The sequence below is a fragment of the Spea bombifrons genome, chromosome 3 (assembly GCF_027358695.1).
Source record: "Spea bombifrons isolate aSpeBom1 chromosome 3, aSpeBom1.2.pri, whole genome shotgun sequence".
NCBI lineage: Eukaryota > Metazoa > Chordata > Amphibia > Anura > Pelobatidae > Spea > Spea bombifrons.
In genome coordinates, this window is record NC_071089.1 from 37,895,769 (window position 1) to 37,967,857 (window position 72,089).

The 72,089-nt window shown below is 36.1% G+C and overlaps 1 protein-coding gene across 1 annotated transcript; it reads left to right on the forward strand.

Annotated features, from left to right (window-relative positions):
- The first annotated feature begins 19,294 nt into the window (after positions 1 to 19,294).
- On the forward strand, positions 19,295 to 58,163 carry RSPO3 (R-spondin 3). The gene is made up of 5 exons (XM_053458545.1): positions 19,295 to 20,221; positions 41,527 to 41,718; positions 43,438 to 43,584; positions 44,375 to 44,564; positions 57,451 to 58,163. The coding sequence occupies exons 1-5, from the start codon at positions 20,125 to 20,127 to the stop codon at positions 57,584 to 57,586; spliced, it is 762 nt and encodes a 253-aa protein (XP_053314520.1). The 5' UTR covers positions 19,295 to 20,124; the 3' UTR covers positions 57,587 to 58,163.
- The last annotated feature ends 13,926 nt before the right edge of the window (positions 58,164 to 72,089 follow it).

The following is a 72,089-nucleotide window of genomic DNA, read 5'->3' on the forward strand; positions in this document are numbered from 1 at the left end:
ATTTGTATCCAGAACTAAGGGCTCAGTTTGCAATTCTTTATTGTTTATTTGTGAATTTGTTCCAGGTACCACAATGTACATCCCAGGAACACAAACTGAAGAACACTATGTATGCACATAGCCCACTTTGATGCTATAAACAATTTAGTGGGAAGATTGGTTACACCGACTAATGATGCAGTAAGTTCCACTCCAGTAAATGCATCGTTACCATTGCTTTAGCTGCTTCTTAATTTCATGAGTAGCTTTGCTAAGGTTCCCATTGTGCATTATGTGTTATGTCTAAATAATTAACATAATTTATCATACTAAACATATAAACAACAAATAATTCCTCCTTCTAATGTTTTACAATCCTGTCTTATCATAATTTGGCATTGTAAGGTGTTGTAATACATCAGTTTAAAAAAAACTTTTTTTAAATAAATATATTTAATAGACTAAAAATACAAATAATTGATATTAAAACAAAACATATATATATATATAACAATTAAAGAAGGTATACTCTCAACCTCTTGTGGGACTACAGCTCAGTAATCCACAGACATGCAGGTTTTCATTTAGGATGATGGTAGATCTTCACGTGAGCTGGAAGGTTTCTCATTGACTGTTACACTACAGGGAAAACAGTAGATGCATTGTTATAATACTTTTTTTCTATTAATTCACACAAATGTAATAGTAAAAAAATCTACTTTTCTAAATTCTATAAAGTGTTTCTGATTAGAGTACTTTGTTATATTTGACTCCCTCTAGAGTTTATAGTAGGAAGTGATCAGAACTTTACTCTTATTCAGGGGTAGTGCTGGATTAAACATATTTTTTTTTATTCTATATGCCCTACACATCTTATTTTGGTATTTCATGTTATTTACATACACATTTCTATAGACAACCTACATAATAATGTAATCTACATACACTGAGAGATAAAGAAGGTGTTAAGTGGAAATATGTTTGGTGTAAAACTTACTAAACTGTAAAATGTTTTAAACACAAAGGAGCAGTATTTATGGCCTTTACACATTTAAAATGCATATCATGTAAAAAGGCAGGTGATAAACATTTGTATTTATTGTAGATTAATTAAGAGCTATTAGAACCAAATACTAAACCAACATACCATCCAAATGTTCCCTCTTGTGGACTTGCACGCCACATTTTCCATCCATGATGTACATCTTTGCTTGAAACTTTACAGCCCTAAAATGCATATTAATAATATGGTTATAAACAGCAGAAAACAAGATTATACATTATTGTAGATAAACCTAACTATTCTGTTATTAAATTACTTAACAAAAACGTACAAAAAAAGCTATTAATAAGTCTCATAAAAAGTCCTCTCCCTACCTGGGAAGCAGAGGGTAGCCATTAAATAATTATGAAATGCGATATAACCTATATATTTTTCAGAGAGACCGGCTACCACAAATTCATGAAGGGTTGTGAATATGGTAATACTGAAAATAGTATCTGTAAAAAAAATATTGTTAGGTAAAGCATGGCAGTAGGTCAAAACCTCTTCTCAGTGTGGTCATAATAGAACACCATGTCTTCCAGTAACTGTTCCAGTTATTTGTGCTCTATAATATTGCCATAATTACCATATTTCAGAAGTAAAATTCCTTGTAAATTAAAATGATGGGTGGAATTCCAAGACACAACTGTCCCACTGTATATTAATACATCTAGGGGTAATTTAATGTGTCATGGTAGTGGTAGCTCAGCTGTGTATTATGAATAACAACCCAGAAGTTAGCATTAATTAGCCTGCTTAACAACATGGGAATTAATTAAGATTCAGAGTCATGGGTTTACGGTTAGGCACTAAAGTTTAAACAGCAACACATTATTTAGAAAGGGCTGCTTGCTGGACTTGGGTATCATTATTACATACAGGCACCAGGGTTTAGATTAGTGTGGATTAAGCAGAAGATTTTAGTGATTTAGAAGAGTTTGTGAACAAGAATTATGAGAGGCTACAAAAGGACAGAGTATACTGCCTTCAGTCCTCTTTGAATAAATCTGCCACAGGGATTTGTTCCCCCTTTTTCTTTGTCTCAGGTCATGATGATCAAAATTGGAATTTAGCTGTCGGAGATACAGCTAAATTGGGCGACACTAGCACAAGCAGAGGACCCACTGTGGGCTGGGACACTCGAGAGTGGTAAGTGCACCATAAAGGCAATGTGGCTACACGTATGGCCAACCAGTCACCAAGGTAGCAAGTTTGATAAATTGCTTCATATATTTTATTACAGTTTGTGAACCTTAAAATAAATTGTCACAGAAGTTTTTGTCTTTGTGTAACTTATTTATTGGTGTGTGTGTGTGTGAGTTAGAACACTAATACTAAGCAAACACTCTATAATCATAGAAAAGGGGGCATCAGGGAGAAATAAGGAATCATGGATTTGGGTCAAAAAGGGGGGCACTTGGTTGCTCTCTGCAGTCCAAAGTGTATAATTTTCTGTTTAAAAAAAAATTGGATTATTTAAAACTTTCTTTTACTATTCAGTAAAAATCCAGATGCTCCCTCTGCGAGTGGTAATAATATTAACTATACCATAAACCATGTCAGATACTGAATGTTCTTCCTATGTTAAGTAATTCCAACTGTCACAAAACCTTAATATCAATCATATGTATAGAACTGCCTCTACTAGAACTTACTTGATTTATTTGTATTTGAATCTTTGACTTTTATTTTTCTATAGCCAGGTTAAAATGTTATAAAAACAAAAAATAATGTACATAATGAAATCTGTACATTTACTAATTATTATTAATAATATTAATGTAATACAGTGTGCCATTGTTAGGCAACAGAGGACACCAGGTCCCCAGTCTTCTTTTTGTGGGGCTACACTCCTTGAAAAGACATGTGGCTCTTTCTCTTGGGAAAACCAGCAGACGCTCAGATCATCTTGCCCCCCACTAAAGTCTTCATGATGATTTGGGAGCTAAATGATCAACCCAGGGACCTTCAGGGACCTGGCTCCACTATGGCATTTCCAGTGCAATCAAATCCGGTGAAAAATAAATGAAGCCTTAATGAAGCCTTGAAAAAGTGAAACACGAGCACAAAAAGGTACAATGTGCAAAAGCAAAATACAACAGACAAAAGTGCTATTAAAATCCCAGTCCATGGCTGACATTATAAAACGTATACCAACACCGACCAACTATAGGCCAGTATGGAAATACTGCCTTTTTTTTTTTTTTTTAAAGCCGAGAAGAGAGAGAGGGGCGCCGAGTGGAAGGGTAGATAATGGGGGGGGGGGCGGCAGGGAGAGGAAGGGTAGATAATGGGGGGGGGCGGCATTTTAAACTTCGCCCCAGGCGGCATTTTGTCTTGGGCCGGCCCTGCAAACAACTCAAATTCGCTTCTGGGCACTGTCCAAATATCTGTTGGAAAAAATATAAGTATGATAAAAGTTTCACTTTGCACTGTTTTTGCACTTTCCATGCGGTTTTTTGTATTACAGTAATTTATTTATACTGATTTCTGTATCGATTAGCTTTTTTAATGTTTGAATCACCAAAAATGTTGAACTGGGTCCCTTAAAAGAGCTGTTTTTTTTCTGGTAAGGGAAAAGTTTGGTTGCCCCTTCCTCTAACAAAGTTTTCCAATGTTTTCAAGAAGATCCAGACCTCCCACAGGCCTTTTTTTGAGAAGGAATCAGTCGTTTATCACTTCTAGAGTGTGGCCCCAAAGAAACAAGATTGGAGGTGTCCATCATGGCCCCTAAATTGGTTTCACTTCAATACAAAAGTTTCACTTCAATAATCTTGGAGCTCTGGATTTTTTCGTTTTTCATGCAACATATTGTCTAGATACATGCGTAAAAATCATAAAAACTACACATATTATTGATTTGTTAAATCCAAAACTATTTTTTAACAATAGAAATGCTATGTCTCTATGCGGCTATAGATAATAACAACATATTTAGATGAGCAACGACAGGATGTGTAATTTAGATTTTACAATCTGAAATGAAATAAAAAAATTTTATTTCAGTAATGCCGCATGAGAACATTTTACATAAAGCTATATGATATAAAGTGCTCAAAAACTAATGTTCCTACTAGAAACGTGATTATTTGCATGTAATTCTCATCTTGCCTTTTTTTTTTTTTTTTAAATATATTACACACCGGACATGTCTGCTAGCATTTATTAGCTAGTGTGTGCTTTGACACAGAAGTCACGTTTCTGCATTAAAAATGCTGAAATATTTATTGTATCATTTGTAATGAAAGCTGCGTAAGACGGCTGGATATTTTTACACATGGCAAGATTTCCTGTTTTTTCACTTAGGAATATTTCAGGGAGGCTCCTGAAGTTTCTAGTTCTTTACAACTTCATTACCCTTGCATTCAAATGTAATTGTATTATGACACACACAATCAAGGAGTCTCCTTTGGTACATGCTATAAACCACTCAAGTGAGGTCTGGTGGAACCTTGCAGAATCCCATAGACTGGAACTCAGACCTTTTCTGTTTTGTTTGTTTATTTAATAACACTAGTGTTTGAGAAGGTGGTGGTTCTTTATCCACTGGAGCTTTGCTTTTTGTGTCTGGGATCCTCTGGTTTGGCAGTTTTAGCACCTCATTAATTACCAACTGTGACAGAGCCTGCTGGTTTACAACCCCCTGTATGGTTGTTAGAAAGTCACAATCCTGTTCTAGAATGTGAAAATCTACACCCTGTCAGGCACCATGTGCCCTGTTGGACTCCAGGTCACTGAAAGTTAATTAGCAAACTGTCCAAGTAGTTTCCCTTGTATATCATATATTTAGCACACTATATGTCATATGTAAAGCTTATGGGGCTAATCATTCTTTCAATAGATATTTCTGTTGATCATCATGGCAGTTTCACGTGTCAGTTGCTAACTGGTTCCCTAGCTATCAAAAGCAATATAGGTGAATATATACAAAGAGTAAGAAAACAAAATATGGATAATTAGAAAAGTGTGCATTACTGTTTTATATTTTTGAATGCAGAAATGTGACCTCTGTGTTTATAAACTTAGTTAACTGTGTAATATTATTACATCAAAAGCAATATAGTTAAATGTAAGAATTGTACAATGGGTAAACATAAGATAACAAGCAGCGCATTAGATCATGAAGTACCTAGTGGTGTGAGCTCCTGTGCACAATGCTACCTGGTGCCTGCTACCATGCCATAAAAAGTAAAAAATAAATAAAATAAAAGTTAAAAAAGTGTGCCAATAGGCTAGATGCGGTCATGCAGAGGCTCAGACATTAGGCCAGAGCCAGCCACCCCCCCCCCTCTGCAAATAAAATACTAAAAATAAAATCACAAATAAAAAGAAAATACAAATATGTCTTTGATTAGCGCATCATCATTTAACCCCTTATTTTCTGTGTGCCGGCCATATTCTGTGTGCCTACCTTGCCCTATTTTGTGTGCTATACAAAAATCTATGCATGTGGGGTATTTTCATAATGTGGAGATGCAGCTGAATACATTTTGGTGGGTTTCTCTATAGTTGCATGTAATCTGTGCAAATAATCCTAAAGAAACGTGGAAAAAGCAACTAATCTTTTTTTGTGTAAAAAAAAAAAAGCAATGAATGATCACTTTGCTAGGAATTAGTCACCAAATGGTTTCATAAGTGTCCAAATGTTCCTAGTAAAATACTCTGGGTTATCTTCTACCCAAAAATGTATACGTTTGTGGGGGTATTTTAAGATGGTGGACTGCGTAACATGTAAAATTTGTATCTATCTGTCGTTGAAAAAACAAAACAATATATAATTTGTATGGGTACAAGAAAAAATAAAAGGGAGAATCAAAGTTAAAGAAATACAATGTAAAAATGCAAAAAAGCCTTTAGTTTTTGAGTACAACCCAAGTCCACCACATTGGTTTACGTTTTCATAAAGTTTTTTTTAATTATTCCAGGCATTAGCATTTTATAATATTGTTGACTAGTTGATTTATACTTTATTTGTGCATTTGATAAAAGAGAATAGCTTAAACTTTTACTCTTTACAAAGGTATCACTGGAACAATATTTGCTACACAAAGAAGCTGATGCTTGGAATGCTTCCATCTTAAGCGTTTCAATGTGGTGGTATTAAGGTAAACGTGAGCAGATGAGCACCTACTTAACCTTGTAAAACTGAACTGCTTTCTCAAAGAAAACATTTCTGAGCAACATTTACTCTGAATAGATTGATGTTTTTGGGAACTATTGTACATGCTCTTGCATGGATGCCACAATGTGTGAAGTATGGCTAAGTACACTATTGTACCTTATCACACTGCAAACATGTTTAACAGCATAGACACAGCAGGAATAGCTAACATTAACGACTCTGACTGTCATGACCTGAAACATATGCAGCCCAGTACACAAGACAGAATACACACACATATTAGAATGCACTCCATAATTTGATATCTAAAATGTCTTTTTTTTTTTTTTTACAACCCTGTGATGTTTGACATTATTGAGCTACAGCCAGGGCCAGCCCTGCTATGGAGCAGCGTGGGGCAATTGCCCCAGGTGGCACTTTTGAAGAGCGTGTTTTTTGCTTATCAAGTTTTCAGTACCCGCTCAGCACACCTCTCTCTCCTCTGCGAGCCCTCTAGCTCGGTCTCGGTGCCGGCTTGTAACGCTGAGCGCCGGAATATGACGTCATTTCTGGCGCTCAGCAGTGAAGCAGCGCGCACCGCGGCAGAGCAGGGAGACTCTCGCCGCAGGACTGCTGGACGGTAAGTGACGTACAAAGGGGGGGGGTAGGGTAGATAATAGGGAGGCGGTAGATAATGAGAAGGTAAACAGAGGAAGGGTAGATAATGAGCAGTGGCGTAGGGGCATTTCAAACTTCCCCCCAGGCGGGACTATGTCTTGGGCCAGCCCTGGCTACAGCCTTATACATTAATGGCACAGGGTATTATTGCAGTAATTTTTGCAAGACTTTTTTGGACATTCACAGATACAAAACCTAGATATGTTGATACATACTAATAAAGGCAGATAGAAGAACAGCAGTTTGTTCATAGTGTTAGAAAAATAGTCTTTATTAATACATCTCTCAACAGACTGAATGGTATTATAAGAGGAATTGGTGTTGCTGGAATGTCCCACTCTATCCTGTGTCTTCTGTCATCAGGTCACCACCAATCTGGACTTAAACTGAGATTTTACAGACAAGCTGATCTGCACTATAGCCTGTTCTTGGCATCCATGAAATTGGAATGAAGACGAGAGAGACACTGTCAGTGATAACTAGTCAGCAGGTGGACCCCTGGCTTATCACTTCCATGATATGATATCATTGGATTTGACAAAAGTATGCACTAAATTAACCTTGACTAATTCCCTCCCTATGATGGTATGTTCCTACTAACATATATCCTCCTGGAATTACTTCAACGCCATTCATTTACAAATAAACCTTTACTAAAGTGCCCTTGGGGGTTAATCGGTCGCAACAGCAAGAAGATAATACTAATAAAACTCAAAAAAATACCCTTTAAAAGTAATGAGCAGACAAAAGGAGAAAATGCCTTTGTGAGGTCAATGGAGAAAGGAGAGCTGCAAGAACCAAAAGTCTACCCTTAGAAATATTGCAATTAATTTGAGAAGGCAACGTGATAATTCAAACAGATTCATTTCCATCTGTTCTTTTGTGCGTGTGTGATTCCCTGCGCTTTGTGGATAGAGAATAGGACGCTAAACTAGTAACACTTTTATACTGATCTGCCTGCTAGCCTCAGGCATCCAACCTTTGGCTCTGAGTGCTATAGAATTACTGTAAAGTTCACTGGACTGAAGCTTGATAGATTTATAGTGTAATTTATGTCTAGCTAGCCAGTCACTTATGTATAGCATAACATTAGACCTGTACAGAGAAAAAGGTGAATAGCAAAAAAAAAAAAAACTTTTAATTGTAACCATTCCTTATGTTGCCTTGGCAAAAATGTCATCATTCTAGGTTATACAAATGTTTTCCAGCTGATTAATATATAATGTACACATATAAGAAACAATATAAAAATGTAAAACATTATAGTATTGTTGAGTGCCTGAAAAATGTGTTTAATGAAAACCAGGCTTTGTTTAGCATAGTAAAATGAAAAAGTTTTCTATGTTTTTATTTAGGTTTGGGAGATAAGCAGGTAAGTGATGGATTCAATTGATAAGTGTATTTGAAGGAATTTATTGGACGTAAAGTATTCTATTACCTAACCTTGGAATAAAATCAGAGTAATAAATACACTTTATATAGGGACTGTTTGTGATGGCTCGGTTTTAATTTATTTCATATTTAAAATGGGTATACTAATCAATTAACTTTTTTTAATATGAGGTGTATAGCAATACCATACAAATTCTTCTAAATGAAATATGGGCAGAAAAACTTTTTTTTTAAGATTTTAAAGCATAAAATATGATAGGTTGTACATGCGCAGGGCCCCCCTCTCATTCAATAACAATATTACTCACTGAGTAATTCTGCAATGAAAGCAAAGCAATATAAACAGTTTACTTTTCAGATGTCTTATTTAGATACTATAGTAAGAAGAATACAAATTTACATTACCGTATTGGCTCGGATATAGGCCGCCCCCGTATATAGGCCGCACCCTAAAAGTTTGGTGCTTTTTTAAAGAAAAAGTTTTTTTCTTTAAAAAAGCACCAAAAAAAACATGCTGCCACTCTGTCCCCCCCCCCCGAGATATGCTGCCACTGTCCTCCCTCCCCGAGATATGCTACCACTGTCCCCCCCCCCCCCGAGATATGCTGCCACTGTCCTCCTCTGCCCCCCCCCCCGACTTACCGGAGCAGACTCCCGGGTGTCTTGCGGGGCCGGTGGGGGACATCTACGCAATACGCGTATACAACTTCCGGTGCCAGCACGGTAAGTCGGGGGTGGGCAGAGGTAAAACGCATCGTGCGGACGGTCCGCACGATGCGCTTAGACAACCTCCCGTGCCGGCACCCCCCCGTGGGAAGTGCTGGCAGGGGAGGCTGTCTAAGCATATCGGGGAGTAGGATGCAGGTCCCCTGCACCGCTGCGGGGGATCTGTATCCTAACCCCGCTGCCTGCCCGGCGCCCGGGACTGCATGTCCCCGGCGTTGGGCGCTAGACCCCGAATATAGGCCGCACCCCCACTTTAAAGACTTAAAGTGGGGGAAAAAAGTGCGGCCTATATTAGAGCCAATACAGTAATTCAATAAAATGCAATGAAACAGCACAAAACACTGTAAGTTGTAATGCAAACAAGAGTTTTGAATGTTATTAGCATAAAAATGTGTAAATTATTTTTGGCCGGTACTTTGTTATTTATCTAAAAAAGTTATTTTAAAAAGATCACACCCCAATGACCACAAGGTTTTAATTGTACATCCTGAATTTGTTGCATTGGTAGGCACATCTCCCCAACGCTACAAGGAGATAAGGCTGTCTAATAACATTTCTGATTCTGTATAGTTGATTCTGTTTAAAAGAGATGCCTCTTCATATTTGTCCCAACCCAAATTTTTTTAAAATACATTAAAATAAGTGTACGTTAAGTGAGCATTTTGGCTTCAAAAGCATAAAAAGACTATGTCTGTCTTTTAGGAAATCCCTCTGTCCCTCTTTACTAGGAGCTCAAAATGTTTGCTCAGTCTAAGTGTATAACAGTGTTCTAAAATATAATGCACATAGAAACAGCAGGATATGTGTTTCTATTTTAAATTGTGTAAGAAAAGTACATTTTTAAGAACTGCCTTATGAGCAGCTATCAATAGGTCACAATTACAGGTGAAAAGTCCCTACCCATGCCCCCTGGAAAAAAGTGTCCCTCTATAGCCCTTTGAAATGTTAGACGGAGTGGAAACACTACTACTGCAACCCACACCAAATAACATGAATCGGACTTTTTTTATTCCACTGAATCACCTTGTGTACTGAATGGATCTGGTATACACATGAATTTTTCCGAAGACTCCAGAAGGTGTCCTGAAAAGTCAACAGTAGTTCAAACATGGACTTCCATGCTACGTAGATGGTTACCAACCAGTCCTAACTGAAAAGGCTCTATACATGTCATACCATATGTCTTTAGTTAATAGTTCTCTTGTGCAGTAGAATGTCTTGCTTTTTGGTCTGAACTGCTAATGCAAATATTTCCTTTTTAGTGAATAAAAGTTACTTATTGTAGTCCAAGCTATTTGGTAAGCTGAGCTGGCCTGCTATCCAACTGCATATTGATCTTCTGTATTTATCTTGGGCAGCAGGCCCTGCCACCCCTCTGTAGCTGGCATCTTTACTGAGAGTGCTGCTCCCTGGACCTGCCGCTTTAAGCCCAACCAGCCTAGGCCAGAATATGCCACAAGAGCAGTCTAGAATGCATGCTTTGACCTGTATAATGCTAGTGAGGTGTGGATGGTATCCCTCTAGGCTGAGAGAGAAAGGAGGTCCATGTCAGCATTACATAACAGGGAGTTTGTGGCTGACTAATCTTGGCTGAGCTGGTCTGTTATTATTTTGTATTTTTTCTTTAGACTCTATGGGCTTTCTTGAAAAGTAGAGGCTGGTAGATTTGTCCTTCTTTGCTCAATGTATCTAATGGCATAACTATAGGCTCTTGTAGATGGAGTTAATATGAAATGTTGATGGGGATAATGTCTAGAACATTACCAAGCAAGAATAATAACAGCATTTAGTTGATCGAGACAATGCAGGTCAAACCAGACCTTTTTGCACAAAAGCAGTGTATGCTTTTTCTCTCGAAGCCTCCTGGTGGCAACATTAATATACAGCCAGGTAAACTACATTTTCCAGACCTTGCTTATGTTCTCCTGCTATTACTAGTCCCTGATACAGTAATCCCCTAGTCAAAAGCACTTGCGGCGCTTGCGGTGTTGCCTATTAAACACTTTGCCTTAACTCCAACTATTCCCCTATTAAGCCTTTTGTAAACAATCCATTGTTTAAAATTGAGGAACCTGGTGTTATTTACAGAAGAATTCACCATCTTCTTTGTAGGTCTATTAAAACCTTTTTAGATCTGTGCACTGATCAAATATTTCCCCTTCCTTAGGGCATATGATAGCCTTTACCCTTATATATGTTTTACATTCCCTTCTACTAAGGAGGAGTGTTACCAGGATCCTCTATTCACTAACTCCATTAGGCCTTCACAATTGATTAGATTAGCCTACTTTACATAATCCTGGTAGACCCTGATTAAATTTAAGGAATTTATGTCCTAACCGGCACTTTTCTTAACCTACACACTTACAGGTAGCAACTGCGTACCTGTCATATCAAGTTTTGAAATAGATTCCATTATCACCACCATATGCTCTGCAAACAATAAGATTTGCCACATATTACAAAATAAATACTTTATTAAGTATATTTTGCACAATTAGATTGGTTATATGGCCATTCACATCACCTACCCTGCTTCTATGAATGGAGTAGGTAAAACTATGCCACCTCGACTGAATACAGTTATCATTAAAATCTAATTTTCTGCAATCTAGACTGCTTTGCTCTGTTGTCTTCTCGTGGCACCTGGGGCGGCAATAGAAGTTCTGCTCTGTGCTGAAGCCATGTACACTTCCAGAAATGGAATGGGAGTGCAGGGCCATTGCTGGCGGGTGGCTCAAGAGTGCCTCTAACCTTACAGCACCTGGGGCAGCCATCCCTCTTCCCTCATGGAAGGTAAGACCCTGTGATTCGGCCCACACCACCCTAGAGATTGCAAATACAATATAAATAAATATAAAATAAAAGGATTTGGCGAATAGCAATGGGAAATTTATATAAGTGGCTATTTGAAGAACGTAACTTTTTAAACAATTAATATTTCTTGCTTTTTTTCCCCCACACTATCAGCCAAAGCTTGTAGCAATCATCTTGCACATGAAAGAAATACTGTTTTACAAATGTTCACAATATGTCCTGCTAGAGTATAATGTATTCATATGTCTGTAGATGTACACGCTGGACAATGCAAAATAACCTACAATGTTAAACTTAAGGTGCTTGGTTTAACATTAATTTCATTTTGAAAATTATCAAAACATTTAAATAAAAACAAGGCAAAAAATATGGCCTTGGTTTGAAGTGAGGACCATTCATGCCTCATAGACTCATGTCCCTTCCATTCTCAGCCCATATGATATCCCACATGCGTTTATATTCACTTTTTTCATGTGGCACTGAGCATTACAATATAGGTAGTATTCTTGGCTGATAACCAAGCAGTAGATTTTTAAAAATTCCTTAAGGGGTTAAAATGGCACACATGCTTTGCATGCATATGCATCATTAGGACTGACCACTTTATTAATAAAAATAACTATTTTATAAGGTATATTTCAAGCTGTATTTAATGGTAAAGGGAGCAATACTTATTTATTATTAAACAAATTCTTAAAAATATTTAATGGGTGTGTACTATAATATCCATATACACAGATTAAAATGATCACAATTTTTTTAATATGTTTTATTTATGATACTAGTAACAAAACAATAATAAAAATAAGTCAGAAACTTTTAAGTTAAAAATAAAAAACGATAAACATGTTATAAATAGGTTATACGATAATGAGTAATCTGCATCCTTGGAAACTTTCCAGCATAAGGTACCTGGAGCTCTCCCTCTTCTATGAGAGTGGCTTAATGTAGGGGTAGGGCTAGCTGAGTGCACAGTTGGGGCTAAACACAGACAGACCTTAATGGAAGAGGGCTGAGTAGGGAGCAGGGGATAGTTTGGGAAGGGAGTTGGCATGGAGAGACTCCCCTGCTCAGATAAAGAAGAAATAGACCTGGGGACACGGGTCAATGCTGGAGGGCTCCCAGCTATTTTAATCTGGAATCAGACAATTCCTATTTAAAACCGAGTAAACCCTTGAGTGCTACTGTTGACTATATAGCACTAACTAGGCTGGACACATTTTTGTCCCTTTGGGTAACCAGGCTAATTTTCATATTTATGATTTAGTTATATTTAGCTAACAACCTGATAAGCATCTTATACTTTACACAGGAAATATAATCTAGGAAAAAATGTACATTTACACAAGTATGATGTGAATCCACGGGTGCCTGTGGTGTCAAAGTGTCTGATCCCTACATGTTAGCAGGTATCAGATAATCATTTCAGCATGCCGACGAGGTGCTCTAATAATATCAGCTGCCAACATGCAGGAATCCTTATTTTTTAACCAGTTACCTTAGGGACTAACCACTTCATTAAGTGGTTATATAAGCCTACAGGTAGGCAGGGAAAACCATATTTGTTTCAGAAATGTTTCTAAATGCTCACTTTCATATATAATGAATTACAATGAATTACAATACTAATTGTAGTGTGGCTGATGGTTCCAGATTGCAATTAGCATTCAGTTATATAGAGTAGTTTTCAACAAATGTATTTATTAATATATAGTTATGATTACTTATCGATTTATGTAGCGGCATTATATTCTGCAGTGCTGTACTATTGGATTCTTTAAGCCAGTTCTTGAGGTTTTCATTTTTTTTCTTCTCTAGTTTTCCTGTACAAGGCATAAGTATGGACCATTTGATGCCATTTGAAGCAATCAGGAAAAAGGGTTTTTTTTTTTTTTTTTTTGAAAAGAGGTGGTCAGGCATTAAAAAAAAAGAAGTCAAGATGGTTGACATTAATAATGGAGATAGTGGCATAAATACCAGAGGTTCAAATAGCAGAATGCAGATGATTATCTGGTTTTATCCTTTTTAAAATTAAAATGTAAAAATTTAATTGGGGTATTAACATTTTTTTATCTTACAAAATTACCTATAAATATTGAAGGACCAACTTCTCTGAGTTCCTCCTGCAAAAAAGTCTGAGCTGAATAATGCATAGTTAGATACCAGACAGCCCTTCTTCTAAGAAAAACTTACAATTATTGGTTGTTACATGACTGAATAAAGCAATCTATATGTTATACTTTATTTATACTTATATGTATTGTCCTAATAAAATTATGCCCAAATATATAGATAAAGAGAAAACGGGTTTTGATTTAGCTTTTTGTCATGACATGACAACACTAATGTGTATATATACTACTGAAATGGAGAACAATTAATTTGGTTATGGTGCCACATGATGATGTTACAAATGAGGGACAGCTCCTTTAAATAATATATATATATTTTTTTTTTTAATTGATTGATGAGGGTGCATAAATCTAAATATATTACTGAACTTCCAACAGGGATGGGCTAGCCACAGCGTTTGGGACATTTTATCAAGCATACAATCACTTCATCTGTAGTATTGCGTACTCAATATACCAGATCTTGCCTTTGGACCCAATACAGAAGTAGTTAAAAAATAAACTTTAAGTAAGCACTAAATAGCCAGGCTAGTACAAAGTAAAAGCAAATGAAATAAAATAGCTTACGTCTAATTTTTTGGTTCTAAAAAGAAATAACCAGAACTTTCATTTTGAAGGCTCATTGTCACTTTTTCAGTATGCTTTATGCTAATCATTGCAGTGTAATTTGGTAAAGTGCTATTCTATTGAATTTATTTTATATCAAATATTTCATGTAAAAATAAGGCAATTTACAATATACATTCTAAATGCTAAGAGGGAGCTATTGTATTTCACTGCATAATTGTAAACAGTATGATATTCTTAAAAGTTTACTTAAAAAAGGAAAAAAGTAACTATTGCTTTTACATGTTTATTTTTTTTAAACAGGTTATTTTACTGTTTTGCATGCTCTTTCGGCATATGCTGTTAAATATGAGGCTTTCACATTTCAGGGAATTATTGGCACTCATGCAAACAATATCACATGTTGGAACTTAAATGAATTGCAAATGTTTAGAAATGGCAGGGAATTCCTTTTCTCTCCAGCAATATTCATTAGCATAAGCAAAAAAATGACCAAACCTAATTTTGATTGAGGCCCTCTGCATGGAATCAATACCCAGTAGGGAGTATAGTTTCCATAATGCCCTAAGGGAGTGATGAAGCACTGCAACACATCATCAAAGCAAACATACTCACTTTACATAGTAGGTAAAAAGTCTATAGCGTACCCTGAGAAAAAAAATCTGGTGCTATTTGTACCAAAATTACAATTCTATGAAATGCATATATTTTTTATAAAAGGGATTTTTTTTCTATTGAAAGATGCCCATCAACAGCCATGGTAAACCCTCTTTACACAAGGGTTCATGGCTCTATGCATTATTCTAGGCAAACAGTCTGTTTGTCCTGTACAGAGAGTTGTTTTCCTAACAGTTTTTTAGAAGGAAGTAGTGAGAGAGAAATGCAGACTTTAAATATAATACAAACAATTATAGCACCCCCTGAGATATTAAAATTCAATATATGTATATATATATATATATATATATATATACACATCCATCCATAAGTATGTGGCCATTGTATATGCCCAGCCACACGCTACGTGAGCATACAAATATATATATACACACACATACAGCAGTTGGCTACACCTATGTCATCAGGAGCCTGCTAGCCTTTAAGTGCCAGGGCCACCTCTACATCGCCAGTCCGGCCCTGCATTTACCTAAGGTAGTAGCAGCAGCCCTGTTTCTGCAGCTAGCCTTGTCCTCCGTGATCCAATCAGTCTTACCACTGATTGGCCAAATACATCCCTTGCACAACTAGCTGGGGGCTGAGAAATGGGCAAATAGAAATGATGGGATTCTGTAGAATGCCTCCATGCATTTGCAAAAGGAACACCACCAAAACGTAAAAGGGACTATGCAGCTATAATATGCATTAAAGTGAATGTTTTAAACAATTAAAGAAATATTACTCGCTCCATAATGTTTAGAGTTGCATGGATTACTAAAAACCAATGCACAGATAATCCTTCAGGCATTGTGCTGCTACAAGAGTACAGTGAGGGTTTGCTCATATACTATCACTTTAAATGATCTTTTTTGTAACCAATGGCTAATAACATTAGTTAATGGAATTAAGAAATGGAAATGAATACCTATGATAATAAAACCTGCATTCACATGTGTTTAAGGGTGCGGTTCTACTTGAACAAAATATTACATGTACTTTATAGCATGCTACGCATATAAATCTTAGCAGATCTGTCATTTTATACTTTCCCCTGAAAGTTCAATCCCAGAAACACAAGAAAGATTTGTAGAAAGTATCTATGGCAACAGCCAACCAGTGGCTGTTTTTTGTGTCACATGAGAAGCGTTCCTGGTAAAAGTTATGAATGAGGTAACGTTTTACATGATCAAATAATTATTTCTAGGAAGGGTCTGACCATTGAATGATGTTTGTCATGGTGTATCTAGTTTCAAAAGTCTAAAATTCAGCAGGGTGGGCTTTTTAAAGCAGGTTACATCTAGGCAACGGTGATATCACCATTGTTCAATGAGGCCCATCTGACAATGAATATGGAGCGATAAAGCTAGTTAGGCACAGATTGTCATAATTTTACACTGTCCTAATATTTGTAATTGAAAGAATAAACATATTTATTGCATTCTATGTTGTATATAAACATAATTATTGTGGTTAAGACTGTCCCCTTTATTCTTAGCATTCCTATTACCGTTGATCAGCTTTCTCTAAGGATAATAACTCTAAATTAGGCATTATTATTAATTATAATAAGGACTGGCCAGACAGTGCATGCGCTGTTGAGTGTTTATTTAAAGGGCTTAGTGGGACCATGCTCCCCAGTGATCATGTGCCGCATAGTTAGAGTAGATTTTGATCATGTTCCATCCACTTTTAATGAGGCTTGTATCCCACCCAAAAAGACAGTTTTCTATGGGTGGAGGGTTGCCTGGAATTTAAATCCAGTTAGATCACCCTATGTCCACAGTGAGGTATACCTACTTATACCAGTAATGGGAGCAGTTAAACCCTACATGCAAAACCACTTTACTCTGGCTGGAATAATGTCCAATGTATAGAAATTTATTGCAGCTTGATGCTTTTTTCAGTGCAATGGGTAGGTCAATGCTACAATCCCTACAGTATATTGTGCATATAAGTTATCAAAAAACATTAGGGTTTTCTGCTAGAAACATTTGATATCATTGCATTAAGAGAAATGATCATACTGATCCCATCCGTCCCATAAAAATGTTCTTCGTGGTTCGTAGTTCCAATGGCCAGTACTTGGGATCATAACCCAGGACTCCGAGTTATCGACCACAAGGAACAAGGGAACCAGAGGGTGCAGAGCTACACAACCTTTGGAATTGTGCGTTTACTGCATTCAACACTGACAAGTTCCAAAACCGATTTAGCAGTCATGAGCATCAATGTATCACTGACTTTTTGATATGAAGTGGTATGAAGCCTAAAAATAGCAAATGATACAAATATAGATTTTCTTATATTTATATCTAAGTTCCAAGAATCAAGGCCAAGAATCTCCAGCCGAGTTTTTACTTTCCATCAGCTTAAAAAGCTGCTCTCCCAAATACTGAATTTGTTCCAAATACTGCTAAAAACATAATGCTGCAGTGTAAATGGAGCCTGTTGTCATGTAATCCACGTTGTCATGTAAGCCACGTAATATGTTATATTGACATTGTTTTCTTGTCTTGTTTTTCTATTTTATGTACATCCCAAAGTTTTAAAAACTCCCCAAAGTAATACAAAAAGCCAGAAAAAGGAAATATTTTCTAATACTTTACAAAGGCATAACAAGCATTTAAAATTAACACAATACTTTCAAGTTGATAAACATTACCCCACATTTAAAATCCATTAAATAAAAACATGCTAATGTCATCATACAAAAATATAATAAAATATATGTGAACATGCACACAAGTAGGTATGTACATGCATATCATATATGTATAGCATTATACACTAGTTTTAATATTTAGAGTTAGCCTATTAAATAATTCACTCCTCAATTATTACATTATATTTAATTACATAGTGTTGTTATAATAGAGGACACTGAAAATATTTAACAACAGTGACATTAAAATGACAATATACAGGATTGGCAATAACATTAACACATGTTAAAACATACTGGTACAGAAATGTTACAATCTATTATACAACATTTTCTCAAAATCCCACATTATTTACCTTTTTTATGATTACATAGGATGCTCTGAAGAGCTATTTTGTTCTCTTAGCAGATACATTAAAAACTGTGCAGTATTTTTAGATGAAACCATTGTCAGCCAGTATTAGGTTAACACCCGAGGGGGTGCTATGGTAGAAGAAGAGACCAGGGATTAGCATAAGGAAGGTGAGGTTAATCCCTATAATTTCTTACCTTTCCTTCTCTCTCCTTATATTCACTTTGTGAAAGAACAATAGTCTTCCATTATGGCTGGACATGACAGTACTTTTCTCAAATGAAGCACCATTAGGTTGTCAGGAATCTGGAGACAGAGGGCACATAAAGAGCTATAATTTAAAAATGATTAAGTGAACTTTCCCACACTTAAATACTACTATGGTCAGTGCACAATCTAAAAGTGTATAATATATATATATATATATATATATATATATATATATATATATGGTATATATAGATGAACATTTGTAAGTTTGTGTATATATATATATATTTTTTTAATGTGCATTTATTATTTTTTTTTGGATATGAATGGCAAATAATTATATAAATATAGAAAATAGTGTACCACAATTTGATATCTTTTGATTGAGCTGTCTTATTTCGGAAAGAGCAATGAAACTAGCATTTCCAATCACCATCAAGCCACACAGCCAAGAGGGGGCGAAAATACATTTATTTAATGTAATCCTAACAGAAGCTGGGTGTCTAGGGATGGCACAGTCACAGTAGAATACAGGTACCAGAAATCATATGTGTATTGCTTCTCATAAAGTAAAGCATTAATAGCTTTTGTCAATAGTTGCGGGAAGTCTTGAAGAGTGTGTGTGATTCTCCATCCAAAGTACTGATTCATTCCTATAAACAAATGAAAGTCTACTTTTAAGTGATCATACTGTTTGACACTGAATGTTAGAGCTGGGGGTACATTCTGTATTTCCTAAGTATGTCTCCAGGACTTTTTATTTCTCCCACCCCTCTCTCTCTCTATGGGATAATTCAACCCAGAGCTGTACGTATAGGAGGGTTTCCTTTAGCACTTTGCTTTTTCTCCCCCCACCTCACCCCAAAGCACTGCCCACGTCCCATTGTAGTTTACACACTCAATCTTCGGCTTTCTTTTAAAAAGAGGAGGGGGTGAGAATAGTAGGGGAGAGAGACAGAATCAGGGAGAGAGGGCATAGTCAGGAGAGTCTGTGTTGACAGCAGGAGCAGGCAGTCTTGAGTGTGCAGCTCACATAGTTACATGCACTCAGTGGTAAGGAGATTGATCTACTCTGCATCTACCAAGGCAGAAGAACTGAAATCCCATAGAAGCAGTGTGGGTCCTTGATAACTACAGGGTTTTTTTTTAGTTTTTATGAACCTGCAACTTCTAGATTTCTCATCAGGAAAAACCAACTCTGGAGAAGCTGGAAGTATCTAGCTGCTCAAGTGGCAAGGGTTCAGTGGCCAGTCTTTAGCTTGTGTCTGAGTCTATGGGTTTGCCTGCTTGGTCTGCTAGTGTAATATCACAGATGGCTATCAGAGAGTCTGGATGTCAGATGGATGCTTCTCCTGTGTAGATCAGATGTAGGACAAGCGGTGGATGGGTTGCTCCTGTGGTTATTGCAAGTGACAGATGAAAGCTGGAGCACCAGTAACATATATGATCTGGATTCTCTGGACTGCCTCTGGTTTGTCTGGTCAGGATTTCATTTCCCAGGATCTCTGCAACACAAGCTTAGCCAGCTGCCTCCATGCAACATGCTACCTGCATCACTCCCAGCCTCTCACAGGAGCCTGCTTGCTGACTTTTCAACAACAAACCATGTGCATCTGAAAATTGAAAAGTAACCTTCCACTATCAATTTTTTCATCTGCTCTGTTCCTCTTGCCAAGTTCTTATTGGAAATCGGTTGTGGATAGTTATTTGCTTCTTTTTTTCTGGATCATCTGGAAAGAAAGAATTGCAGGAGTCCATAAAACTCCAGACTGAAGAACATAGGAAGGAAAGCATTATAAGGTTACTATGCAATTGCGACTGATTTCTTTGTGTTTTATCATTTTGAACTTTTTGGAATACATTGACAGCCAGCAGGTCCCCAGAGGGAGGCGACATCGCAGAAGTAAGTGTCAGTGCCGGTGCGAGATTCACCTGCTACTGATTTGTGCTCTTGTGTTTCTGGATCCCCATAATGGATAGCAGAGGTCACAATATACTAAATATAGTCATAGGGGTAAAGAATTGACCCTGCATCCAGAATGGGCACCACTATTGTATAATCAAAAATGTATGAAAGTTACTATGGTCCCAACCAGTCTTAGCTCTGCTATTCCAAATAAAAGTGCATACTGAAACTATGTAATCCTCCCAAATCTAGTTTATACCAATTTCCAGGTACACTGTATCAGTGTATGCTCAAGTTATTAATATATAACAAAACAAATACACAAATGGTTAATTTAACACCATAAGGCAAGTTGAGACCATACAGTGATAAAAATGCTTTAACAATAATGGTATCATCATTATTCTCTAATGATTTGGCAATTACTATAAACCAATTTACAGTGATTAAATGTATCCATGTGTGCTGCTGATCCCTTGGTGATGTTGTGCAGGATTAGGAAAACCCCGTAAAAAGTGTGTTGGTTTTACTAGTAGTTTTAATCGTCCATTAGCCCACAGCAAATTATTTCCTTTCACTTAATAAAATAAATCTACCCCCACATTTGTAGTGTGGGACCCCCCATTTATGCTATGGGCAGGAGTACCTTTCGATTAGCTGATCTTTGCCAGCCAAAGTCCTAATAAGGATGCTGGGAATTGTAGTCAATAATTTTCAAGGACACAGAATGACTTGACTGCATCTGTACTTTTCTCTTATACTTCTGTAGGTATCCTGTTAATAGGGGACATGTTGGAGAAGCCTACCCCTGAGAAGTGCATTTTAATTGAAATCCTGCACTTTCCTTATCAGATACAGATGGAGTTTTTCTTGTTCTTGTTTTGACTGGGTTAGTTAATAGGGGAAACATATACAGTTTCACCTTATGACCGATGGATCCATGCAGTTTAAACTCAGATTAAGCCTAGACCACACCAGTGGCAGACAGGGGCAGCAGAATGCAGGGTGTTGTATACGTGTATACACACATATACACATACATACATACATACCTCTATTGCTGCTCCTACTGCTCCTGGCACTTAAGTTGTAAGGTTCTTGGATATCTAGTTCTCCCTCCATTCTTTTTAAAACCTACCTTTTGGTTTAAAATTGAGTAGAAGAGGAAGAGCCTACTAATTACCTTTGTGATTAGCAAATAGCTGTTGGAGTTCATTCATTTCTAGAGAATGATGCCTGGGGCACAGATGCAAATATCCAGCAAAGAAAAGGAGAGAATAGGTAAGTTGTTAGCATGTCTTTATTAACACCCTAAAGCCCAAAATCAAGGAGTCACATACAAGAAAAAAACAGAAAGGGTTGGCATTGTATGAGTTAAGTTTATTTGCTCAGCACATCATGGTAATCACTGGTAATTAGTTTGTAATTGGAATGTCTCTATCCTCTCTTGCAAATCCCATTACTAACTAAATCATTGCATGAATGCCTCAGAAGTTCCTTGAATGTTACCAGAATCCCACCATACATACAAGATGTTTGTACTTATACCATCACATATTAAGTTTCTAGATATCTGATTTTGTTCTGGCTTCTTGACACACCCCTTGCCTGCTGGATGAGATCTGGAGATTATTACTTGCACAGGAGTTTAGTTTCAAGCCAGAGTCTTAAAAATGCGCAGCTATAATGGTATTTTCCTTCATATGAGCACTTTGGGACAGCCAATAACTTGCACTTAAAGCTTACAATTATATATCTGAACAGATTATCAAGTTTAAGTAAAATAGTAAAAAGGACTCAAACCACCCTTTTTCCAACTGAGCAGAAGCGTTAACTAGATCCGCAAAACCTACCAATTTACCCTCCCTAATTATCAATACAAAAATGGCGCATGCAACGCATGTTGACAAATATAGCTATAGCGAATCAAACCTTAAAAATCCCAGCCCTAAAAATATTTTTCTAAAATATTTAGAAGCATATCTCCTTTTGTAATCTTTCTGCCAATGATAGTCATTGGGTTATTTGGTAGGAAGGTCCATGTGTTATCTTGACTTTATTTCCAAACTACTGGCAGCTCAGCAAGAGACCTCAGTAAATTCATGTAAAACTGCTTACAGATGGGACATGTAGGGTAGAAAGTGTCTGCGTGAGTGAAGTCGTGCCCTCCAGCAGCCAAAAAAAATGTGTTTCTTTTAGCTTTTTACTCCCTGATCAAATCACCAGACTTTTCCTTAATAAGCATTTGTAGCTGCAGTGTGTTGCGAGTGATAAAAACGCATGTGCCAAATAGATAAGTTAATCAGTGTCTGTGGAAAAAGTCATTGTAGTCCTAGCTGAAGAAGCTTATGAAACGCAATTAATTTGCCTTATAAATTAAAATTATAGCCCGTAAAACTAAAGTATTAAAATTATATATACATATATATATATGTGTGTGTGTGTGTGTGTGTGGATTATTTTTAACATAAAACAGCAAGCGTAACAAGAAAGTTAAAATTGTCCAGATAGAGAGAAAAAAAACTCAGACAGTCTGTGTGATGCTATGATCTAATTATCTAAACACTTTCTCTTTGGGAAAACTAGCAATGGATACCACAGTGTTGGAAGAATCCGCTGGCTGCGAAAGATTTTAAGATAGCCCTCTATCTGTTTAAAACCAGACTTTGTGATCATGTAAAGAGGGGTCTAATCTTTTATCAGTAAAGGAATCATCAACTCAGTGATCCAACTTGATTGGCAGAGATGTAATTAGAGACTTGCGCTTTTTTGTTTATTCCTACATATACTACATAGATAAATCTCTACATTGTAATTTCAAAATCTATATGCTCTCATTGACAAAACACATACGGGTCCTCGCAATAGGTTTCAGGTAGTATTAACAATGAATGATTGATAGAAAATACAAGTGAAATATGAGTTGGTTGATGGGTAACTATTAAACATCTCATAAATATATATATATATATATATAATTTGTGGCAGCCTACAGAATTAAGAGATGGTGGATTTGGAACAAGCTGATAGCATACTTATGTGTTTAAACCTTTGTTACTTAGTCTAAAGAGTAAGTGTGATAGACAGTAATGCTTTGGAAGTTGCTCTATAAAAATGATATACATTTTCCTATAAATATAGTACATATTTATCTTTAACAGTGATGTGAAGATTGCAACGAAGGGAAAATATGAGAAAAAAACATAAATATAGCAGTCAAAAAACATAGTGATTTTGAGGGGTAATATAATAGTTAAGAGATGACTAAGTGAGTACTGATTAGCTCTGAATTTAGCCAGGATTTAGCATGACTCATATCACACATTCAAACATGTGATTAACCCCCTAGGCAAGCATGTAGCAACATGTTTGTTGGTGTGCATGTGTGGGGGACATTATACCATGGTCCACATTAAACAGTGTTACCATTTGCTTTCCCAGATTTTTTGTAGATGTATTGCAGTGATAAAAACTGTGGACATCTTCCATCAGTTTGATGGAAACCATATATCACTTTTTTAGCACACACATTTTGGAGCGCACCTCAAATAAACCTTTGAGCCAAGCGGAATTAGAGTAGGTTTTGTCCATTTTGTCACACTCAGATCTGTTATGTAGCCTGGAAATCAGGGTTATCGTTGTACATCTACCGTACAGGCTCAGGTAAAATGTCTCTATAGTGATGTGTCTTTGACAGCTTCATGGCCTGGTATTGCCAAACCCTTAAAGTGAATACCCTGCAGCACAAAAAATAAATCTGTGAAGTACGATATAAAATTCATTTGAAATAGAAAAGTCTTCAGTCCAATACAAAGAAAACAACACATATCAGTGAAACAATTGGGCAACTATGGCTATGTTCTTCAGCCCATTTAAAACTAGAGGCTATGGATAGCCTATTGTGTGGTTTCTAGCACCCTCTAGTGGTCTGCCAAGGGAGTACATCCAACTGCACCGTTTATTTAGTTTGCACAGTCCAGGAATGTGGCAGGGAGTAGAAGACTATGCTGAGGATTTATTAATCTCATGAATTGATAATACAACTCTGCCTTTTTATTTTAGTGTGAACTGGTAAATCTGTCCCTGAAATGGAAAAAACACAAAACCATTGTATTCATCATTTTTATGTATTTTTTTGGATCTACATATATTTTGAATTTGTCATAATAGCAAGATTTTCTTTTCGCTTTATCTCTCAAGTTACCAGGACCTAGATACATATCATAGGGCTTCCGTTACATATGAAATTACCTACGTTATTTTTTCAGAAGGATACAAGTGAAGATTGATATCTTTTGAATTCAGCATAAAGTATAAAAAATACCTGGGCAAAACAGAATTGAATGCTACGTTTCAACAAAAAATCAAGCTATCCTATATCAAGGAGTTTAAGACAGAGCTTGTCAAATCCTGGAAATCAGCTAGCTCGTGGCGCTTAGATTTTTAGATCTACCTCCTAACTTGAGGTGCCATTTTATTTTCATCCTTATGCTTTGTTTTAATGCATTTCTTTGTTTGGCCCCTAAATTCTGCAGAAACATGTCAAGCCTTGGGTTAAATAGGGTATTGAACTACTTTAAGGAAATCCAGCTTGTTTTCAATTAAGTAACTGTTTTAGATTACATGGACAGTACTTTCTATGGCAAAGAATTCACATGTTTTGTTATACATGCCTTTTCTACAAAGAATATCTTGATTATCAACAGTAGAGCCCTATGCAGCATGGATATCAAATTCTGTAGCTTATTCTGCATGAAAAACTTTGCTCCCACTGGAGAACTTTACAATATCTACATAGAATTTCATTTAAGCAAATTGTTTTATTATTTTTTATTGCACGTCCTTAAAAGAAGAGACTTGCACAATCGAAAGCCACATTTATCCACTGGAATAATTTCGCTACTAATCTAGTACAATTTAAACATTTAATGGAAACCAACATGATGTTTCCGCTGGTTCATCCCAAATTAATATTTTCCACATTAACTATTGCATTGCCTTTGTAAGGAAAGGTCAAATGGAATTGTAAGATGGTTTAAACAGAGACTTTCTGTAAGTCAAATTGTTAAGTTATATACTGCTTGTTTTGACCTGGTAACCCATTGTACAGTGCTGCGGAATATAATGGAGCTGTATAAAACAATAATGATCATCATCATCATCAGGAACAGTCTATTTGTTGCTATAGTAACTGCACAACTTTATTACAGGTTTGTGCCAGAACTGTTCTTTATATCAGTATAAAGAACCACAGGTTGAATATCTTTGCTAAATCATGAACATTACATTTATTGCATTTTTCTCAGTTGTATGCCAGTCAATGGCATAGTGAAAACAAATAATAATTGATTCAGTCAAATATAGCAAATGCTAAAATAAGATGCTTATACTAATGCATTTGAATTTTTTTCATTTATTAGTAAATGCCCATTATAAATTATTATTATTTATTGTTTTAAACAGACCCATCATATTCTATAACGCTGTACAATGGGTAGACAGGACATAACATGTAGTACATAACAACTTGACTTACAGAAACAACAAGACACATACCAATAATAAGTCCCCAGTGTGACCAGATGGTTTAAGGCAAATGTAAGATTTGGTGGGTCATAATATTAACAATGTATTATACATTTTGGTGTGCTAATGTTATGATCATTTTTTTTAAAATTGGCTTAGGAAACAATACCAGTGAATTGGATAGTTTATGGCAATTTTCAGAAATAACTGTAAGTTAAAAACATAGTGGTAAAAACACACTTTCACAAATATTTATATTGTTTTCTCAACTAGATCATTTTAAGAATCACTTTTTGGTGGAAACACCGGTTGTTTTGTTTTCAAATGTATAATTTATTGACAACATTTATTACTTGTGCACAGTAAATAGAAGTCAGAACAATTGGAAAATGTTAATGTCTGCCCAAATTACATCTTAAAATGTAATTAAAAGGCATTGTTAATTTCAGCGTATTCCAAATTGCTATATTGCTCTTTTTTTTAAATATGAAACATATTTGTAATTTTAGATAGAGCATCACAAACATGAATTAAAATGAGGCACATGACTGCATTGCTGTACCAAAAGAACAGTGGTCTAAAGAATTTTTACATGTATCTAGACATTCCAAACTGTCTACTTTGGTGTTCTGGAAGGCGCCATTTACGCTCAGTGCGGCTAGAAGATGCCTTCCAACTATATCAATCTATATCCACAAGACATAGCGTAGATTCCGGAAAACAGCTTACTATATTCTGCAAAGTGGCGTCTACTAGATGGAGTTGGCTCTCCATACCATATCATCTTTATCCATGTAGAATGATTGGGTATATGGCTATGTATAATTTAAGTCGCGTCATGTGCTCTAAAATAATTTCTTAGTCTAAGCAATGAATAAGCAGGAGATTAAACTATTGCCAGAAGTATTTTCTGTAATAAATACAAGCATTATTACAGCTGCCGTGATTGTGTTTCTCCAGAGGTTTTCACGAAAATGGCAATTGTAAAACATGCACATTATAATTTTTCGAAAAGCAAATACGTATGAACAGAATCCTTTAATGCGACTGGATTTTTAAGTCCTAAAAAAAAAAAAAAAAAAAGATTTACAGCTCCTCTGGAGAAATTATAAACCTTACAAATGTCTAGGAATCATTTATATAAGTGTAGACAGTCTATGCGAACTATGCTGGATTATAAATCTGTTCACTACACATTTGACCTAAGTGACTAATTTTGTAAAACTTTTTTAGGATTTAGGATACAGTTGGTATCAACATTGTCCATAAATGGTTACACAGTAGGCTAGTAGCTTTATGGTTACTTCAAGAGGAAGTATTAATGGAGATAATCCGCATATTTAATTATTACAGTCATGCTAACTTATTTTTTAATACTATAACATTTTTAACATATATATATATAATATATATATATATATATATATATATATATATATATATTATATATATATATGGTATTCCCAATGTTCATGCATTGTCTTGCTAAACTGTACCTCTGTGGCACTTTTCAGACAATGGAATCCCACATGACCAAACGGCTGGCCAAAATCACAGCTCCTGCATGGCCACCTTTCAATGTTTTGAAACAGAGCGCTACTATATGATGTCATTTCCCAACATTTTGGTTCTATATATTGGAGGATACTGGATAAGTAAGGGTCCAGCTTGACACAGTCCTCCATAGAGTGATGGGCTAGCTAGGATAATCAGAAAACTGCCCATTGAGCAACTGGAATCCAGGGAGCCTGGTTTGCCCAGTAGGGCTATCCGTCCCTAGAACACGCTGCTGATAATACCTTGTGTATTTATTCACAGAGTAAAATGTAGACCCAAGGCAACTTTGTCTAAAGCTGACTAATCACAAACATCTACAGATATGAGACCAAATAATATATTGCGTACACAACTGGATAAAATCCCAGTTTCTCCTACACAGGCCTTTCACAGTTATTTAGGGAAACCTCAGAATCCCTTTCTTAAACCTAAGCAAGGGAAAGAAGTGTCCTCTTACTTGCTCTTATGAACAGTAGCTTCCCTCAGACAAGGTCCTGTATCCTGTATGAAGCATAAAAAATCTTTTATTGGGCAAACATAGAAAAAGAAAAATTGGAAAGAGCGAAGCCGGGGTTTTTTGCCTTCTTTTGGATCAACAGCAACAAATGAACAGATATAGGAAAGGCTGAACTTGATGGACGCATGTCTTTTTTCAGCCTATAAAACTATGTAACTATGTAACTATGTAATGTTGAATAAGCTTTCAAGATCTTAGAGGTCTTCTCTTCCGATGGAAACAAAAGACCTCTGTGGTCCTGAAAGCGTGTGCACCTTCTTTAACTTATACAACTTTATTTTGACGAGATTACTTGTTCTACATATAACATCAAAATGTTACCTCTTACCTCCAACATTTGAAATGTTTCATAGAGAGACTTTTTTAGTGGATTTTGTTACATCTGTGTCCTAGAGGCAGGACGTTTGATAGAGCTTTTAATTAATATATTTGGTAAAGGAAATTACATTATGATACTAATAAATGCACTATTTATAAACATATTTTCTGTTGTAGATATGCTTAAGATTGTGACTCTTTGGTCCAACACATATTTGGAGTCCTAGAAAAGAGAGACATCATGGGAGGAAAGAGAGACAGAGGGATTTGGGTCTCAAAGATGTACTGTCTTTCCTAAAAGGTGTTGTGAGCAAAATGGAGAATACTTAATTTGCATATTGTGAATTTACAAATAAAAAAGTATACTTTTTACAATTTATTTGGCAGATACTGCACATTTGTGTGTAGATATGGTCCAGGAAAGTATAGGTCCCTTGCATGAGCAAGGTTTTACAGTGTAAACCTGCACTGCACAACTTGAGGCAAAATGGCTAGGAACTCTGTATTATCATGACTGAAAACAGGTAGTTTAATGAATTTCTTATTGAGATTCTGGAGTGTTGCACCCCTGGTATTAACCATATTTATGTGTTGTATCCCTTTATTGTTTTAATATTGTTTTAATAGTTTTATGAATGACCATCCATCCTATGCCCTGGAACGCCTTTAACCGAGAGAGGGGAGTTTGCTACAAAAATGTGTCATATTAAAAGCATGAAACTTATTGTTTTTATTACTTTCTAGACAAGTGAATGCATACTTCCATACAGGGTAGAAAAATGTAGCCATTGCAAGCAACGTTGATAACTTAGGAAAAAATTTTTTGTTTGTTCATTGAGTTTCTGTTTTCGGTTTGGTCTTACTCTTCACATCACTCCCAAGTGTTAGGAAAGAGATCAACTATCCACACTTGTCATGCATATCAGACCTTATATGAGGTTTATATGTTAAGAATCTTTTCTGAACCTTCATCATTGTTGTTATCATAAAATGTTGCATGATGATTTCCTTCAGCATTGCACGAGTTATCCAGACTGTATAACAAGCTCTTTTCCCCTTTTTTGAGCAAAGAGACACATATAAACATCCACAGGAATGGATAATATAAGGAGCTAGCGACACTGGCCAGGCGTCTTTTCATGTGGTAACGCATACTGGTATATCCGATGATATTAATTAATCACTGAGGTATGATTGCTAAGGCTCATAATAATTCCTTTTGGTAGACAATATGTCTGGTGTTATAATGGTCTATTAATTACCTTATGACAGTGGAAATTTTTCAGATTGGTCTGCCTACAAAATAATTTATTATGGCCACCCATATATATCTTTAATTGTGATAAAATATATTCCCAAAATTCTAAATGTTAAAGTCAAACTTTGTTTTCTGTCCTTATCACCCAATAGTTCGAGCAGTGCTGCTTGGTTATATTCCAGACTGCCAACTTCATGTTCACGTTATTGTGAAGGCAGAATGTGGACAAGGACGAGGGAGAAAGGGAAATTCTGAGTATATTTAGGGACCTAGAATGAAATAGGTTAGTGCTGTCATTCTGAAAACTACTTCTGAAGAAACAAAAATAAATTAGAGTTGAATATACCCTGGTTGTGTTTAGGTACGGATATCCATAGAACCCAACCATAAAGTAGTCCATGAGTATTTGTTTATGAAAACACTGGCTTGCAAAAGCTCCATCAATGATGGAAGGTTGCCAAGCTAGGGTCAGGGTAGGCTCTAAAAAAGGGAGGCGAGTGAGCTGGTTGAAAAACATTACTAACCAAACTACAAAAGAACACTTTGTCCATCTCAAAAAGAGAATGTACAAACTGATTTGACCTCTATCGGCAGAAAGAGGTCTCTAAACTCATATGGAAAGACACTGGTGAAGATCCACAAGGGTATGTATCATACTGTTTCATTTATGGTTATTTGTATTAAAAGATGTCATCAGATCATTATCTTCTGCCCAGTTCATTATCATTTTAATCTGACTACTTTCTCAACATTGAACTGAATTTGGAAATTATAAAGAATATGTGCACAATTTTCATTTATGGTTTTCTTTATTCGGAAGCTGTAATAAACTGAGATGGGACTACTTTTTTTGCTAAGTGAAAGCTTACATAATGCTTTTTGGTGCTAAGCCATTTTTGCAATGCTCAGTCATACAGATGTTCTGTTGTAAATATTTGTAGTAATCCTTTCCATTGAGATTAAACAGAGTGTAAGTAGCGACTCCTAAGTGATAGTTCTTATTATTGTTAATTACTGTTACAGCTATATGCAATGCCTTGGGAGAAGAGCTTAATACACTGAGCAGGGAAAAAACTTTAGTATGAAATTGAGACTGAAGAAAGACAGTTCAGTGTGCTGTAATGTGAGCTGCACAATGTTATCATTAGAAACAATAATTGCAGATGCCACAGACTGTTATTCTAACTTGTGATGCTTCACGGTCTGCATGAAAAACGTGTTGGTAAATCACACAGAAAGAATGTGGACATTACCCTTTGAATTAGTTTTGTTTATTTAATAAGAGGCTTTGATTGAAATCTGCAAAAATTCATTAAGGGACAGTGTAGGGAACCAAATGTATTCATGGACCAATAACCCAATGGGTCTTGGAATGCCATATAAAACAAGATTCTTGGATTTCTGTATCCTGGAATATCTAGATCAGATTCACTCAGTGCAGTGTTTGCAACCAAGAAGTCTGTGTAATACTATTTCATACCTGTATATACACAATGTTTATGTTTTTTTACATCATCTTAATAACAATGATTAAGAAAATACTTTTGTTATATTTTGTGTGCTGTATCCATTGTACAGCTCTGTGTAATTTGAAGGTGCTATATAAACCAATCAAATATTTAATCTGAGAGCTGCTATCTTTTTAATAGTGTAAGGAAAATAACTTTACAGATGCGCCACAAGCATGGAAACAATCTCTAGAGGAATATATATATTATGCTATGATTATCCATACTGGATACAGGAAGTATGTTTAAACCTCTTATGTGGGTTGATCCATACTGAAGAATGAAATAACCCCTTAATGACGATTGACGGTCCGGGCACATCACCTGAAAACAAAGGGTTAACGGCCAGGACAATCATGACTCCAAACAGTGTTGCTGTAATGCCCTCCCCGGGGCGTCAACATCCGCCATACACTGTATGGAGGCAGATCCCCGTTTTAAAAGAGTTTAGGAGGTGATCAACGATCGCCTTCTAAACTTCAATGGTGTCGCTGAAGTGCCACGATCACGAGGTATTCAGGGACACCGAACTCCCACCCCAGGACGCGCCGTGACCGCTCCGGAGAGCGGTCACAGCCGACAATGTGAGTGATTTTGCCACTCACAAGATGATGTCGTCCTTTAAAAAAAACAATAGAGTTGAAAAGAGTTCTCAGGAGGGTCTCCATCAGGGAAACCTTCAAGTTCCAAATTTTTTTAAAAAATAAATAAATAAATAGATTAAAAATTATATATATATATATATATATATTATGAGCAAGTCCTTAAATTAGCGATTTAGCTAATTCTCGCATGGAAAGAGTTAAAATACTGGCATGTTAAATGCCCATGGGGTGTTTACTTTTAAAAAATTTATGATTTGATACCTGAAATAGCACATGGGGGAAGAATTACCAGATTTGGAAAAAATGGTTTTGAAATAGTAAAACGCTACCTGTACTTATTGCCCTATAACATGCAGAAAACAGCAAAAATACATAAAAACATTGGGTATTTCTAAACTCAGGACAAATAGTAGAATCTATTTAGCAGGTTTTTTTCATTAGCTTTTATATCCCGACAAAAACAATATATAACTTGTGTGGGTTCAGTAAATGGGAAAGAATAAAATTACAGCTAAACACGAGCTGCGCAGAAATATAAAAACACCCATTGTCACGAAGGGTACAACAAAAAAAAATCAGCCATTGTCACAAAGGGGTTAATGGAGAGATGAAAACATTAATTTCAATAACATCTGCATCATAAAAAATAACGAAACAATAACAGAATATTTTCCAATACTGGATTCAGTCTTAATGTTATCTCAGATGTGACTGTTCCTCTTTAGTCAAATACAGCCAAAGTTGCCAAAGTGGGATGAGTGTGTTTCTCTCTAATATGCATATCTGATTCTCAATGTTAAAATGGACTGCGTCCTCTACCACCAAAGCCAAAGGCTTTAACTTGCTATGCTATTTAAGTTAGCACACATCTACTATTATATACAGTATTACTTTCATTTTGGAATTACTATGCCATTGGGGATCTGTGTTGTTGTCCACCCTATTCCCGAGATGTTCTTAAATGAAATATATCAAAACTTTGGTGAACAACTTGCTTTATTAGAGGCCTGCTCAGTGGAATCTATAGTGGAGTAGACTTTATGGAGGACACATTTTGCAAATCTCCAGTGCAGAGCTGTAGCTTGCTCCTTTTGCGCCTGAGGCATGAATGGAAAATCGTGCCCCCCAGCTATTTTTTTTTACAGAGGTTGTTTTATTTGCACTGCCCTTACAGACACCTGTCCATAAAAACACATACAAGCTGCCTTTGCACACACCTGCCCATTAACACGTATATACACACACACTGCCCTTGCACATGACTGCCCATAAACACACACATACACTGCCCTTATACACGACTGCCTTTACATACATATACACACACTGCCCCTACAAAATACACTACAAAAACCTACACACACCAGCTCACAAACACATGTATACACATACACTGCCCTTACACACACCTGCCCATTAACACGTATATAAGCATACATTGCCCTTACACGCACCTGCCTATACACACTGCTTTTACACACAGGTGCCCATAAACAGACATATACACATACACTGCCCTTACACAAGCCTGTCTATACACACGTGTATCCACATACACTTCCCTCACACTCCCCTGCCTTTACACACACATATACAGACACACCAGCTTACAAACACAAATAACTACACTGCTCTTACACATACACTGCCCATACACACTGCCCACATACTGTCCATACACACACACACGGTGCCCTTACACACACACCAGCTTACAAACACACATATATACAGCCCTTACACCCCTTTCTCCCCATCTCTTACTTTTTTCATCTTCCATTATCATCCATCATCTTCTATCTTCCATCCTGTGGTGGGAGCGTGAAGTTTGTCACTCCAGGCCTCTGCTTTAGTGCTCCCTCATCACAATGCACCGGCTATTGATGCAGAGCGCCGGGGTGACGTCATATCCCAGCGCTCTGCATCATTTGCCGACACATAGTGATTATGGAGTGTGGATAAAATCTCAAAAATGTATGTAGCCAAGTCAAAGCAGGAATGCATGGTCTTTCTCGAGATAATGGTGGAAATATATGGATATCAATCTCCAAACAAAAAGTATTCATTTATCTGACAACCAATGGTACCATCAAACAAGGGAGGCCATTATATGGACACAACCCTCTGTCAAGTTGTTTTCAAAACAACTTGTCTTTTGTCTTTTCAAAACAATTGCAGATCAATATAATAAAAAAAGTAAATGTAAAAAAAGGCATTCTATCAAATTCTTCCATTTATTCTAGAAAGATAATTTGCTTTTAAATAGACTTTTTTCTGCATTTCATATGTCACTTGTTCAATGGTTACTAGCTAAGCCCTTGATTTAAAAATTCAACCACAAATGAAGATTCTCAGTACATTCTGCATACCCGTTAATATTGTTGTTGTTATTCCTTTATACAGAGCTATTATAAAATAAGTTTTTTTATGTTATCTTAGGCACTTGAAAAATGTATAAATGTCTAAAAATCTATATGTACGCATCATTTTATAAACTTACACCTTTCATAGAAAAAACACACAATGTGCTTTGATGTTTTGTTTTTTAGTATTTCCAAAATAAATGAAGCCTATATGGGAAATTATCCATCTCTGGGAATGTTGCCAACGTGGTCGTCACCTGGAAATTCATCATTCAATCAGTAGAAACTCGAATATAATTTTGCTTGACATTCTTTGTACATTTTGGTCAAGACATTATAAAACTCCATAATTTCTGTTTTCTGGATGATTGGGAACAGACATGAGTTCTGTTAAGTGAAGGTGAAATGGCAGATGTTTTAAACAACTCCTGTTTCCTTTAAGCTCAACATGGAATGCACTTGAGTATTTACTTAACCCCTCACGTGCTACTGTGGAGAGCCATGCTTTGCTTAAGCCTCTGGCACACATATTAATAGTTTCCATGGGGAACAGGTTTATTTAATTTTTACTTCTAGTAAAAAGCAGTAGAAATACATAATACATTTTTACATTGATTTATCCTATGTCAGGCAAAGTGGGGGGCAATAATGCTTTAGAATACATTGAGGAGTGTTAGTTGGAACACGTATATTTTTAAGTGTCAATGTGGCATCAATTTACAAATTATTATCTAAAATAAGACAGTAATAAAAGTTTTACTTAAAGGAATGAAGGCAAAAAAGGAAACTAAGCATAAGAAAAATAGTTTGAGCTGCCGTATACACAATTGGACATCTAAAGTTGTGGGGCGCTATCCATTAATCCTCAGGATAGCTTCCATTTAAAGCACCTTAGGGAATTATGAATATAATTTGGTAATAAAGGTGGAAGAATCCACAGAATCTGACCCTCTAGTTTTAAAGACGGAACCTATAAATCTTGGACTCATAAAGGATCTATACCCCCAATAGATCATACTTAGCTCAAAGTTAAATCAGCAACTCAAATTCCCAAAATGTAGTTGAATAAGTTATCAGTTTGGAGGCATCTTGAATAGATATCAAATTGTTGATTGACATCAGCATCATAGATGTTGAACATAAATTCAGGTTTTTTAAATGCCAATGTAAAATTAATTTACTATATCTGTATCATGTAATACAATGGAATGAATAATTGAATAAAAGGGCTGAGTCCTCCTGCACTGAGGAATAGTATAAATAACAACAAGATTCAAAATCAGATTCACCTTAGATTTGTTCGTAAAATAAAATACTTAAGGGGAGTCTATAATTCATTAGATTTCTTTACTGTGAAAGTAAAATTGTATGTCTTAAGATATTGGTGTAAAGGTCATCCCCGTCAAAGGAACAGGATTAAATTAGATGATGTTTAAGGAGATTCCTGGAAACATCATAATGAGGAGTTTAACCTAAAAGGCCACCTGATATGTTCTACAAAGTCAGATCACAAATCATAAATTATTATTTTCATTAGAGTTTTCATTAAAACCTAAAACTGCAGAGTAATAGATAAACTAACAGTATATTTTTATGACAGTAGGATTTTATCGGTTGGCAGTAATTTTTATGTGATCGTTTCTAATTATTGGCCAAAATAAGCACTTCATTTTCCATCAAGCCATCCTTGCTGTATGTCAAGACTGAAACATATAAGATGTTCTATATTGTTTGTACAAAATTCCAATCTATTTCAGTGTTTTCCTAAATGCATATTTTATAATTCTGCTTTTTATCATAATTAAATTACATCCTTCATTACAATAAGCCAATATATTACCCCCACCGGGACAATCTTTGGAGAAACTTTGTATTTGTAGCAGCCTACTAGATTCCTTCATTTATCTTCACTGCAGGTAACATCCTAACATTAAATTAGGAAGTGGCTACTTAACATAAATCTTTGCTCTTACGACTGCTCAAAGAGGAAATTAATGTTAGGACACTGACTCATCTTTTTTATATACCGGTAATCCATTGTGTCACAGTGTATTACTGCATTATGCCCTGGCATAGACATGTTTATGATAATATATTATTCATGAATAGTGGAAAGGCTTTGTATTTGCATTTCTGTTTTGAAAACAGCAGACAAATATTCCATCACCTCTTGTATTTTATCATTTTTCCCAACATATCTTTTAACCATCATGCATAAGCTAAGCATCATAAATCTAAAGCTCCACATTTTGAGGAACTTAGTATAATTATTTGAATCAACTCTGTTCAGCGGATCCACTGATTACACAATACGACATGCCACGGGATCGTGTCACCACAGTTCCCATGACATGACTGTGAGGCAGAGTAGAACTTCTTGCCACAGAAGTGGCAATAAAATTAATTTACCAATTTCATTTATGATTAGATTTGAAAATGTTCTCCTGGATTTGCCCTATGGTTCCACTTGGTGCAAAATTTGAGGATTGCATTGCCTTATATACGTGTGGCTCAAGAACTTCACAAGAAGACAAACAAAAAATCCATTATAAAATTTACTAGTTTTGTCTACCTAAGACAATGATGTCCATGTGTGACTTCAAATATGTTTACCAATACAACCATAACATTATCGTTTGTATAATGTCACCAATATATACCAGAAGACCTCTATAGCCTTTCATATTATAAGCATCTATGCAATGCAACTCAACCCAATCATATGACAGGTCATTAGCGTTGAATTCCACAGCTTTACTTTCTGTGTTGTAAAGAAGATTTAAAATAAACAATAAAAATCTGCTTTATTAGTGCCTAGTGTCTGGTTTTTGTAATATTGAAATATGTATTATAGCCTGTGTATTTTTAGTTTTTCAAATTATGGCTTATTCATAGTTTATTATTAAGAGATTATTATTACATAGTTGGTTTATATTTTGTCTTGTAGTCCATCTTAACAAGATGTAGCTTTTTATTTTTCAATAGGGGTTGTATATGGTTTCAATAAGCGCTGTATACCTCTGTGTTTACAACATAAAGTACATGACTGGTGGATGAAAGCAGGTGTATTCTTAAAATGTAGCCTGCCCAACTTATTTTTGTCAGTATTAAATATCAGCCATTAAAGGTTTATTCACTAAACCACCGGTTTGCATGAGAGCTGAACACAGTAAATATTCTATCTAAATCTATTATGAGGGGTCAACAGCAAGTGAGCTTCTCCTACAAGAAGGGTTCTGTTGGACCTGAAAATGAATAGTGAAAACAATGTGTTTCATTGTTTAACTCTTGTACAGATTTAGTGAATACACCCACCTATCCAGCTCTTGGCAGTCATTCCATTTTGATTTGTCTTAGAAACTCCAAATTTTAAGATTAAAAACAGGGCCCTCTTTACATAATGTATCATTTTATCTTAGTATTCCAATTCTAGTTTTATCATACACTTTGAATGTATGTATTGTAAGAAGCTCTGGATAAAATAGTGGTGCTATATAAATAAAAAATAATAGTAATAGTAAAGTGAAGGTCGAGTATATGTACAGCGCTTAGGCAGAAACTCAACACGGCCTTGTTGATATTTTCCCCTATGTTGATCTTTTTGCATCAGTGAACAATTTAGGTAGTGATTACATGGAGCATTACAGGCATAATATGATAATGAGAGATACAAAATAGCATTCCTGATCTCCAAAATGATATGCACTATTTTTCTGTATCATTAAAATCCATCAGGTTAGCTTCAATGCAAATTAGACTTTAACTCAGTAGATTCTTTTACTGATACAAATGTGGTAAAGTGCGTGATGTTATTTTTAAATAAAATACACATACCACAGAAAAGCAGTCTATTTAAAAAAAAACTGCATTTTTCTTATTTTAGACTGTAGATGCGATCAAATTGTTACACTCAATTTAAAACTGTGATTTTGCTCAATTCTACACCGTCCCTTCTACAAACTGTTATCTTATGGGAATCATCAATCACTTATGTCTGGGATTTGTTGGGAATTTGAATGATGCGTGGTTGTTGTATTATCACAGTTTTCTTTTTTTCCTCTAATGAGCCGTAAACAAACATTTTTGGAAATACCCCAGTATAATTTGCTTGTAACCACAGACTTTTTATAGTATATATGAACTCAGTAGGTTACATTCCTTACTAAATTACATTCTTTTATCAAGGTATAATTAGATACAATTTTGTTGCTCTGAAATGGCCAATCTATATTTATGAGGGCAGTGAATACATCATCTACAGGCCAGGATTGGCTATTTGGCACACCAGGCAAATGCCCAGTGGGTCGCTGGCTAACAGCACACTACACCCATTATGCCGCTCCATCTGGGTATGGCCTGCCTGCATTGTAACGTAACATGTGGCAGCAGGCTGTAAAGTGACAGGGCTGCCTCGTCATCACTAGTCTGATCCTGGTTGCCTACATCTGCAACATAAAAGTCTTTTTCATTTTTTTTTTTAATATGTGCACAAAATTAGAGACCTAACAAAACATTTGATGTTACTATGTCTAGCAAGTTATAAAACACAACGTGAAAAGAACTCCTTCAAAATGATATGTAGCAGTTTAGATATTGGATCTAAATTTATTTTTGATATATAAAAAATAAAGAAAATAGATTTATTGTGAAAAATTTGGAAAAAAAAGTTAATGCTAATCTCATACTTAATGACATTTGATAAATCAATTTTAAGAGTGCTTTAAGATTCATTTTATAGACTGCATTTCACTTCAAGCTTTCTAATATTTATATAATAATGATATTTTCAACATACATTATATTTCTATACTTTATAAAAAATACAAAATATATTTTGTAAACAATATATAGCGCTTTAAATACAATTTATACTCAAAAAATATTGACAATACCCATTTACACATCTTTCATTACACCTAGACATATTCATAAAACAAAAAAGGGAAACTGAAGCTTTTTGCTAATAAGTATGTCAGGTTTTTCTGAGTTTTTTATATTTTATTTTTTTAGTTTAGTTATTGATTTATATGACCACCATATTTCACAGTGCTGTACAATGTATATAAAGGCAATATCGAAAAATAAAGTTGTAATGTACAGGAATAAGCAGATACATTCAATCCTCTGAATCTCTCTCAAACCAAACATTTTGCCCCAGAATTACTTTACTTTGATCTAGCTACATATTGCCCCCAAATGGGATTTCAGGACTGAATAAAACCAGCAACAGCCTAAAAATAAATATTTAAAAGTAAAGCCATAACCGGATGTTGCATTGACTTATTCCTAACAGTTCTTTAAAAAATGCTGATGTTTCAGTTGTTCATCAATTCATTTGCTGGTATCAGCTGTTATGACACTTCTGTTGTGTTAAGGCCAGATTCCATGAGCTCTGAAATGAGCGTTCAAGCTGCTTGCATATGAAAGTTTTATTGTAGGGGCCAGCTTATATTTGCAAAGAGGTACATTTTCAGAAAAGGGTATCTCTGTAGCTCAATAGTAAAAGCAAAAGGAAACCTGTTGCAAATAGAAATAAATGATAACACGCTATTTATGTTATTAATGCTTTTAACGCAGTTATGATTTTAACCTTTGCCAACAACTAGCAATAGATCTGGAACTTTGCAAGAGACATGCCAGCCATGATATGATAGATTGATTCAATAGATGATTACCGTGCCGTTGTCCTCTTTTCTTGCCCTCCGATCTTTGGTTTGCAAGAGATATGTTCGGCATAACACTGTGCTTGGGCATCATACTTACCATGAGCAGGTTCTAGGTCTGGCTAGCACAAGTGTTCTAGACAGTGATAGAATTGACACTGAAAATTAGATAGCAATACAATACAGAAAACCGGTTTCTGGGCTCTTCCATTTACAATTCATATCATATTATGATTAAAATTCAACCAAAACTTACAGCGATCTTAACAAAAAAGACACTTAAGATAAAATGAAATTTTAAGGAAGCAATACTAAACCATATTAAATAATTTCAGTAAATTTTTTTAGGAATTTTAAGCTAATTACTGGCCAAAAATGATGATAATGAAATTCAAAAGCACAAAAATCTGTTTTTGTATTGTAAATTATTTTTTAAATAGTATTACTATTATTATTATTTATTGTTTTATATAACGCCATCATATTCAACAGCTCTGTACAATGGGTAGACAGGACATAACAAGTAGTATATAACATAACAATTTGACTCAAACGAGCTTACTTTATTCTGTATTGATTATATATATATATATATATATATATATATATATATATATATATATATATATATATATATATTTATATCTTTATCATATTGTGTAGCACCATACAATGGGTAAATTAGAAAAGAAGTGCATTACAAAACAACTTAGACTTATAATGACACAGTCAGATGAGCAGGAGTGGTTAAATATGCAAGGCACTGGACTAGCTACAACAAGGGTGCAGCTAGCCCCTGAGAGCAGTACGTGAGAAGGGAATTGGGCGAGGAGTGTGTATTGCCAAAAGCTGTTCCCCTGCTCCTGTAGAAAGTATAGAATGACTCGGAGGAAGAAGCCCTTCACACGGAGACCTTGGGTCAATTCCAGAGAATTCCCAGGTATGCTTACAAATGGAGGAGGGGTCTAGGGCTTAAGGAGGACTCTGCTCAAGCAGTTTACAATCTCTTCCCACCAGATATGAGGCAGTTATAAAATGAATATTAAGAGCTACAATAAGTGCTTGAAGTGAGTGAAGTCACATGATAAAAGAACATAAGTCACCTTCTGTATAAGCAGAATGTATGCCTGGAGAAAATAGTTTTTTTTCTTATCTTACCCTCTGTGACACAGTATAAGCAAATTACTGGTGTGGCGATATAACTCTTTCATTAAGGCTGCGCTAGCCTAAACATTTTTTTCCAGATATTATCAAACATACTTTTATTTCAAAAGGCATGGCTGACACTTACAATTGAAATACTGTATTCATTTATCCTTTTTTCACCCTGATCTATACCATATGAAGCAAGATTCACAAAATATATTTTAATATGGAATATGTTTATTTAATTTGAGCGATTGACTGTGTAGGGTTTGAACAGCACTCGGAGAAAATGACATTTCATATATTTATACTTCACTGTAGTTGAAAGGAGAAATAAGCAGATATATGCACTCATGTAAATGACACCACTCAACTTCTTTAAATTGTACAGGCTTTAATTGCGGCATAGTAACTTCTGGGCTAAAGCCAGAGAATAAGAAATATATTGTTTATCACGAACATTCTTATACCATCATTATTGCGTATTAATCCCAGGGCTGGATCTACCAGCATGCAATGCACACACATATCTAAGGTCCTGCCTGTTATCCACACCTGAAATCAAGCACAGAGATGCTTCTTCTCGGCCATTGAGGTCCGATATCAAAGGATGCATATGGTCCAATAGTTAAGGATTGAATAGAATCCCACACTCTGAAAAGCTACACCTTATTATGGCTAATAGGAAATCCATTGTATATGCAGGATGATCCTGAAAAGTCTGTGCCTGTGGGCATATGTGGTTTGTATCCAGTCAAGATGTAATACATGTATAACTTATGGTTAAGCGAATAAATCTTGGCTGCAGTACTAACCTAAAACATGTTTCTTGTTTCTTCAGTGCATCCTAATGTGAGCCAGGGTTGTCAAGGAGGATGTGCTACCTGTTCTGATTACAATGGCTGTTTGTCATGTAAGCCTCGACTATTTTTTGCTCTTGTAAGGAATGGCATGAAGCAAGTTGGGGTTTGCCTACCATCATGTCCAAGTGGATACTATGGAATAAGATCTCCAGAAATAAATAAGTGCACAAGTAAGTGGCACAATATTTTCATGGTGAATTAATCTTGTACTGAGCACTCATGTAAGAGTTCGGTAGGTGAGATTTCAGGTGTTTCTGATTTATCTGTGGGGGCACATGAGATAACTTTAATGTATCAGTTAATGGTTGGAGCATTTCCTCTGCCCATCTCTTACTGGCCACGGACCATTTTCTACTTTATAAAACTACCACACGTTTGCCTTTGGAATATGTTTGATGTATACACGTGACAATTTACAGAAGTTGTGATTAGTAGATCTCAGCCATGGAAACTTCTTCCATGGTAGAATGTAATACTTTCTCTGCATGTGGAAAACCTTATAGCAATAGCAATGTAGATAAATGTAAAGTTATGCACTTCGGGGTACGGAACGCACAAGCAACCTACACCCTAAATGGTAGTGAATTAGGGGTAACGACAAATGAGAAGGATTTGGGAATTGTTATAGACAAACTAGGCAACAATGTGCAATGTCAGTCTGCGGTTGCTAAGGCCAGTAAGGTATTGTCGTGTATAAAAAGGGGCATCAAGTCACGGGATAAAAATATAATTTTGCCTCTGTATAAATCAATGGTAAGGCCGCACCTTGAGTATGCTGTGCAATTTTGGGCACCTATTCTAAAGAAGTATATCATAGCACTAGAAAGGGTGCAGAGGCGGGCTACAAAATTAATAAAAGGAATGGAGCACTATAGTTATGAAGAAAGGTTAACAAATTTAAATCTGTTTAGTTTAGGAAAACGGCGCCTCAGAGGGGATATGATAGCATTATATAAATATATTCGGGGCCAATACAAACCATTGTGTGGAAATCTGTTCATAAACAGAACTATGCATAGGACACATGGTCACGCGTTTAGACTGGAAGAAAGGAGATTTAGTCTAAGGCAGAGGAAAGGGTTTTTTACAGTAAGGACAATAAGGATGTGGAATTCTCTGCCTGCAGAGGTAGTTTTATCAGAGTCTGTACAGACGTTTAAACAGCAACTGGATGGATACTTGGAAAAACATAATATTCAGGGATATAATCTTTAATTATGGGGATACAGCTTATTGATCCAAGGAGAAATCTGACTGCCATTTTGGGGTCAAGAAGGATTTTTTTCCCCTGGTTAGTGCAAAATTGGAAAGAGTGAAACTGGGGGGGGTTGCCTTCTTTTGGATCAACAGCAACAAATTAACAGATATAGGAAAGGCTGAACTTGATGGACGCATGTCTTTTTTCAGCCTATATAACTATGTAACTATGTAACAATAGTCGTACATCCATTTGTAAAGTTTACTATGTTTAGCAATCATTAATATAATTTTAGAAAAGGCATATATTAGTGCACTTGCATATATTGGTAGTAGATACTTGTGTACATCCATCCACCATCTATCCACCATTAGGATATTGTAATGGTGCCCCGAAACAACCCCAGGCTTCTCTTGCGTGATCACCCTGGTGTTTGTGCTCATAAAAAAGGGAATACTTGCCTTTAATTGAACCAATCAGTTAATTGTCAGTAAAGTTATCACATTCTTCCAACAGATTGGTATCTTCAACTACAGATGTCCTCAAAAGACATACATTTATAGAAAATAGACATAGAGTAATATTGTTAAAATAAATATAAAGAAATCAGTTAGATGGACTCTTGCCTTTGCTGTGTGAAACAGCACTTTGTTAGAATTCAAGGTGATCAGTTTCTGTTTTGTGTTTTTAGAATGCAAAGCTGATTGTGAAACATGCTTCCACAAAAACTTCTGCACAAAGTGTAAAAGTGGATTTTACTTACACAATGGAAAGTGCCTTGAAACATGCCCAGATGGGTTTGAGAACAATAACCACAGTATGGAGTGCAGTAATATTGGTAAGTGATATTTGCCTTAAAATATGTAATGTATTTACCTTGAGCACTGCTCTAGGCCTCACCAAGGGCAACTTCTCAAAGTTTAGTATACTAGTGAGGTAGTGCAAAAAATTGGAACATAATAGGAAAAATAATGAAAATTGAACAATGACATAGAAAGCAAGAAATAAAAAGAGCAGGGCCTCACAAGAGCCCGGCCTTCCTCTCCCACCAGTATGTCTTACTGTTTTAATCATTTTGTTAAGTTGTATATTGTCAATTTTAATGTTATTGTTATTTTTCACTGTCCCATTATTGTAATAGTGCTACAGAATCACTGGCACAATTTGACATACAGAAACTAAAGGTTAGGAGGGCCCTACAATTCCAAACAATTTCTTATATAATGAATAAATGTATTTCATTATTCTACAGTTTGAGTCAAATTAACAATAATCCTTTGTTTGACGGTTAAAAGTTTGCCTCTGGGTTCAGAGAAACATCATTTTCTGCACTGTAACCTGCTATATCCTTTCTCTAATGATAATGAAAAGTACTGATGTTCATTTACTAAGTGTAATATACTATGTTGTATATTTAGTGCAATCGTGTAATTGTTTCTTTATATCTGGGCACCACCTCCTTGTTTTGCTCCATGGGCGTAACACCTAGATGCAGCCAATATTTATTTTAAGCGTTGTCCATGTTCGTGTTACGGATTGGCTTCAACACAGTTTTCTGTAGTTATTAATCTATGTAATCTCTGTTATTTTGTGTCAAGCTCCGCTCATGTGTTGATTTCATCTTCCAGTGCACTGTGTGGTCAGTGAGTGGGGTCAGTGGGGCCCCTGCACAAAGAGGGGGAAGACTTGTGACTTCAAAAGAGGAAACGAAACCAGAGTCCGTGAAATACTACAGCACCCTTCACCAAGGGGCGATGCTTGTCCACCAACATCGGAGACAAGGAAATGCATAGTTCAAAGAAAGAAATGCCAAAAAAGGTAATATCAGTCAGCATGCTTCATAACAGTCTCAATATTCAGTTGTAGAACGATGATATTTAATAACGCATAATATCCCATTGAAATCAGCTTACTGTTATGTTTATATTGTCCAATATATATATTTACCAGTGCACAATATTTCAACTTGTTTCTCTAGTGTTACGCTGTACCGTATGATGGAACTTCCCCTTTAATTTGGTCTTCCTAGGCTAAAAAAAACACCTACATATTCAAATGTAGAATGTGAAAATAAGGGATTTCTGCGTGGATTATTCAGCAAATTTATCAACACTTGTTTGAGAATAGGCAGTAACTAATCAACATGCCTGAATTAGAATCTACAGAGATCCCCTGAACTAAGTTCTTCATTCCTAATATACTCCCCTGTCAAGGAAACTGATTGTTATATTAGTGCATATGTGTGGTTTAGCTGGGTGGGAGAGTAGCATTTACATGCAATGTTTGTGAAATTTCTGGGCTGGAGGATTTGATAAGTATGCAGTTGGCTTGCACTCGCTGTGTTCTATCATATTTTGATTGGAGTTCAAAAATATGCTGAGGAAAAAATTCCCCAAACCATGCATCAAGATTAGAGTAAATGTTACTTTAGCTGAAGATAATGAAACATAATACCAAGAGGCTTAAAATATTAAGTGTTAAATTCTGTTCTCATCCACCCACTCCCACTCATCACCGACATGATCTGATATAACACAGAAAGGCAGCAGATTTGCTATCAAATTTAATGATGTGCTCAATAAAAATATTGGGCTAATCCACTTTATTCAGCAATCATTTATTCTGTCAATAAAGGTCCTAAACCTATTTTAGAACTCAGACATTTGTCCAAAACTACATCTACGAACTAAAGTCTTTTCCAGCAAGAAGCTATTAAAAAAGCTGCTTAGGTTACTCTAGTTCCATGCAATCATATGATCTTTACTAGTTAAAAAGAAAGCATCTGTATCATGTCTTGGGTAACAAGTGGAAACCTGCTTCTTGGGCTGGCTTGGTTCAAGGCCAATAGCAAAAGTTTTTTTCACCTGTTTTACTTGCAGTTCCAGAAATCACCACAAGGATGACAAGGTCATTAAGCAGCATTTATACTGTGACTTGGTCTTTTCATGGGATCTTTATGCTGCTATTTGATTTGGTTAGTCAACCAGGGTGAAATTTTGACACGCATTTTACTTTTACTATTGGTTCTAATATTTATTTTTACATTTTTTTTCCTGTAAAGGGAATTTATCTTTGAAAATGCATGACACATTTTGTATACTTACTGATTGCATACATTTGTAGTTTTTATTGCTGAATTCCACAAATTAAGTTGTTTTTCCACCACATAATTATCTTTGCTACAATGGTCCATCACATTAGGTTCTTTGTAGTAGAGAGGTGTACCCAAACCAGATTGTAAACTCAACTAACAGATTTTGTTTGTTCTAGGTAAACTGATCTAGGGAGATTCTAGAATACCTTTTACATTCATCAGAATCTGAGCTATAGTTTTAATAATATCGACTAAATAGCTAAGGCTGAGATTTTTTTTCCTTCATAGTTACACAGTGAAATGAGTCATAACTCGTAATACCTGCTTCAAATTGTAAATGTAATTATAAGACTTTGATCAAACCACTGTTACCTCTGTTGTGAATGCAATGGGAGAGATGTAGCTGACTAAAAATAAGATTGCCATAATCCATGATTTGCTATCACCAAGATCTCTATATGTATTTGGATCATTAAATTGGATTAGAAGATTCAGAAATACACAATTCAGTTAGCAGACCTGGATGAAAAAAGAGCTAACCAAACACAGCCCTCCTGGACAGCTGAAGTCTATGTCCAACCACTCTTGGACAGCCTCAGAAACACCTGGTTAGCAATCGAGATAAGAGATAAGTAAAACAAATCGGTTCAGATATTTTAACACATTTTAAGTTTGTTTTTACTCAGTTTTTCAAAATGAGTAATTTGCAAATTGCACATTTGCATCCCAAGTCACCTGTTATTACAAAAAACTATGTCATACCAACATTATACCATATTGCTGACCTGACATGAACCTCTCAAGAATCAACCCATATAATACAGTGTGCATTAAAATGCTCCAGCACTATGATTCCTAAGTGTCTATCTTGCGGCCTTGAGATTCTTATTATAATAAATTCATCATATTTCTGCTTTAGAATACATAGCATGGAAAGCATAATTTCAAAATATTTACTTTACAAAATCAACAGGAAAATTAGTCTCTAATCTCACAGTTTATGATTTGTGATTGAAATAAATGAGTTCTGGTATATTTCCGGTTACTTTATCAAAACTGACAGTAAACAAACTGCAGCAGTGTCAAACACTTATGAGTGTAGGAGTACTTAAAGGTAGTACTGGTTTGTACGATACCATCATGGTCACATGACATTTAAACAACTTATAAAAACAAAACTGGAATAGCGATTGTTCTTGTGCATATAATATACATGGTTCACGTCAGTGGCGTAAATAAACACATAATCACATGTGGTATATAAAACACTAAACTCAGCAATGACATTATAGAGAGACTTAGACAGATCTCACAGCTGAGAGGAATATGGTTTTTGTGTTTAAGGCCCCAGCGTGGTTAATGACCTTACTGTGTGGTTATTCCCCGAGCCCCTTGGACTCCAAAATTAACTTGAAACTAATTACTGTTTCCTGTTGTTTATATTTTGCACATGCTACAAAGTCAGATTTAAGTAGTTAAGAGGCCTAAATGCCAATATCTTCTTAAGCATTTTATTCATAGGTTTTCCATTTCCATTATCGTTTTTATATTTTATATATTGTGTATTTATGAATAAAATGTAATGGAAATTAAATCTATATTGATTTCGGGCCCTATATCTAACTGATATTTGCATAGCTTAATGCCACTAGTAATTCACAAACAGATTTTTACCAAATAAAAAAACTATAATTTTCCATTGTAATAGAATTCCCTCGATTAAACTTGCAAACAAACCACACCATGGCTGCATGCCGCACGGGCTGTCACATAGAATTTTCATCTTAAAAAACCATAGAGCATCAGCATATGCCTGGGCTCAAATAAGTAAGACTGTGCTAGATTTGTATTAAATGTATACATTTTGTCCCCACTCTGTCCTCACCACTCAAAAGCATTTGCTTTATTGGGTGGCACATGATGTTCCTGTGTGAGACACCCTATCTTACATGGGTTGCCACATAACATCAGATCACGCTTCTCTTATGTTTCAAGGTCCACTCTATGTATATAGCAATGTTGTTAATAATTTGCAGAAATCAGGACAATTTATGGGATATGGACAGTGAAGAATATTCAGTCCAACTGCAATGTGAATAATTCACTGCATTGGGGGTATGTTTTTAACAGTTTAATTAATTACTAATTTGGTGGGGAATAACAACCCGGTTAGGCTAACCACTTTATGCCACTTTAATTGATGTTGTCTTCCACTATTCTGCAAGTCTCAGAATATATACAGGAGATTTTTACTATCTAGACATATATCCACATAAACCTTGTGTACCATTTTAGTACACGCTAGATGTTATATAAAAACATATGTTTTGTATTGTTGCATTGTTTTAAATGTTTGCTTCTTTGACTACCACTCCATTATTTCTAGCTATTTTTTTTTCTTATTTTACCTACATTTTGTGCTTCTGTCTGCATGGCTGGTTTACTTGACGTAGTACAATTTGTGCAAAATCCTAGTACAATTCCAAAATACCATATCTATTTAGATTAGCGTAATAGATAGAACCTTGTGGCCAAATGGCTAAAATGCTTGCAGGGGGTGAAGGTTTTCCTTAACCATCTGGCTTTCTTTTCTCTTTAACATTCATGGAAGATGGTATTATGCAGTAGCAGAGAACAGTAGCTCACATGCTAAGATTTACAGAACAGGACTCTGCTATTAAGATGCTATCTGCCTTACCAGCCTACTCTGTGATATCCCCTTTCTTCATTAGTCATTGACTCTCTGGTTGAGGAAAAAAGAGGTTTCAGGCACGATATCTCAGGAATGCTCCTGTGTTTTATCTAAGTGGACCACTGCAGACAGTAATACATACAATTAATTCCCTTTAACCCATCTGGCCTATGATACACACATTTTCTCTTTGATGCTGGAAGGGTGTATGTGTTTAAACCACTGCCCAAACTTTTGTTAACCCCTGTTACTCACTGTAGAAGAAGCGGTGGACATGCAATGCAAGTGGGTGTTTACAGTATAGCTGTATCTGTATTCAAAGGGGGTAATTTACATATTATCATTGGAAGTGTTCTGTTTATATGTAGATAACAAACTGCTTCAAATTATTGTCTGGGCATAATGATATAGCAATTAAATAACTGCAATTTTAAATACACAGCATTTACAATTTTTTTTTCCTTGAAACCAATATATAGTATTACGGAAATGTAGTTGCTGCTCATTCTCAACCTAAACGGTGGCAAGTCTGGGGATGTTAGATCTCACTGCATAGGTGACAGAGGCATGAATTTAATGAATGGATGCAGGCTGAGAGTGTCAGTGCTGTTTAAGGTTATTTAATGCATTTCTTTGTCCCTTTCATCATGCACAGAGCCAAATGCATGTTTTATATTGCATTAGGAGCAACCTTTTCCATAAGGTAGACTAATTACATAGTGCAGTAATTTTAAGGGATGCTGATGGGTCATAATTATCCCAAACCCTCTTAATTATTTGTTCATTGTATGGTTTTAATTTATGCTGGCATATAATCCTGAATACAAAAAAGTAAAAAAAATATTTATATATATATATCTATATATATATATATATATATATATATATATATATATATCTATATATTTGAGAGAGTTTAGTTAAATATATACATGTATGGTACTAATTGGCAGATCAACTGAATTAACCTCAAGTGTAATGACTGTGCAGCCAACAAACATGTTTTATTTATTTTTTATTATTTCTTGCCCACCCCCAAGAAAAAAATGCAAATGCAAACAATTTTGAATTGTTTGTGGATTGGGATGTTTTTCTGAGTTGTAGAGAGCTGTATTTGACATTACACAGTCATACACATCCTGGGTTTGTGTCGGTTTTGTACTAAAAAATGTATTCTTGCCTGTATACTCCGACTGTTGCAGCAGGAGCCATTTGATGGGCACTAGCCAACCATCAGTAAGTTGGCGTGCTGTAATTAATACTTGTTTTCCAGTGCCTATAGCAACACTGAATATGTTGTGGGTATTATCCACAGATCGACTGTGGCATTATAGTGCATTAGGCATTATAGTGTTGTGCACCCTGACTCCAAGCCCCTGTGTTCCACCTACCCTGGTTCAGCATTAGACACAATATTTCTGTAGTGTGTTAGGCAAATGGACCTTAGCAGATCTGTCATATTATTTCATATTAAATCACAAAAAACAACTCGTAAAAAAATACGTTTATAAGCTTTTTTTCATATTTTTATGGCAACCACCATTAGTGGCTGTTTTTGTGTCACAAATGTAAGAGGAACAGAGCAAGAATGAGCATCTTTATCAGTTTCTGGATGTTGGTGATTTACCAGCGGGTGAAATGTCCAGTACTATATCATTTATTAAGGAAAAAATACACAAATTAAATATAATTCTTTTAAGAATGCTATATAGCCTTTTTTTGTGCTAGAAATATCTTATTTTTTGATGTACGCAATGAAGTCTGTTTTAGTGGCTTACATGATGGTGGAATTTTCAACTACCTACTGGATTCACCTTCTAAATCCAGTATTCAGGGAAGATGCTTTGGGACCTAATAAAATTAAACTCACACACCATTCTTTTTTAACTCTCATCTTTGGTAAATGTCTTACAGCCTCTTTGTTTCACTTATTTGTATTTGGAATTATTTAGTTTTTTTATTGTACTTTGAAAACCCAAAAGGATGTTTAGGTAACTTCTTTTCCAAGAGATAGCACTTTAATTTCATTATGCGTATTCTTTTTGTACTAACAGTGTAATCTTAATGTTACACATTTGTACTGCAGTTTTTGGCATCGACCACAAGAGACCATAACACATTTTTACACAGTTTCGGAAGGGGTCAGATCTGGAAAGATCACAGCTGCTCTGCTTGGAATGCACCACCCAGTGGTCATTTATAATTAATATTAATGAATGGCAGATGACAGATGTTTATATCCTATTCTTTGCCAGGCATTGCTAAACAAGAAACATAGCTCTTTCATTTTCACTCATAACTTAAGCTATTTTTTTTCTCTTAAACCAACAAAATTGTGAAACTGATATAATCAGCGTATTATATTCAGTGATCTTGGTTTCGCACTTGTTTTGGACAGTGTACCATATGGAGGTGCTGTGTGTGTTTATATATGTTTAAAGCTCTAAACTGTACGCCTATAGTCTGTAGTATCTATAAATGTTTGACTGGGTGTCTTTAACTATCTAACAAATGTCAAAAGAAGAGATGCCAAGTACATTGCTTTGGCCATTAAAGGGAATCTGGGACTGTTGTCTCTAGTACTGGACATGGTATCTCCAGAAGATCGTTATTCTGGATCAAGTCTAAAGGAATGCTTCTCAAATAGTGATGGGTTTAAATGATATCATTTAAATATATAAAGTTGCTAAAGTACAACATTTGTAGGGAAGTTATATTTCAAAGAGGAGTACATGGGTTTTAGCTGTAACAAATTATAAATTCACAGAGTAGGTGGATAAGCAGTAGATATTACTTTACTTAAATTAAGAATTTAAGTACTTTTAAAGCAGTATAATATGGCTCTTCAAATGTAGCCCTCCAAAAATATATAAATAGCATTGTTACCGATTCACTGTCGAAACCTAGTTATTCAGGGAAATTATAATATCATGCAGAGGTACACATTTTGCATACAATAATAAAAATGATTTGGGAGAATCTTTATTAGCGCACATTTCACACATTATGTGTAATCTTTCTTTTAGACATTCCTTTTACCCAGTATGCAGTTTTTGTTAAACACCAAAAGCATTAGTTCATTGTAAAGCTGAATTTGGAAATCAGCTGACGTAGCCAGACGTTCACAATAACAACAGTCCCAGAAAAAAAATGTAGTCTGAGCATGGCATTCTAGGGCTAAATGGCATGTTAGCTAGAAAACAAAGCTATTAGTACGAGTAATTTCAATAATAAACAATTATGCCTCAGATTGGCCCATATTTCCCTAAAACTAGTAGCGACTAATCCACTTTGTCATACTTTATGACATTTATATGAAACCTACATGTATTATCATTATAATTTATTATTTTATATCGAGCCACCGTATTCCATAGTGCTGTACAATGGCTACACAAGACATAAGAAGCAGTATATAAGATAACAATTCGACTTACAGAAACAACAGGTAAGGAGGACCCATAGGGGGGTGAAATCAAAATACTTTTTACAGCTTTTGAATTGACCAAATTCAAAGAGGGAGCACTTTTACATATATGTGTGTATATATATATATATATATATATATATATATATATATATACACACAAATTATTGAGGCATTTAGAGCTGCAGAACACTTTGGTACACTGAAACACAGTAAACATTCTGAGTTTGGGGAAAGAAAGAGGCTTTAGTTGCAGTGTTAGAGTCTCCATCTATAGTAAAAAAAAACAAATTGCCTAGGGATAGAACGACAGATTGAAATGGGTTTGTGAAATTTTGTTCCTGTTGAAGGTTTAATATTTCACATATATGGGTGTCTTAAATTTGCAATAAAAATTATATTATTGCTTTATGCGGTCTAAAAGGGGATATGGCAAGAAATCTTTGATTAAATAATACAAATTAACCACATCATAAAGATTAGGTGGCCTTAGCACAGCTCTTTAGATACCACAATGAATGATAACATCCATAGAAATATTAGAGATGTGTGTTTAATTAAAGTACCTGGTTTAGTACACTGTGGGTGGTTTGAGACCCAAAAAAGATCTATGAGATGTCAAGGTTCAGATGGTTTATTCTTATAATTTTAGAATTTATTTTGCAAAGTGGGAGCTAGAACATGTTAAGAAAGTGCAGAGTATCATGAGCAGTGTCACTTAGTGTGTTTGCTTTTGGATACGTTTTATAACTTCAAAAGCAGTGAGAAAATAATGTTGTGGAAAGCAATCTATATAAGTAGAAGGAATAAATATTTACATTTGACATAAACACAGATCTATAAATAATGCATTTCACCAAAACACACATCTATTTGCATAGAGCATGATATACATTCTCTTTGCCTTAAGGGGAAAGAAGACTTATACCAAATGTCCCTTAAATCACACATAGCAAACAAATAAATAGTAATATGATCCATACAAATGTGCAAACTTCTAAAGGAGCTTAAAATGAAATATTTACTATATGTGTGTGTGTGTGTGTGTGTGTGTATATATATATATATATATATATATATATATATATATATATATATATATATATATATATATATATATATAATGTAGTCGTCCAGTAATAAACTTTGATATGCCTGCCTTACGGTACCATTTGTGTAGATTTCATTTTCTTGCTAAATTTGCTACTTCTTGACTTTTTTTGCAGTGACTGATATACTTGTGTACAAGTGTATTTCTAAGTATTTTGTATTTTACATAATGAGATTAAACGAGACACATTTTGCTATATTAAGTATAATGCACAAGGTGTAGTACAAATATATTTACCTCCACTAACCCTAAAGATAATCTCCTGCAAGGTAGCGAAATGTGTTTTTAAACTATTATATCCAGGGCTTAGGCAAGTGACATCATCTGGATGGAAGACAGAAGAAATTGTCTAGATTTTGTGAATGTCGGCTATTTCAGGCCTGTGGAACACCATTGAAAGCAACAAAAGAATTGATACATGTGCATGGAATACTTACAAAAATCTGTATAGCAAAGAAGTGTGACCACAATGTAATATGCTTTCATAGGAATTGATTTTTCCACTTACATTTCTGTGTGCTCTTTTTTTCACTTAATTCTACAAGAGCTAAAATGGATATGTCATCTATTACTACCTTAATCCATACCACATATTTGCTTGGTGGTTTTCCTGAAGAACATTGTGGAATTTGTGAAAATACTGGGATTGTATACCAAACATTGTATTCCTGAATCATTGGGAGTAGAATTCTATTCTGTAATCAAGATCTGTTCCCCTAATCCAAATCCTCTGATACTTTTAATTCTAATCAGTGCTGTGCTATAATCAATACCAGACTCAAAACTACTCAATCAGTACTAGTAATACATAATATAGAGTATAAATAAACCGCCATAGGCAATTGCTGGTGACAATCATACTTTTTAAATGCATTCCAAGTCTTTATATATCGCCCTATGTTATGTTGGCCCTGTAAACAGAATTTATATATACTATATGTGTGGATCTATTTACTTATCTATGTTTCTATCTAGTCAGGTTTTTTTAGTATACCTCATGTTTGGAACACCTCCCAGGCATCACTTGACCCAACCGTGTTAGGGATACGTTCTTATTTAGTTTGGAAACGAAAATAAAAAAGAACCAAGCTCACTTTAAAATTGGCATTGATTTGTGTCCTGCGTGTAGACCAGGTAGATAGATGTATCTTTTATTGTTTGTCTGTAGTACACTGTATATGCAGAAATTCTATCTACTATCTCCTCTATACATTTTTAAGAGGCTGCCTAATCAGCCAAATATTTTACTATGCCTCTTTTCCCCCCATATGTATCATCCTATGGAGCAAGCTTTCTAAGACAAAAAAATAAGCTATATAGACTTGCTTTTGAGTTTTTACCAAAATCTACTTAAAAGAGAAAAATGCCAAGCATCTGTTGCCAACACTTGGGGCAGGGCTTTTAAATAAAGGCAATAAAGGACTTTTATGTGTTACGCAACCAAATACCAGTCTGGATTTCTAAAAAAAATGAGGATCGCTCAAAGCAGGTCTTGACAATATCAAGCTACTGGCTGCTTTGTAGAGAAATATAGCCTTTTTTTTAAAAAAAAAAAAAACAAAAAAAACAACTAACATTAAACAGAAAATCACTGAGCCCTCTTTTTTTTAAAAAAAACATTAGGTAAAATTAGTGACCATTTATCTTATCCAACAAACTACATGGTAACAATAACCAAGTCTCAGTGCCATAAAAGCTATGTTGTAATAAGTAGCAGATATTATTTCATAGGACATGCAAATTGGTTTACTACAACATTTGTGATATTTATCTTATAACCATTATGCATAATTAAGGTTAATGGTGGGGAAAAAAATTATATTCTGCTCTCGCTCAAATATTTTTCTGATTATCCTGCCATTTTAAATGTATAATATTGACTATTACAAGCTGGGTCGAGAAATGTCAATGCCCGGTGTCATGTGAATATATACTAATAAATACTAATAAAAATATTTCGCATCATAAGAGCATAAAATTAGATCAAAAAAAGACACACACAACAACAAGTAATGAACAAGGTGAAAAACATTGTGTATAAAATTGTTCAGCTTCATATAAATGAAAAATATATGAAAATTGCCAAAATAAGAAAAGAATGGTGCCATAACTAATCAGTCGCTAAACTGAACATAGACTGTAAGACTACATCTTATTTTTTTTCACAGAAAATTCCATATATGTGGAGACTAGTTTCTACTGGTGTAAGAAACGTGGATAAGATGCAGCTCCAAGGAAAATATGTATTCCTTTTTATGTACAATATTTCTGTGATATGTTAGTGCCCATGTCTAGTAATAACTACTAGTCTACTGATTTTTTTCTCATGGTGAGGGACAAAATCCAAACAATTGAAAAAGCAGTAGAGCCCTGTTGAACATTTGGGGCTTGATACATACGCCAAACAGGGCTAACTGCAATTCATCAAAATTACATAGTAATATAAAAAAATGGTCAGGAATAGAAAACAGGTAACCGTCCAGCTGTGACAAAAGCATTTTAGAAGCCTCAGATGCGTCAGATCCATGAAAATGTGACAACATTTGGGGTGGGCCCTGTTCCACTGTGGCATACTCAATGCATTCATCCAAAACAACATCCATCCATGTAGTGAATTAAATAAAAATGTAAAGAAACTGAAAGTGATGACGTTGAAAATAGCCTATTTGGCTCCTAATATAAAAAAATCCACGACCACCTGCTAGCCAAATAGCGTCTGCTAGTGGAAAAAAACACATAGACACATAATTTTTCCTTTAGAATCTTTTCTTAACGTTGTGGAATCTGCCTTTGCATAAAACAACCTGTTGGTTTTTTTGTGGGAATTGATCCTTATTTTGAATACTTCATGTGAAATCCATGTAGTTTCAGGTTTACAAAAAATTGTGCAGTTTAATTGATAATAGCTTTAGAACTTAAAAGTAGTTATTGGCAAAATTCTAAAAACCATTACATTGCACCTTATTCTTCTAAACTGTCAAAGCAAACACTTTAGACATAGTTTGCAAAGTAATGACTAAGCATCACAATTACCAAATTCCAATTTGTGAAGTATTTATCTGTTAAAGTAATTATTTGGAGAATGCATTTTATTAAATTAAGGCTACCACCTAGTGGTACCTAATTAGATAGCATAATAGTTAATTATGTCCTTTATGCACAGTAAAATCTGTACAATCATTGTACACATGGGTTAAAGTTAGACTAGATCCTTGAGATACTGTTTTCTTAATTTTAAATATTTACTTGCAATTCACCAAATGTTATGCCATACTAAAGAACTCACTAGAGGTGCTGTGGTGCCAAGATTGGGATAGATACCTGTGCAACTAGTCATATGTAACATGCACTTTCTGTCTTTGTTTCTACACCATAGTAATTTTTCACCTTCAATTTACTTGGTTGTTTTTTAAATAAGAAATTATGGTGCTTGATGTTTGACCTTTTTATATAAACTGGAAGCAGATTTAACACAGATAAAACATTAGGAATATATCAGGGATGTCCCTAACTCTGGAACACTCTCTCTCCTGCTCCATATAGCAGGAAGTGGCATGGCCAAGAAAACAGGGACAGGGCCGTGTGTACATAGGCCAAGGCTAGCATCAACTTGACACAGAAGGGGCTGGGTGATTGTGACCTAGATAGTGAGTGACTAAGTAACATTAGACACACTAACCCCTTTCAAATTTATTTTGCTGATGGAAACCTGAAGAAAATATTTTGAACAGGGTCATACACAAATTGTGTCTGTGACCAAATTTCCCCTGTGTGATCTAGGTTCTGACATAAGAATTTACATTAAAGCTGTGTTTCTCGTCTTCCTCTCTGCTGCAAATAAAACTTATTTCCCTGTCGGTATTTTTCAAAGAAACCAAACTCTTTATATATAACAATGTGGGTTTCTTACCTGCTGACCAGTAACTCCCCAAGAGCTAGTAGAATACAAAAGTGTTACACATATTCACGTCATACAGCATGTAACCTATTTTTGGAGACTGGTGAATATTTTTTGCAATATTAATACTCCAATAACTGAGGGAAACACATGTATTTTGAGTATTTTTAGATCTCTGCCATTTTGAGTCAACCAGATAACAGCTGTGATTTGGATAAAAATGTTAAGAGGTGTCTGAATGCGCTCCAAAAAGAAATCATGTTGAGCATTTGAATGTGTTTCTGCATATAGGCCAGGCCATGTTAAGGCAGTATAGTATTTCCTTTATTGCCAGACTATATAAGAGGACCTTGTGCGCTAGCTAGTATTATGTGCATGATGAAAAGGGAAATAAATTAAAACATATGGCATATTTTTTGTGCTCATTTTGTTTAAGATAGTTATGCGGTTTTGCGTAATAGATTTCTTGTTTTCACTTACAGGCAAAAAGGGAAACAAGATGAAACCAAAAAGAATAAGCAAAGAAGAAAGGATGGAGATGTGCCAAGAAAACAAAGGCAGAGAAAGCAGGAGAGAAGTCAAAGAGGAGATGAAAAGCCACAAGAAATTAAAGTCTAGATTGTGAAAAAGTGCAGAAGGTGCAGCCAATTATCTTCCTGCGATATTATCGGACATTGAAGGCCTCACATGGCTTCCTATGCTGCTATATTGATCACATCCACAATGGACTGAGCCTCTGATTGGACATTTAACATACAGCTAAGGCCCATACAACATTCCAAGCCTCTCTTATCCTTATTGTGGAAATACTGTTAAAAAAGGAAAAGAATGAGAGCCAAGAAGGGAGCCAATAAGAATTCTTATGAAATTAAGAAATTGTGCACAGTGGATGCTTTAGCCTTGTATGCTTCCGTGTGTATAAAGACTTTTTGTATGTAATTATTAATAGTATAGAATATATATCAATATTATGAACGACACATGGATGAGCAACCCTTTCCCTTATTTTGTAAAATATTTTTGAAGCGTTTTTTTATTTCATTTTGTTTTTATGATAATAGGCAAGTTATATGCTGAATTAACAGCACAGTTTCCTCTAACACATTTCTGTTGTCATTGTCTGTTGCAGAACGATTACAGAGTCAATTCCAGATTATTCTGTGTCCACCATTCCCATTGAAAAGTAATTCCAAAATTCATTATTTGCTCACATTTGTGTTTTCCCCCAAAGGGTTAATTAAACCCTTAAAAAGAATAAAAACTCTAAAACTCATTTCTAAAAAGGATAGACATGTTAATTTATTACGTCTTTCCCCATTCAATATTTACAGATTTTTGACATATTCCAGTATCCATGGAAGCTGTGTGTCAGCCATATTGTTTTCATGGTTGCTGGTTAACCTAACCAGAAACATGTGTCTTTGTGCAGGATAAAAATACCCTAATTCCTACCAAAATATAAAAAATGAAACTAAAATCATACATTTGTTTCAGTTAATTTAATAACAGTGCTGAAAATATCCACCAATGTATTTTGGACAGTAAATGTGTATTAAGAATCAGTCAGGATATACATGAACAGGGGCAGATTTTGTTGCCACATGATGTTACTGAACATCTACCAACATCAGGTCTTGCTTAGCAGCATTCTTACAATGAGCAAATTCAGAGAAATATGATATGCACATGCATTTTAGTGGTACAGCACCCACAGGTTGTAATGGTTCTTCCTATGTGACTTCGAAGAAAATTCTTGAAGGAAATGTTATCGTGCATAGCAAGAAATGCTGTTTAATGTATTGAACATCAGAATGGTTTCCAGACGGACGTGGTGTCCAAGACATAATTGCTTTTTGTGCAGGGCAGCATGTTCTATCCCTTTTGCTTTCAATTTTACTGCTATATCTATCATGCATCTGTCTGCACGTTCAAAAAAAAATCTTCCACTGACCATCACCTTTAATACTTATGCTGCTGGAGAGACCTTCAAAGCATCTCTCTGTTGCTGGTTACAGGCCCTTCCAGCAGTATAAGTATTAAGTCATCAGGAGGAGCAAAGCTAATAAAATGCAGGGAATTGGTACGTCATGGAAGAATTGTCTATTTTTTTTCCAGTCCTGTTACCTTCTGGAAAAAAAAGTTTGTGTTTTGTAATATGCTTGCTGATCAGCATGGTGGAAAAAGGGATACAACTTCTATAATGTTGTGTATCGAAAAGAATTGCCACTACAATAATAAATATACTTGTTGACAGAGTTGTGGTTTGTTTCTGTCAAGTCAGGATGTCTGTATAATATTTTTTTTACTATTTCATACCTTACGTTTCTCCTGTATAAACAAGATTCTCTTGATAGTAAAAATACACATGTGCACACTTTGCAGATCATATAATCTACACGATTGGCTGGTGATGGCTAAATGTTGCTCCAGCACTCATTATTAAACACCCAGTTATTATCTCCAAAGTATGCATGCCACTTCTGCTTTCTTATTATTTTAGTATATATATATATATATATATATATATATATATATATATATATATATTATATTTAAACTCGCTGGCCACTTTATTACGTACACCTCTTCAATTGCTTGTTAACACAAATAGCTAATCAGCCAATCACATGGCATGTAGACGTGGTCAAGACAACTTTCTCAAGTTCAAACCGAGAATCAGAAGGGGTAAGAAAGGGGATTTAAATTACTTTAAACGTGGGATGGTTGTTGGTGCAAAACAGGCTGGTATTTCAGAAACTGCTGTTCTACTGGGTTATTCACGCACAACCATCTCTAGGGTTTACAGAGAATGGTCTGAAAAAGAGAAAATATCCAGTGAGCGGCAGTTGTGTGGACAAAAATGCCTTGTTGATGTGAGAGATCAGAGGAGAATGGGCAGACTGGTTTGAAATGACAGAAATGCAACAGTAACTCAAATAACTACTCGTTACAGCCACGGTATGCAGAATACATCTCTGAACACACAACACGTCAAACCTTGAAGCAGATGGGCTACAGCAGCAGAAGACCACACTGGGTGCCACTCCTGTCAGCTAAGAGCAGGCTACAAAATTAGATAATGGAAGACTGGAAGGGCGTTGCCTGGTCTGATGAGTCTCTATTCCAGCTGCGACATTCAGATTGCAGGGTCAACCTTTAGTGTAAAAAACATAAAAGCATGGATCCATCCTGCCTTGTATCAACGGTTCAGACTGGTGGTGGTGTAATGGTGTGGAAGACATTTTCTTGGCACAGTTTGGGTGCCATGTCACAAAGCTCACATCATCATCTCAAACTGGTTTCTTGAACATGACAATGAATTCACTGTACTCCAATGGCCTCCACAGTCACCAGATCTCAAGCTAATAGAGCACCTTTGGGATGTGGGGGAACAGGAGATTTGCATCATAGATGTACAGCTGACAAATCATGTCCATATGGACCAAAATATCTAAGGAATGTTTCCAGGACCTTGTAGAAAGAAAAACGAAGGCAGTTCTGAAGGCAAAAGGAGGGTCAAACCCAATACTAGCAAGGTGTACCTAATAAAGTGGCCAGTGAGTGTGTATATACAATAATATTCAAAAGCAAGGAGTAATGATTGCTGAAAAAAAAAGTCCTCTGTATGCCTGTGAAGATTCCCTGAAAAATTAGTGGTTTCCAGCTACAACAGTTGTTTACAACATTAGCAATGTCTACACTGTTTTCTGATTACCGTATTTGCTCGATTATAAGACGAGGTTTTTTTCAGAGCAAATGCTCTGAAAAATACCCCTCGTCTTATAATCGGGGTCGTCTTCTAATCAGACCTCAAATAGAGGTCTGATTAGGAGACTAAGATCCAGATCCCCCGCACCGCTGCAGGGGACCTGGATCCTCCTGTCGTCGCCCCCCCCCCCCCACACACACACTTACCGGTGCTTCCGGAGGTGAAGTTGGCAGCGGGGGTTTGTATGCGTCCGTCGCAAATACCTTCCCCGACTGTCAGAGATCAGAGTTCCAGAGTTCCTGATCTCTGACAGCCGGGGAAGGTATTTGCGACGGACGCATACAAACCCCCGCTGCCAACTCCACCTCCTTCCGGCTGCCGCGGAATGAGACGTCAACCCGCTGCCCCGGCAATACAGCAGGAAATTGGAAGCACCGGTAAGTAAGTGTGTGTGTGTGTGTGTGTGTGTGTGTGTGTAGGGCATTTCTGGAATGCCTTACACCCCTATATGCCACTCTGGCACTTAGGGGGTTAAAAGGCATATTATGGGGCAGAGTGGCATATAGAGAGGTATAAGGCATTTCAGGAGGCAGAGTGGCGTTAAGGGGGCATTTAATAGTGCACTCTGCCTCCTGAAATGCCTTATACCTCCCTATATGCCACTCTGCCCCATAATATGCCTTTTAACCCCCTAAATGCCAGAGTGGCATATAGGGGTATAAGGCATTTCTGGAGGCAGAGTGCTCTATATAATGCCTTTTAACTCCCTTAATGCCACTCTGCCTCCTGGAATGCCTTATACCTCCCTAAATGCCACTCTGCCCCATAATATGCATTTTAACCCCCTAAATGCCAGAATGGGATATAGGGGTATAAGGCATTTCTGGAGGCAGAGTGGCACATAGGGGGTCAAAAGGCATACCATGGGGCACAGTGGCATATAGAGGGTTAAAAGGCATATCATGGGCCACAGTGCCATATTGGTGTGGCAAGCCTGGGGGCAGATGTGCGTAACTGGGGGACAGGTTGGAAAATACAAGAAAAACAAAAAAATATATTTTTCTCAATCATAGCTTTTATTAAAAAAAATAGTTTACATGAATTAACATTTACTGGTAAAACTTTTTTCCTTTAGGGTCGTCTTATATTCAGGCTTTTTCTTTTTTTCCTAAGTTAATATTCAGATTTTGGGGGGTCGTCTTATAATCAGAGTCGTCTTATAATCGAGCAAATACGGTAGTTTGATGTTATTTTAATGGACAAGAGTTGCTTTTATTTCTAAAAAGAATTTTTTAAGTGACCCTAAACTTTTGAACGGGAGTGCATATCTCATATTTTACCTAATTTTAAACACACCAATAAAAAGAAACATGCAGTAATTTGTTTAATTATCCACAAAAAAAGTTAATTGACATATAATGCAGATGACTTGGCTACATACAGGCTCTGTAGGGTCAGCCGCTTTTTAAGGCCATGACATAGTAATATATCTGGAAATACAGTACATATGTTAAAACAATACCTTTGAGCCAAAGAACACCTGGTCTTCTTCCTCACACTGAACTCATTACAATGAAATCCATTCTTATAAGGAACACTTCATATGCTATGATGTTTTGTTAAGGGAATCAACACTTATCCTTTCTTCAAAATGACAGTATAAATGTTTCCACATGACTCAATTTTTGCCTTTTGATGAATCACTTTGGAACTTAAAATGGTTTCCTAGATGTAACATCCCTTTGATGCCATTGAAATTGCCAGTGTACTCTCCGCTATCCTGAAAGAGGATATCCCAATAATTCCAAACCCCTTTTAGTGAAATAATCTGGAAATCTGTAACATATATTATAAATTAATATTTAGATTATTCTTTGCATAATTCATCTAGAAAATCAGTTTTGCAAATCTGATGTAGACTTTCGACATGCAAAAATAGTGATTACATTGCATACTGCTTCATGTGAGACACAATCAGTGCCATGTTCTGGTTTCCAAGAGGCTTTGAGTTGCGTGAACTAGCTTCTTAAATAATAGAAGATCATGTGTAGGTGTAGTACTTACTATTAATGAAACTTTTTTATTTACATAAAACAATAGGACAATAGCTGAAGGATATAAAAGTGTGGTGGGGGTTCGACTTTAAATAAGCATTATGAGGGCTGAAGTCAGATGAGGATTTGTACCTTCTGGCCCGGAATAGGTAAGGCCGAGTGGTCACCCTGGTCTCTCCCCTTATCAGTAACTAACATGCACAATAACATACATTCGCTCTTGACACACACATGCACACTCTAAATAAAACATTCTCGTTACATCACACCTCACTCCATAACACTTTACACACTCCTTACCTTGCACAAAGCCTTTCTTTATAGATGCTATTATTGCGGGTCATGTAGCGTTGCATTTCATGGCCCAGGAGGCAGTTGTCCCGTCGCCTCTGGCCTTATATATTGAAGTGTTAACTTGGTGGCATTTCTTGAGCGTCATTTCATTGCACTTACTATGCTCAGCCCTTCTTAAAGGAGCAAATTGGCATCATTATATATAGTGAATTTGGTAAGTTAAAATGTTGCACTTCACCACAACTTACCTGCAAAAGGAAAGGGATTTTACTCAAAATTGAAATGACCCATGTGAAATGTGGTGACCAGAACCACGGATGTGGTTGAGTATATTGGGACAGGTGCACAGGTGTATTTTGTTTATTATCCTTAAAAGAAGAAGTTGTCTGAATCTTATTGGGGTTTTTTTGCAAATCATCACAATAGGCATGTATAGTACCCTTAAACTAAAACTATTTACCTGTTTGTGGATGAGTAAATCCCCCCGCCCCTCATAAATCCATTAGAATGATAGCAAGACAAACGGGAACATACCATAAAAGAGCTTTGATAGAAACAATACTTTCATAGATTCTGCTTTTATTAGGAAATCCCTCAGATTCCTTTCCACTGTGTATACTATAATTAGCTTTTCTTAACTGGCCAGTGCTTGGATCCTGTTGCAGAATATGTCTGTTATGTTTTGTACAATGATTATATGAATCCTCTGAAGTAGTATTGGCAAATTGAATTCTATCCTTACTTCTAGGTTAATCCTCCCTCAACAGACTATTTTATTTCTAATGAATCTTTAATGATGAAGGAAGAGCAAGTCAGAAAGTCACCGGGTTGACACGTTGAGTAATGGTAAACAGCCGATACTTTGGAGGGGTCCATCTGGATGCCAGCAGCGGAAATGCACAATCCTAAGAAATTGACGTGATGAGTTTCTAACTAGAATTCCTTGATAGGTGATGATCTCATAGGCGTGTGAGAACTTTGCGCACATGAGAACGATGCTCCTGTAGGTATCTAAAATATCATGGAAGACATCGTTCACAAACTGCTGGAATGTAGCTGGAATGTTACAGAAGCCATAGGGCATAACAAGGTGCCCATAGCGAGTGCAAAGGCCATTTTCCACTCCTGGCCCTCCTTAACATGTACCAAATTGTAAGCCCCACGTAAGTCTAGTTTAGTGAATATGGTTGCTTGCCTCAGTTTTCCAAATAGTTCAGGTATAAAAGGCAGGCAACATGGTCTTTTATGGCAATAGCACCGTCCTTTTTCCCACAAAGAAGAAACCAGCCACAGCGAGAGACGTGGAAGGGCGGATAAACCCCTTAGCCAGATTCTCATCGAATCAATGTATTGCTCCTTCTCTTTGACATTATAACGTGCTCTCAAATGTTCTTATTCCACTTTACAACTAATCAGGTGTTCCTTTTAATCACTTACTCTATTAAATTGGTAATCATATGCAACTGGAAAAAGGCAGACAGCTTACAAATTCACTAAATTTTTTTTAATAAACATGCTGCCACTCTGTCCCCCCCCGAGATATGCTGCCACCATGGGCGTAGGAACCCCTAAAAATCTGGGGGGGCAGCATTTTTCCCCATCAGATCCCCACTTTCTCCCCATCACTCACACTATCTACCCCCTCTCCCTCCTCACACTTTCTTACTATCTACCCCCTCCCTTCTCACACTATTTACCCCCTCCCTACCCTCCCTTCTCACACTATCTACTCTCTCTCTACCCCCCTTCTCAGTAGATACCCTCTCCCTATCGCCCCCTTCTCACTAGCTACCCTCTCCCTACCACCTCCTTCTCACTAGCTACCCTCTCCCTACCGCCCCCTTCTCACTAGCTACCCTCTCCCTACCCCCCTTCTCACCAGCTACCCTCTCCCTACCCCCCCTTCTCACTAGCTACCCTCTCCCTACCCCCCCTTCTCACTAGCTACCCTCTCTCTACCCCCTTCTCATTAGCTACCCTCTCCCTACCCCCCCTTCTCACTGTCTACCCCAGGGGTGTCCAAGTTTTTTCTGCAGTGGGCCACTTCATCAGAATTGTATATGTGCGTGGGCCGCACTCATTTTTCACTGTGAGAAAATATGGCCTTTAATAAAATATGCAGATTAAAATAAAGTAAATGACACAAAACCTTTACTTTTCCTCTCACTGATTTCTTGGCCTAGAAAGTTTTGTGACTACAAATTCAGGACTCAGGATAATTAGGAAATAGTTCTATTTATTCTAGGGACGCACCAAAATGAAAATTCTGGACCAAAACATTCACAGTTCACTTAGCCAAAACCAAAAATGAACCCCCACCTTTAAAAATAATAATAAAAACTCACATTTTTTATAAAAGTAGGTAACACACCACAATTGGACAAAAAAATTAGTAATATGACTTGGCATGATAGGGGTGTGATTGCTAACAGCAATCACACTCCTATCATACCCAGGCAGCCAGTACATGCTGGTACAGGGTGGCTGTAAGTGATGTGCAGACCCCATATTGCTGGCAGCATCAATACACAAGGGGGGGGCAGTTAGCTAGGTTTCAGCATGTACTGGCTGACTTAGCATGATAGGAGCAGCTCCTCGATGCCGGCAGCTCCTCGATGCCGCTCACAGACTTCAGCAGGGGGCGCGGCCTCCCTCTGCGTTCTCTGGTACTGCACAGAGGAAGCAGGATGTGATGTGATGTGATGTCACGTGAACTCTGCTGGGTTCCGCTTCCTCTGTGCAGTACAGAAGACCCTCCCACTGGTAAGTAGCAGGGCTCTTGTTGTAGCAGGGCTCAAGGTGCTGACCGCGTAAGATTGGTTGCCCTGGCTGCCGATCTTACGCGGGCCGCACCTCGAGGTCTCGCGGGCCGCATTTGCGGCGTTTCTATTGGGGGAGTTCCTACGGCCCTGGGGGGGATTTCTTCATTATCAGTCCCCCCCCAGTTCCTACGCCCATGCCTGCAACTTTAAATGTGAGCTGGAATGTCACTCCATGACAGCAATCATGTAGTTTTAACTACTTCAATGTCTTGATTTTGTTATACATTATGCAATTGCGTCATGACCACTATGTATCAGACCACCCCTGATTAATATTATGGCCCTTCAGTAACACCTGTTAGAGAGAAACTACATGTGTTAACTTTAACCTTAAACATACACAGTATTTGACTGCATTTAGACTGAAGTAAAAAAATATGCTCCCAAACCCAAGGATGGTTCATCCACAAAAACCATGCTGTGCACAGGAAAAAGAAGGTGAGCTCCATTATAAAACATTCATCCTGATACATACAAGAAATATTAAACGGTAGGAGAAAAAAAAGAATGAAAAATCCGGTGTTTACCGTTTTTTTTCCTCAGGTAGCCCAGCATGTATCATCTATCCTCAAAGATGCCTGAATATGGAAAAGGTTGGGGAGAACCCCCCAAAAGACCCCTTTAATTAAAAAAAAAAACTATGATTAGGTATATACTGTATGAAGTCTCAGAAAGGTTGGGAGTTATGTATTGTCTCAAGCCTTTACCGGGTTCTCCAGTTTTAAATGTATGAAGTCATAACAAAATAAGAAGTTTATTTGTCGTTATATCACCTTTACAATAAAATTAACATGATATATTTCTGAAGAGTAACAGACTAGAACATTTTTGTTATACACATAAAAATATAGTAACATCAAAGACAACTGTTTACACAGCTCTTCTTCCATACTTCTTTTGGTTGGCTTTGCTCTCTAGAGAGGTTAAATACAATTTGTATTAAGTCTGTATTTTCAATCATAAAATCCATTGTACAGCATGTAAATTCTCTTATATTGTGAAGCACATTGGATTCCTATTGTGAAATATTGTGGATTTTCTGCCAATGATTATATTAATAACCTACTGAAGGGCACAATTAATTGTAAACAGATTTTTTTAATAAATGGCAGTTATATTCTATGGGCATATGCCTCATTTATTTGTGGTATGGTTTAGCAGCAAAAACCTATTCTGTGATTTTACTTCCTATTTATTTAGAACTGTAGGGCTTGTTATGCCTGCATAAAGCATCATGCATATAGATGTATTTAACCTGTAAGCAGTAAAACAGTGCATTGTTTCTCAATGACCCACCAAAGACCGCAAGACCTCCAGTAAGTCATAATACAGAAATACATAATACACATAACAGTACAACATTGGCTATAACAGCAAGGAAAGGAAAATGCATATACAATAGTCAATAAGACAATTCAGAAAAGATTAGAACAATAATTGTCCATTAAAACATAAAATGTATTTAAATACTATTAAAAAGGAGGATCTGTGAAAATATCATAAAGAAATTAGGTAATTAAACATTAGGGCTTAGGAACACACAATTTGTCAAAAGTACAGACGTTCTCTGCGGCAATTTGGAACCCTACAGAAAAACATAAGACAACAGAGAACTTTTGCTTCTCAGACTACATGTCTATACAGTTTGGAGACTAAAAAAACTATTATGCACTATTTTCTGTGGACAAACAAAGAGACTGTCCAATAACGCTTACACATTTTATTTTGGAGAAGTAATGATATACGGTAGATAAAAACATTGTAATTGCTTTAAGTTTCTCAATGACTTATTTAAACAACTTACATCTATTATTAAGCATCATAACAGCAGTGTTGATGTCCTTCAGTGAAAAACCCATATGGATGAAACCAACCACATGGAAGCCAAGCAAGCTTCGCCAAGTAGCATATTACTACTTTCAAAAAAAGGGGCAGCCAGAAACAAAAAATTTTGCGTCAAAGCTGACAAGTCTGCATATAAAACATGTATACATAAAAAGAGAATGAACAATAATGAATAGGAAACAGATGAGACACCAAGAAGGATCCCCATTGGAAACAGGCTGCTTGAACATAAAAACAGCTCAGACTCCCTTGGGGTCTTGCTCTTTCATCTGTCTTATATTACAAAATGTAAATTTTTTTAAAATGTGTGATATATTGACTTGTCAACTATTCAATACATTTTCTGTATTTTCATGATCAAGAGCTAAAATCAAGGCATTGTCTGTTTTAACACTAATGCATCTGAAACATGTTGTGAAGGAACCAGTGACATTTTTTGGTCCTTAAGGGGACAGTGAAACATATTGGTACTAGTGCAACACTCTCTAAAGCTGCATTTGAAAATTAATGGTAAAATAGATAAATTGCAAATTATAAATCACAATCAAGTCAGATCCAATAAAAAAGCTATGAGAAAACCCTTTAATGAAGTCATGCAATAATCAATCCTCTAATTAAATGTTTGTACGTGCTTTATCCTTTCCTATGCATTGTTTTTACGCATGCATTCAAAAATGTCTGCTAAAAATGTTTGCAAGTGCTTATAATATTAAGATATTAGCACATTGTTTCTTTTTCAGGATGTGGAAAGTTAATTGTGTTGTACTAAATGAATGCAATGTTTTACTGAACATGATGAGATCTGTGGTTACTGTAGCACTGGCAAAATATACTATGAAACATTCACCACATTTACACGAAAAACTCAGATGAATTCATATTGTGAAATTACTAGTTCACATAGTGTCTTTATTAATGTTGTGCATTTTTTAGTATGCACGCTCATATTAAGTCAGTTTGTGTCATTGTAAAAATTGAAAAGTTAAGGCTGGATACAGGCCTGAATCACATCTGGGATTTTTAAAATAGACCCAATATTTTATAACCAAGTATTGAAGTCAGGGGTGGGGGGGCTCAATAAAAATATTGTTTCCACCTAACACCATAAGTCAGAATGACTCAGAAATGTTCTAAAATCAAATAGATTGTAAGTTTTCCCCCTTCTACTTCCGTATTGGTATGTCTTAATGTGTTGCACTTATTGTGAAATTGTACCGTATATTGTCAGTTTTGATGTTATTGTTAATTTTTGTAGTCCCCATATTGTAGTATCACTACAGAGTCTCCTGGACCTAAAATTAATTAATGTTCATATAATTAACTTGTTGGTGAGCTAGAGGCCTACAGAACATAAATAATTTGGCTAACATTAATTAACAAATTATAACACTTAGACAACCTGTGTCTCTGGGTGTGCTTATTTTCTGTTGTTTTTACTTCATGTGTGGGCTTGGCTAAAGTTCATGTTTCCTTTCCTAGTGGAAAACTAGTTTAACGTTCCGGTTATAGTTGTTGCTGTGATTACAACGGTTTGGATTTTTATTTGGAGTTTTGCTGGTTGCCAGCATTCCTACCTTGACCCGTCTGCTGGCCTACAGAATGTCACCCTTACTTGGCTTTAGTGTCCCAATCTTGCTAGACTCCACTGTCCATTAGGCAGGAAAGTCCCAGCAGTATCTGGAGGCTCAACAGAAGCAGTGGCTCGATTGTAGGGGAAAGACAGCTGTCACAGGTAGGGATTTTTCTACCTGTGACAGTGGAAAATTCTATCACTATGTTCTGTCTATAAAAAAAAAATACTCAGCCGCAAAAAGTTTCCTTCTGTGTGTGTCTGTCTAGTGGATAATTCTTGCTAAGCTATAAGCTCATTAAACAAATTTCGTAGAGCTCATCTGACACCTAGTGGTAAAATCATATGCAGAAACCCAAAATGCTCTTTAGAGAAAGATTCAAAGTACAGAATAGCCATTGTTGATGCTCTAAAACAAGTAAATGCAGATGTCCCTCTGAAATGTCTAACTCTGTACATATCCCCTGTACAAGAATACACATCATTATTGGTTGGCTTTGCATATGGTACTACCATTTAAAGGTGCTGTTCCAGACAGAGGCCTTTTAAAATATCCCCAAATAAGTGCTGCATCATGTAGAGAGAAGTAAAAGAAAGCTATCATTTTGTTTTTCTCCGCTCTTCAAAGCCCTCCCCATTTGTATTATATCACAGCAATCTGACCACCTACAGTTAATTTTTAGAAATCTTAATACAGGGTGATCGCCACATTGGCCAGTGATGAAGAGTGAGTGTTATTGAATGAGGTGTTTTGTTTGAAAGTTATGAGGTGTTTTGTGAGATGGTAGTGATGTGTGATACTGTAGTTTTGATAAGAGTGAGGCCCCTTTAACACTGCCCCACTCTCTGTAAACAGAGGACGAAAATATTGCACCCCTTTCATAATCACTTGGCACTCAATGGTCATACCTGGGAACTCTGAGTCCCTGAGTCTTAGGGTTTTTGCTCCAGCCTCAGGGTGAAGGGGCGAAATGTAATTGTCACAAGTCTAATTTATATATGATTTGGCGGTGCACATAACAAAAGAATTACCATAAATTGTAGAGGAGTAACAGGTGTGGGAAATGTCCTAATGTTCCAATGCAATCATAGAAGTAAGGAGGATAAAAACACCATGCACACTCCAAAATTAGATTAGATAATTATACATTTTTATCTTGCGATTGTTTCAGCCATACAAGGCCTTTGTCATGGCAAAAACAAGTTGTAGAAGTGAACATACCAGCCGTTTAGGCTGGGATTACCCAGGTGTCAAAGAAAACAGGAAGTCATTACCATTCCTGAGTAAAAGGTCATTAAAAAATTAGAACATAACCCACTCAATTGAAATCTAAAAGTGAATTTAAGAAATCTCACAATATTCTAATAATCATAATGGCCAAAATAATGATTACATTAAATAATTAAAATGAGCCATTTGGTATCACCATATTAACTCATTGAGTATCCAGCAAAACGATAAGCTTTTTGTGGGTATCCTTGTTGTCATGCCTTCCAGCAAGTTTCTATGTTATATTGTCATGCTTATTTACTGTGTTGCATTGTCCTTAGAGGTGCATTTAATATCTTTACCTAGTGACCTTTTTGCATTGTAGTTTCAGACTAGTTTAATAGACAAATTGTTACTTGTGAGCCACTGTAGCTAACCATCATCCTAGTGGGCCAGGAAATGAGGCCACAGGAAAGGTGCCAGCAGCCATCTTACCTTGCAACAGTTTAATAGTTACAGTACAGCACCAGAGTCATCCAGCTCCATCTTGGTTATCAGCCTATCTGTAGCATCGCTGGTAGGTTCAATCCCCTTTCCCTAGTTAGACTAGAGTGTTAGGATTGTATACTTTATGTACTGTATATATTGATTGAATGTTATTATCTTGTTCCCAGTTTTACTCTAACTTCCCTACAATAAAAGTTGAAATGTGCACCCAGCGTCTGCCTCAATGAATTGTTAAGGGAGAAGAGTTTAGCTGCCTGTCTAATTATACCTCAACCACGTGTAAGGAGGACAGAACACTTGTGTTCAAAGATAAATACACAATACAGATCCACAAGCCCAAAAAGGGGAAGTATTATGTTCCTCAATGGATTGGTGTATATAGGAAATATCCTTGTGTAGAAGGCCACAACAATCTGCAAATAAATGCTTAAAATTATGTTGATATTGTGAAAAAGCTATAATAAGCCTATTCAGTGCAAAGAAAATTTGTTTCAATCATACATAGGGGTGGATGTATGTTAGCAGCAACAAATGAAGGAGGGACAGATGCGTCAACAATCTTCTAAAAAATAAGATAAATTGTAATCATTGTTTAGCCGATTCGGGGGAAACCATGTTCAGACAAAACATCCACTCAGATTCCTTCCTCAATAAAATCGTATCACTACTCAATCCCTTGTTCTCTATGGGGACATATTCTATGCCCATAGGTCTCAAGGAGATATTATGTTTGTTTTTTGTAAACAATACTTCACAATGGTAGTGTTGTCTTGTGCTATTCGAATGATACTCCTATGTTTGATGAAATGGGCTTTTATTTTCTGTTTTGACGTATTGGCTCGAATAGAGGCCGCACCCAATTAATGGCCGCACCCTAAAAGTTTGGTGCTTTTTTAAAGAAAAAATTATTTTTAAAGAAAAAATACACATTAGTGGAATAGTAAAACAGTATTTTACCTAATACACAGGAATACATGTATTTTAACATTTTTGGTACCTATTATGCAGTTAGTCAGCATATTCCTTGATTCTAGTTCTGTTCTTTGCTTCAGCTCTGTTTCCTTTATAAGGTGTGCCCCACCCGTTTGTTATGTTTGTCTCAGTCAGCAG

Excerpts from the sequence above, each read along its gene's own strand:
- RSPO3 (XM_053458545.1), top strand. The coding sequence starts at position 20,125 with ATGCAATTGCGACTGATTTCTTTGTGTTTTATCATTTTGAACTTTTTG. Across the intron at positions 43,585-44,374 it reads TATGGAGTGCAGTAATATTG|TGCACTGTGTGGTCAGTGAG; the intron begins GTAAGTGATATT and ends TTCATCTTCCAG. Across the intron at positions 44,565-57,450 it reads AGAAAGAAATGCCAAAAAAG|GCAAAAAGGGAAACAAGATG; the intron begins GTAATATCAGTC and ends TTTCACTTACAG.